Genomic DNA, 72,089 nt, shown 5'->3' on the forward strand with positions numbered 1-72,089 from the left:
TTATGGACAGCGGCCACTCCAAGCTATTGTATCCTAGCTCTTGCCGTCGAGTTGTCAGTACTCATAGTAGCAGGTGCAACGGAGTTTCCCCCGTCTAGGTTGGTGACTGTGAAGAAGGTTCCGTTCTTGTCATTTGTACTGCTCAGTACAGTGTTTGTGAACCTTGGAATGAAGTTTACCACTACCTTTATTATGGTCCACTGGTCAAAGTATGTGACAAAGTCAGGTAAGTCTTTAATTGACCATTTTAATTGAGTTCTTGTTATTGTAGATTGCCATGTTATATGATCTACTTTAATACGTTTGAAATGTATGGGACGGAACCCGCCGAATCTCCTCCTTCGGATTGGCCGTCTTTTGAATCCACGTCTACGCCTGTAATTGGTCCGCTTTCGGCGGTAGTTCCTCCTTTTGTACACTGTAAACAGATGGCGTAGTTAGTCACATGATACTTACAGCCTATTGCAGCTAAGTCCCTCCCAGTGCCAGTATAGTATTACCTGGCACTGGTGGCCACTTGTGGCCACTCCAAAATGCAGTCTCTCGACGACATGTCTGACTTTAAAATCCACGCAACCCACCGAATGGGAATAGAAAAGTGTGCCGAGCGAAGCGGTAGCGGAGCGAGGCACCGAGCCCGCCGCCCAGCGAGCGCAGCGAGCGGGCAAGGGTCTGCGCCCGGCGCCCAGCGAGCGAAGCGAGCTGGCCCCGAGAACAAGAACAGGGGTAAGCGGAGCAAGGACCAGCCGGGCGGGCTGAGGGCTCAGAAATGGTGCCTGACTTTGAATAACTATACCGAGGAAGAAGTTAGAACTCTAACTGAGTTATGGACAGCGGCCACTCCAAGTTATTGTATCCTAGCTCTTGCCGTCGAGTTGTCAGTACTCATAGTAGCAGGTGCAACGGAGTTTCCCCCGTCTAGGTTGATGACTGTGAAGAAGGTTCCGTTCTTGTCATTTGTACTGCTCAGTACAGTGTTTGTGAACCTTGGAATGAAGTTTACCACTACCTTTATTATGGTCCACTGGTCAAAGTATGTGACAAAGTCAGGTAAGTCTTTAATTGACCATTTTAATTGAGTTCTTGTTATTGTAGATTGCCATGTTATATGATCTACTTTAATACGTTTGAAATGTATGGGACGGAACCCGCCGAATCTCCTCCTTCGGATTGGCCGTCTTTTGAATCCACGTCTACGCCTGTAATTGGTCCGCTTTCGGCGGTAGTTCCTCCTTTTGTACACTGTAAACAGATGGCGTAGTTAGTCACATGATACTTACAGCCTATTGCAGCTAAGTCCCTCCCAGTGCCAGTATAGTATTACCTGGCACTGGTGGCCACTTGTGGCCACTCCAAAATGCAGTCTCTCGACGACATGTCTGACTTTAAAATCCCCGCCACCCACCGAATGGGAATAGAAAAGTGTGCCGAGTGAAGCGGTAGCGGAGCGAGGCACGAGCCCGGCGCCCAGCGAGCGCAGCGAGCGGGCAAGGGTCTGCGCCCGGCGCCCAGCGAGCGAAGCGAGCTGGCCCCGAGAACAAGAACAGGGGTAAGCGGAGCAAGGACCAGCCGGGCGGGCTGAGGGCTCAGAAATGGTGCCTGACTTTGAATAACTATACCGAGGAAGAAGTTAGAACTCTAACTGAGTTATGGACAGCGGCCACTCCAAGCTATTGTATCCTAGCTCTTGCCGTCGAGTTGTCAGTACTCATAGTAGCAGGTGCAACGGAGTTTCCCCCGTCTAGGTTGATGACTGTGAAGAAGGTTCCGTTCTTGTCATTTGTACTGCTCAGTACAGTGTTTGTGAACCTTGGAATGAAGTTTTCCACTACCTTTATTATGGTCCACTGGTCAAAGTATGTGACAAAGTCAGGTAAGTCTTTAATTGACCATTTTAATTGAGTTCTTGTTATTGTAGATTGCCATGTTATATGATCTACTTTAATACGTTTGAAATGTATGGGACGGAACCCGCCGAATCTCCTCCTTCGGATTGGCCGTCTTTTGAATCCACGTCTACGCCTGTAATTGGTCCGCTTTCGGCGGTAGTTCCTCCTTTTGTACACTGTAAACAGATGGCGTAGTTAGTCACATGATACTTACAGCCTATTGCAGCTAAGTCCCTCCCAGTGCCAGTATAGTATTACCTGGCACTGGTGGCCACTTGTGGCCACTCCAAAATGCAGTCTCTCGACGACATGTCTGACTTTAAAATCCACGCCACCCACCGAATGGGAATAGAAAAGTGTGCCGAGCGAAGCGGTAGCGGAGCGAGGCACCGAGCCCGCCGCCCAGCGAGCGTAGCGAGCGGGCAAGGGTCTGCGCCCGGCGCCCAGCGAGCGAAGCGAGCTGCCCCGAGAACAAGAACAGGGGTAAGCGGAGCAAGGACCAGCCGGGCGGGCTGAGGGTTCAGAAATGGTGCCTGACTTTGAATAACTATACCGAGGAAGAAGTTAGAACTCTAACTGAGTTATGGACAGCGGCCACTCCAAGCTATTGTATCCTAGCTCTTGCCGTCGAGTTGTCAGTACTCATAGTAGCAGGTGCAACGGAGTTTCCCCCGTCTAGGTTGATGACTGTGAAGAAGGTTCCGTTCTAGTCATTTGTACTGCTCAGTACAGTGTTTGTGAACCTTGGAATGAAGTTTACCACTACCTTTATTATGGTCCACTGGTCAAAGTATGTGACAAAGTCAGGTAAGTCTTTAATTGACCATTTTAATTGAGTTCTTGTTATTGCAGATTGCCATGTTATATGATCTACTTTAATACGTTTGAAATGTATGGGACGGAACCCGCCGAATCTCCTCCTTCGGATTGGCCGTCTTTTGAATCCACGTCTACGCCTGTAATTGGTCCGCTTTCGGCGGTAGTTCCTCCTTTTGTACACTGTAAACAGATGGCGTAGTTAGTCACATGATACTTACAGCCTATTGCAGCTAAGTCCCTCCCAGTGCCAGTATAGTATTACCTGGCACTGGTGGCCACTTGTGGCCACTCCAAAATGCAGTCTCTCGACGACATGTCTGACTTTAAAATCCCCGCCACCCACCGAATGGGAATAGAAAAGTGTGCCGAGCGAAGCGGTAGCGGAGCGAGGCACCGAGCCCGGCGCCCAGCGAGCGTAGCGAGCGGGCAAGGGTCTGCGCCCGGCGCCCAGCGAGCGAAGCGAGCTGGCCCCGAGAACAAGAACAGGGGTAAGCGGAGCAAGAACCAGCCGGGCGGGCTGAGGGCGGTAGTTCCTCCTTTTGTACACTGTAAACAGATGGCGTAGTTAGTCACATGATACTTACAGCCTATTGCAGCTAAGTCCCTCCCAGTGCCAGTATAGTATACAAAAGTACAAAAGTACAAAAGGAGGAACTACCGCCGAAAGCGGACCAATTACAGGCGTAGACGTGGATTCAAAAGACGGCCAATCCGAAGGAGGAGATTCGGCGGGTTCCGAGGAAGAAGTATACCGAGGAAGAAGTTAGAACTCTAACTGAGTTATGGATAGCGGCCACTCCAAGCTATTGTATCCTAGCTCTTGCCGTCGAGTTGTCAGTACTCATAGTAGCAGGTGCAACGGAGTTTCCCCCGTCTAGGTTGATGACTGTGAAGAAGGTTCCGTTCTTGTCATTTGTACTGCTCAGAACAGTGTTTGTGAACCTTGGAATGAAGTTTACCACTACCTTTATTATGGTCCACTGGTCAAAGTATGTGACAAAGTCAGGTAAGTCTTTAATTGACCATTTTAATTGAGTTCTTGTTATTGTAGATTGCCATGTTATATGATCTACTTTAATACGTTTGAAATGTATGGGACGGAACCCGCCGAATCTCCTCCTTCGGATTGGCCGTCTTTTGAATCCACTTCTACGCCTGTAATTGGTCCGCTTTCGGCGGTAGTTCCTCCTTTTGTACACTGTAAACAGATGGCGTAGTTAGTCACATGATACTTACAGCCTATTGCAGCTAAGTCCCTCCCAGTGCCAGTATAGTATTACCTGGCACTGGTGGCCACTTGTGGCCACTCCAAAATGCAGTCTCTCGACGACATGTCTGACTTTAAAATCCCCGCCACCCACCGAATGGGAATAGAAAAGTGTGCCGAGCGAAGCGGTAGCGGAGCGAGGCACCGAGCCTGCCGCCCAGCGAGCGTAGCGAGCGGGCAAGGGTCTGCGCCCGGCGCCCAGCGAGCGAAGCGAGCTGGCCCCGAGAACAAGAACAGGGGTAAGCGGAGCAAGGACCAGCCGGGCGGGCTGAGGGCTCAGAAATGGTGCCTGACTTTGAATAACTATACCGAGGAAGAAGTTAGAACTCTAACTGAGTTATGGATAGCGGCCACTCCAAGCTATTGTATCCTAGCTCTTGCCGTCGAGTTGTCAGTACTCATAGTAGCAGGTGCAACGGAGTTTCCCCCGTCTAGGTTGATGACTGTGAAGAAGGTTCCGTTCTAGTCATTTGTACTGCTCAGTACAGTGTTTGTGAACCTTGGAATGAAGTTTACCACTACCTTTATTATGGTCCACTGGTCAAAGTATGTGACAAAGTCAGGTAAGTCTTTAATTGACCATTTTAATTGAGTTCTTGTTATTGCAGATTGCCATGTTATATGATCTACTTTAATACGTTTGAAATGTATGGGACGGAACCCGCCGAATCTCCTCCTTCGGATTGGCCGTCTTTTGAATCCACGTCTACGCCTGTAATTGGTCCGCTTTCGGCGGTAGTTCCTCCTTTTGTACACTGTAAACAGATGGCGTAGTTAGTCACATGATACTTACAGCCTATTGCAGCTAAGTCCCTCCCAGTGCCAGTATAGTATTACCTGGCACTGGTGGCCACTTGTGGCCACTCCAAAATGCAGTCTCTCGACGACATGTCTGACTTTAAAATCCCCGCCACCCACCGAATGGGAATAGAAAAGTGTGCCGAGCGAAGCGGTAGCGGAGCGAGGCACCGAGCCCGCCGCCCAGCGAGCGCAGCGAGCGGGCAAGGGTCTGCGCCCGGCGCCCAGCGAGCGAAGCGAGCTGGCCCCGAGAACAAGAACAGGGGTAAGCGGAGCAAGGACCAGCCGGGCGGGCTGAGGGCTCAGAAATGGTGCCTGACTTTGAATAACTATACCGAGGAAGAAGTTAGAACTCTAACTGAGTTATGGACAGCGGCCACTCCAAGTTATTGTATCCTAGCTCTTGCCGTCGAGTTGTCAGTACTCATAGTAGCAGGTGCAACGGAGTTTCCCCCGTCTAGGTTGATGACTGTGAAGAAGGTTCCGTTCTTGTCATTTGTACTGCTCAGTACAGTGTTTGTGAACCTTGGAATGAAGTTTACCACTACCTTTATTATGGTCCACTGGTCAAAGTATGTGACAAAGTCAGGTAAGTCTTTAATTGACCATTTTAATTGAGTTCTTGTTATTGTAGATTGCCATGTTATATGATCTACTTTAATACGTTTGAAATGTATGGGACGGAACCCGCCGAATCTCCTCCTTCGGATTGGCCGTCTTTTGAATCCACGTCTACGCCTGTAATTGGTCCGCTTTCGGCGGTAGTTCCTCCTTTTGTACACTGTAAACAGATGGCGTAGTTAGTCACATGATACTTACAGCCTATTGCAGCTAAGTCCCTCCCAGTGCCAGTATAGTATTACCTGGCACTGGTGGCCACTTGTGGCCACTCCAAAATGCAGTCTCTCGACGACATGTCTGACTTTAAAATCCCCGCCACCCACCGAATGGGAATAGAAAAGTGTGCCGAGTGAAGCGGTAGCGGAGCGAGGCACGAGCCCGGCGCCCAGCGAGCGCAGCGAGCGGGCAAGGGTCTGCGCCCGGCGCCCAGCGAGCGAAGCGAGCTGGCCCCGAGAACAAGAACAGGGGTAAGCGGAGCAAGGACCAGCCGGGCGGGCTGAGGGCTCAGAAATGGTGCCTGACTTTGAATAACTATACCGAGGAAGAAGTTAGAACTCTAACTGAGTTATGGACAGCGGCCACTCCAAGCTATTGTATCCTAGCTCTTGCCGTCGAGTTGTCAGTACTCATAGTAGCAGGTGCAACGGAGTTTCCCCCGTCTAGGTTGATGACTGTGAAGAAGGTTCCGTTCTTGTCATTTGTACTGCTCAGTACAGTGTTTGTGAACCTTGGAATGAAGTTTTCCACTACCTTTATTATGGTCCACTGGTCAAAGTATGTGACAAAGTCAGGTAAGTCTTTAATTGACCATTTTAATTGAGTTCTTGTTATTGTAGATTGCCATGTTATATGATCTACTTTAATACGTTTGAAATGTATGGGACGGAACCCGCCGAATCTCCTCCTTCGGATTGGCCGTCTTTTGAATCCACGTCTACGCCTGTAATTGGTCCGCTTTCGGCGGTAGTTCCTCCTTTTGTACACTGTAAACAGATGGCGTAGTTAGTCACATGATACTTACAGCCTATTGCAGCTAAGTCCCTCCCAGTGCCAGTATAGTATTACCTGGCACTGGTGGCCACTTGTGGCCACTCCAAAATGCAGTCTCTCGACGACATGTCTGACTTTAAAATCCACGCCACCCACCGAATGGGAATAGAAAAGTGTGCCGAGCGAAGCGGTAGCGGAGCGAGGCACCGAGCCCGCCGCCCAGCGAGCGTAGCGAGCGGGCAAGGGTCTGCGCCCGGCGCCCAGCGAGCGAAGCGAGCTGCCCCGAGAACAAGAACAGGGGTAAGCGGAGCAAGGACCAGCCGGGCGGGCTGAGGGTTCAGAAATGGTGCCTGACTTTGAATAACTATACCGAGGAAGAAGTTAGAACTCTAACTGAGTTATGGACAGCGGCCACTCCAAGCTATTGTATCCTAGCTCTTGCCGTCGAGTTGTCAGTACTCATAGTAGCAGGTGCAACGGAGTTTCCCCCGTCTAGGTTGATGACTGTGAAGAAGGTTCCGTTCTAGTCATTTGTACTGCTCAGTACAGTGTTTGTGAACCTTGGAATGAAGTTTACCACTACCTTTATTATGGTCCACTGGTCAAAGTATGTGACAAAGTCAGGTAAGTCTTTAATTGACCATTTTAATTGAGTTCTTGTTATTGCAGATTGCCATGTTATATGATCTACTTTAATACGTTTGAAATGTATGGGACGGAACCCGCCGAATCTCCTCCTTCGGATTGGCCGTCTTTTGAATCCACGTCTACGCCTGTAATTGGTCCGCTTTCGGCGGTAGTTCCTCCTTTTGTACACTGTAAACAGATGGCGTAGTTAGTCACATGATACTTACAGCCTATTGCAGCTAAGTCCCTCCCAGTGCCAGTATAGTATTACCTGGCACTGGTGGCCACTTGTGGCCACTCCAAAATGCAGTCTCTCGACGACATGTCTGACTTTAAAATCCCCGCCACCCACCGAATGGGAATAGAAAAGTGTGCCGAGCGAAGCGGTAGCGGAGCGAGGCACCGAGCCCGGCGCCCAGCGAGCGTAGCGAGCGGGCAAGGGTCTGCGCCCGGCGCCCAGCGAGCGAAGCGAGCTGGCCCCGAGAACAAGAACAGGGGTAAGCGGAGCAAGGACCAGCCGGGCGGGCTGAGGGCGGTAGTTCCTCCTTTTGTACACTGTAAACAGATGGCGTAGTTAGTCACATGATACTTACAGCCTATTGCAGCTAAGTCCCTCCCAGTGCCAGTATAGTATACAAAAGTACAAAAGTACAAAAGGAGGAACTACCGCCGAAAGCGGACCAATTACAGGCGTAGACGTGGATTCAAAAGACGGCCAATCCGAAGGAGGAGATTCGGCGGGTTCCGAGGAAGAAGTATACCGAGGAAGAAGTTAGAACTCTAACTGAGTTATGGATAGCGGCCACTCCAAGCTATTGTATCCTAGCTCTTGCCGTCGAGTTGTCAGTACTCATAGTAGCAGGTGCAACGGAGTTTCCCCCGTCTAGGTTGATGACTGTGAAGAAGGTTCCGTTCTTGTCATTTGTACTGCTCAGAACAGTGTTTGTGAACCTTGGAATGAAGTTTACCACTACCTTTATTATGGTCCACTGGTCAAAGTATGTGACAAAGTCAGGTAAGTCTTTAATTGACCATTTTAATTGAGTTCTTGTTATTGTAGATTGCCATGTTATATGATCTACTTTAATACGTTTGAAATGTATGGGACGGAACCCGCCGAATCTCCTCCTTCGGATTGGCCGTCTTTTGAATCCACTTCTACGCCTGTAATTGGTCCGCTTTCGGCGGTAGTTCCTCCTTTTGTACACTGTAAACAGATGGCGTAGTTAGTCACATGATACTTACAGCCTATTGCAGCTAAGTCCCTCCCAGTGCCAGTATAGTATTACCTGGCACTGGTGGCCACTTGTGGCCACTCCAAAATGCAGTCTCTCGACGACATGTCTGACTTTAAAATCCCCGCCACCCACCGAATGGGAATAGAAAAGTGTGCCGAGCGAAGCGGTAGCGGAGCGAGGCACCGAGCCTGCCGCCCAGCGAGCGTAGCGAGCGGGCAAGGGTCTGCGCCCGGCGCCCAGCGAGCGAAGCGAGCTGGCCCCGAGAACAAGAACAGGGGTAAGCGGAGCAAGGACCAGCCGGGCGGGCTGAGGGCTCAGAAATGGTGCCTGACTTTGAATAACTATACCGAGGAAGAAGTTAGAACTCTAACTGAGTTATGGATAGCGGCCACTCCAAGCTATTGTATCCTAGCTCTTGCCGTCGAGTTGTCAGTACTCATAGTAGCAGGTGCAACGGAGTTTCCCCCGTCTAGGTTGATGACTGTGAAGAAGGTTCCGTTCTAGTCATTTGTACTGCTCAGTACAGTGTTTGTGAACCTTGGAATGAAGTTTACCACTACCTTTATTATGGTCCACTGGTCAAAGTATGTGACAAAGTCAGGTAAGTCTTTAATTGACCATTTTAATTGAGTTCTTGTTATTGCAGATTGCCATGTTATATGATCTACTTTAATACGTTTGAAATGTATGGGACGGAACCCGCCGAATCTCCTCCTTCGGATTGGCCGTCTTTTGAATCCACGTCTACGCCTGTAATTGGTCCGCTTTCGGCGGTAGTTCCTCCTTTTGTACACTGTAAACAGATGGCGTAGTTAGTCACATGATACTTACAGCCTATTGCAGCTAAGTCCCTCCCAGTGCCAGTATAGTATTACCTGGCACTGGTGGCCACTTGTGGCCACTCCAAAATGCAGTCTCTCGACGACATGTCTGACTTTAAAATCCCCGCCACCCACCGAATGGGAATAGAAAAGTGTGCCGAGCGAAGCGGTAGCGGAGCGAGGCACCGAGCCCGCCGCCCAGCGAGCGCAGCGAGCGGGCAAGGGTCTGCGCCCGGCGCCCAGCGAGCGAAGCGAGCTGGCCCCGAGAACAAGAACAGGGGTAAGCGGAGCAAGGACCAGCCGGGCGGGCTGAGGGCTCAGAAATGGTGCCTGACTTTGAATAACTATACCGAGGAAGAAGTTAGAACTCTAACTGAGTTATGGACAGCGGCCACTCCAAGTTATTGTATCCTAGCTCTTGCCGTCGAGTTGTCAGTACTCATAGTAGCAGGTGCAACGGAGTTTCCCCCGTCTAGGTTGATGACTGTGAAGAAGGTTCCGTTCTTGTCATTTGTACTGCTCAGTACAGTGTTTGTGAACCTTGGAATGAAGTTTACCACTACCTTTATTATGGTCCACTGGTCAAAGTATGTGACAAAGTCAGGTAAGTCTTTAATTGACCATTTTAATTGAGTTCTTGTTATTGTAGATTGCCATGTTATATGATCTACTTTAATACGTTTGAAATGTATGGGACGGAACCCGCCGAATCTCCTCCTTCGGATTGGCCGTCTTTTGAATCCACGTCTACGCCTGTAATTGGTCCGCTTTCGGCGGTAGTTCCTCCTTTTGTACACTGTAAACAGATGGCGTAGTTAGTCACATGATACTTACAGCCTATTGCAGCTAAGTCCCTCCCAGTGCCAGTATAGTATTACCTGGCACTGGTGGCCACTTGTGGCCACTCCAAAATGCAGTCTCTCGACGACATGTCTGACTTTAAAATCCCCGCCACCCACCGAATGGGAATAGAAAAGTGTGCCGAGTGAAGCGGTAGCGGAGCGAGGCACGAGCCCGGCGCCCAGCGAGCGCAGCGAGCGGGCAAGGGTCTGCGCCCGGCGCCCAGCGAGCGAAGCGAGCTGGCCCCGAGAACAAGAACAGGGGTAAGCGGAGCAAGGACCAGCCGGGCGGGCTGATGGCTCAGAAATGGTGCCTGACTTTGAATAACTATACCGAGGAAGAAGTTAGAACTCTAACTGAGTTATGGACAGCGGCCACTCCAAGCTATTGTATCCTAGCTCTTGCCGTCGAGTTGTCAGTACTCATAGTAGCAGGTGCAACGGAGTTTCCCCCGTCTAGGTTGATGACTGTGAAGAAGGTTCCGTTCTTGTCATTTGTACTGCTCAGTACAGTGTTTGTGAACCTTGGAATGAAGTTTACCACTACCTTTATTATGGTCCACTGGTCAAAGTATGTGACAAAGTCAGGTAAGTCTTTAATTGACCATTTTAATTGAGTTCTTGTTATTGTAGATTGCCATGTTATATGATCTACTTTAATACGTTTGAAATGTATGGGACGGAACCCGCCGAATCTCCTCCTTCGGATTGGCCGTCTTTTGAATCCACGTCTACGCCTGTAATTGGTCCGCTTTCGGCGGTAGTTCCTCCTTTTGTACACTGTAAACAGATGGCGTAGTTAGTCACATGATACTTACAGCCTATTGCAGCTAAGTCCCTCCCAGTGCCAGTATAGTATTACCTGGCACTGGTGGCCACTTGTGGCCACTCCAAAATGCAGTCTCTCGACGACATGTCTGACTTTAAAATCCACGCCACCCACCGAATGGGAATAGAAAAGTGTGCCGAGCGAAGCGGTAGCGGAGCGAGGCACCGAGCCCGCCGCCCAGCGAGCGTAGCGAGCGGGCAAGGGTCTGCGCCCGGCGCCCAGCGAGCGAAGCGAGCTGCCCCGAGAACAAGAACAGGGGTAAGCGGAGCAAGGACCAGCCGGGCGGGCTGAGGGTTCAGAAATGGTGCCTGACTTTGAATAACTATACCGAGGAAGAAGTTAGAACTCTAACTGAGTTATGGACAGCGGCCACTCCAAGCTATTGTATCCTAGCTCTTGCCGTCGAGTTGTCAGTACTCATAGTAGCAGGTGCAACGGAGTTTCCCCCGTCTAGGTTGATGACTGTGAAGAAGGTTCCGTTCTAGTCATTTGTACTGCTCAGTACAGTGTTTGTGAACCTTGGAATGAAGTTTACCACTACCTTTATTATGGTCCACTGGTCAAAGTATGTGACAAAGTCAGGTAAGTCTTTAATTGACCATTTTAATTGAGTTCTTGTTATTGCAGATTGCCATGTTATATGATCTACTTTAATACGTTTGAAATGTATGGGACGGAACCCGCCGAATCTCCTCCTTCGGATTGGCCGTCTTTTGAATCCACGTCTACGCCTGTAATTGGTCCGCTTTCGGCGGTAGTTCCTCCTTTTGTACACTGTAAACAGATGGCGTAGTTAGTCACATGATACTTACAGCCTATTGCAGCTAAGTCCCTCCCAGTGCCAGTATAGTATTACCTGGCACTGGTGGCCACTTGTGGCCACTCCAAAATGCAGTCTCTCGACGACATGTCTGACTTTAAAATCCCCGCCACCCACCGAATGGGAATAGAAAAGTGTGCCGAGCGAAGCGGTAGCGGAGCGAGGCACCGAGCCCGGCGCCCAGCGAGCGTAGCGAGCGGGCAAGGGTCTGCGCCCGGCGCCCAGCGAGCGAAGCGAGCTGGCCCCGAGAACAAGAACAGGGGTAAGCGGAGCAAGGACCAGCCGGGCGGGCTGAGGGCGGTAGTTCCTCCTTTTGTACACTGTAAACAGATGGCGTAGTTAGTCACATGATACTTACAGCCTATTGCAGCTAAGTCCCTCCCAGTGCCAGTATAGTATACAAAAGTACAAAAGTACAAAAGGAGGAACTACCGCCGAAAGCGGACCAATTACAGGCGTAGACGTGGATTCAAAAGACGGCCAATCCGAAGGAGGAGATTCGGCGGGTTCCGAGGAAGAAGTATACCGAGGAAGAAGTTAGAACTCTAACTGAGTTATGGATAGCGGCCACTCCAAGCTATTGTATCCTAGCTCTTGCCGTCGAGTTGTCAGTACTCATAGTAGCAGGTGCAACGGAGTTTCCCCCGTCTAGGTTGATGACTGTGAAGAAGGTTCCGTTCTTGTCATTTGTACTGCTCAGAACAGTGTTTGTGAACCTTGGAATGAAGTTTACCACTACCTTTATTATGGTCCACTGGTCAAAGTATGTGACAAAGTCAGGTAAGTCTTTAATTGACCATTTTAATTGAGTTCTTGTTATTGTAGATTGCCATGTTATATGATCTACTTTAATACGTTTGAAATGTATGGGACGGAACCCGCCGAATCTCCTCCTTCGGATTGGCCGTCTTTTGAATCCACTTCTACGCCTGTAATTGGTCCGCTTTCGGCGGTAGTTCCTCCTTTTGTACACTGTAAACAGATGGCGTAGTTAGTCACATGATACTTACAGCCTATTGCAGCTAAGTACCTCCCAGTGCCAGTATAGTATTACCTGGCACTGGTGGCCACTTGTGGCCACTCCAAAATGCAGTCTCTCGACGACATGTCTGACTTTAAAATCCCCGCCACCCACCGAATGGGAATAGAAAAGTGTGCCGAGCGAAGCGGTAGCGGAGCGAGGCACCGAGCCTGCCGCCCAGCGAGCGTAGCGAGCGGGCAAGGGTCTGCGCCCGGCGCCCAGCGAGCGAAGCGAGCTGGCCCCGAGAACAAGAACAGGGGTAAGCGGAGCAAGGACCAGCCGGGCGGGCTGAGGGCTCAGAAATGGTGCCTGACTTTGAATAACTATACCGAGGAAGAAGTTAGAACTCTAACTGAGTTATGGATAGCGGCCACTCCAAGCTATTGTATCCTAGCTCTTGCCGTCGAGTTGTCAGTACTCATAGTAGCAGGTGCAACGGAGTTTCCCCCGTCTAGGTTGATGACTGTGAAGAAGGTTCCGTTCTAGTCATTTGTACTGCTCAGTACAGTGTTTGTGAACCTTGGAATGAAGTTTACCACTACCTTTATTATGGTCCACTGGTCAAAGTATGTGACAAAGTCAGGTAAGTCTTTAATTGACCATTTTAATTGAGTTCTTGTTATTGCAGATTGCCATGTTATATGATCTACTTTAATACGTTTGAAATGTATGGGACGGAACCCGCCGAATCTCCTCCTTCGGATTGGCCGTCTTTTGAATCCACGTCTACGCCTGTAATTGGTCCGCTTTCGGCGGTAGTTCCTCCTTTTGTACACTGTAAACAGATGGCGTAGTTAGTCACATGATACTTACAGCCTATTGCAGCTAAGTCCCTCCCAGTGCCAGTATAGTATTACCTGGCACTGGTGGCCACTTGTGGCCACTCCAAAATGCAGTCTCTCGACGACATGTCTGACTTTAAAATCCCCGCCACCCACCGAATGGGAATAGAAAAGTGTGCCGAGTGAAGCGGTAGCGGAGCGAGGCACGAGCCCGGCGCCCAGCGAGCGCAGCGAGCGGGCAAGGGTCTGCGCCCGGCGCCCAGCGAGCGAAGCGAGCTGGCCCCGAGAACAAGAACAGGGGTAAGCGGAGCAAGGACCAGCCGGGCGGGCTGAGGGCTCAGAAATGGTGCCTGACTTTGAATAACTATACAGAGGAAGAAGTTAGAACTCTAACTGAGTTATGGACAGCGGCCACTCCAAGCTATTGTATCCTAGCTCTTGCCGTCGAGTTGTCAGTACTCATAGTAGCAGGTGCAACGGAGTTTCCCCCGTCTAGGTTGATGACTGTGAAGAAGGTTCCGTTCTTGTCATTTGTACTGCTCAGTACAGTGTTTGTGAACCTTGGAATGAAGTTTACCACTACCTTTATTATGGTCCACTGGTCAAAGTATGTGACAAAGTCAGGTAAGTCTTTAATTGACCATTTTAATTGAGTTCTTGTTATTGTAGATTGCCATGTTATATGATCTACTTTAATACGTTTGAAATGTATGGGACGGAACCCGCCGAATCTCCTCCTTCGGATTGGCCGTCTTTTGAATCCACGTCTACGCCTGTAATTGGTCCGCTTTCGGCGGTAGTTCCTCCTTTTGTACACTGTAAACAGATGGCGTAGTTAGTCACATGATACTTACAGCCTATTGCAGCTAAGTCCCTCCCAGTGCCAGTATAGTATTACCTGGCACTGGTGGCCACTTGTGGCCACTCCAAAATGCAGTCTCTCGACGACATGTCTGACTTTAAAATCCACGCCACCCACCGAATGGGAATAGAAAAGTGTGCCGAGCGAAGCGGTAGCGGAGCGAGGCACCGAGCCCGCCGCCCAGCGAGCGTAGCGAGCGGGCAAGGGTCTGCGCCCGGCGCCCAGCGAGCGAAGCGAGCTGCCCCGAGAACAAGAACAGGGGTAAGCGGAGCAAGGACCAGCCGGGCGGGCTGAGGGTTCAGAAATGGTGCCTGACTTTGAACAACTATACCGAGGAAGAAGTTAGAACTCTAACTGAGTTATGGACAGCGGCCACTCCAAGCTATTGTATCCTAGCTCTTGCCGTCGAGTTGTCAGTACTCATAGTAGCAGGTGCAACGGAGTTTCCCCCGTCTAGGTTGATGACTGTGAAGAAGGTTCCGTTCTAGTCATTTGTACTGCTAAGTACAATGTTTGTGAACCTTGGAATGAAGTTTACCACTACCTTTATTATGGTCCACTGGTCAAAGTATGTGACAAAGTCAGGTAAGTCTTTAATTGACCATTTTAATTGAGTTCTTGTTATTGCAGATTGCCATGTTATATGATCTACTTTAATACGTTTGAAATGTATGGGACGGAACCCGCCGAATCTCCTCCTTCGGATTGGCCGTCTTTTGAATCCACGTCTACGCCTGTAATTGGTCCGCTTTCGGCGGTAGTTCCTCCTTTTGTACACTGTAAACAGATGGCGTAGTTAGTCACATGATACTTACAGCCTATTGCAGCTAAGTCCCTCCCAGTGCCAGTATAGTATTACCTGGCACTGGTGGCCACTTGTGGCCACTCCAAAATGCAGTCTCTCGACGACATGTCTGACTTTAAAATCCCCGCCACCCACCGAATGGGAATAGAAAAGTGTGCCGAGCGAAGCGGTAGCGGAGCGAGGCACCGAGCCCGCCGCCCAGCGAGCGTAGCGAGCGGTCAAGGGTCTGCGCCCGGCGCCCAGCGAGCGAAGCGAGCTGGCCCCGAGAACAAGAACAGGGGTAAGCGGAGCAAGGACCAGCCGGGCGGGCTGAGGGCTCAGAAATGGTGCCTGACTTTGAATAACTATACCGAGGAAGAAGTTAGAACTCTAACTGAGTTATGGACAGCGGCCACTCCAAGCTATTGTATCCTAGCTCTTGCCGTCGAGTTGTCAGTACTCATAGTAGCAGGTGCAACGGAGTTTCCCCCGTCTAGGTTGATGACTGTGAAGAAGGTTCCGTTCTTGTCATTTGTACTGCTCAGTACAGTGTTTGTGAACCTTGGAATGAAGTTTACCACTACCTTTATTATGGTCCACTGGTCAAAGTATGTGACAAAGTCAGGTAAGTCTTTAATTGACCATTTTAATTGAGTTCTTGTTATTGTAGATTGCCATGTTATATGATCTACTTTAATACGTTTGAAATGTATGGGACGGAACCCGCCGAATCTCCTCCTTCAGATTGGCCGTCTTTTGAATCCACGTCTACGCCTGTAATTGGTCCGCTTTCGGCGGTAGTTCCTCCTTTTGTACACTGTAAACAGATGGCGTAGTTAGTCACATGATACTTACAGCCTATTGCAGCTAAGTCCCTCCCAGTGCCAGTATAGTATTACCTGGCACTGGTGGCCACTTGTGGCCACTCCAAAATGCAGTCTCTCGATGACATGTCTGACTTTAAAATCCCCGCCACCCACCGAATGGGAATAGAAAAGTGTGCCGAGCGAAGCGGTAGCGGAGCGAGGCACCGAGCCTGCCGCCCAGCGAGCGTAGCTAGCGGGCAAGGGTCTGCGCCCGGCGCCCAGTGAGTGAAGCGAGCTGGCCCCGAGAACAAGAACAGGGGTAAGCGGAGCAAGGACCAGCCGGGCGGGCTGAGGGCGGTAGTTCCTCCTTTTGTACACTGTAAACAGATGGCGTAGTTAGTCACATGATACTTACAGCCTATTGCAGCTAAGTCCCTCCCAGTGCCAGTATAGTATTACCTGGCTAGAAAAGTGTGCCGAGCGAAGCGGTAGCGGAGCGAGGCACCGAGCCCGCCGCCCAGCGAGCGCAGCGAGCGGGCAAGGGTCTGCGCCCGGCGCCCAGCGAGCGAAGCGAGCTGGCCCCGAGAACAAGAACAGGGGTAAGCGGAGCAAGGACCAGCCGGGCGGGCTGAGGGCTCAGAAATGGTGCCTGACTTTGAATAACTATACCGAGGAAGAAGTTAGAACTCTAACTGAGTTATGGACAGCGGCCACTCCAAGCTATTGTATCCTAGCTCTTGCCGTCGAGTTGTCAGTACTCATAGTAGCAGGTGCAACGGAGTTTCCCCCGTCTAGGTTGATGACTGTGAAGAAGGTTCCGTTCTTGTCATTTGTACTGCTCAGTACAGTGTTTGTGAACCTTGGAATGAAGTTTACCACTACCTTTATTATGGTCCACTGGTCAAAGTATGTGACAAAGTCAGGTAAGTCTTTAATTGACCATTTTAATTGAGTTCTTGTTATTGTAGATTGCCATGTTATATGATCTACTTTAATACGTTTGAAATGTATGGGACGGAACCCGCCGAATCTCCTCCTTCGGATTGGCCGTCTTTTGAATCCACGTCTACGCCTGTAATTGGTCCGCTTTCGGCGGTAGTTCCTCCTTTTGTACACTGTAAACAGATGGCGTAGTTAGTCACATGATACTTACAGCCTATTGCAGCTAAGTCCCTCCCAGTGCCAGTATAGTATTACCTGGCACTGGTGGCCACTTGTGGCCACTCCAAAATGCAGTCTCTCGACGACATGTCTGACTTTAAAATCCCCGCCACCCACCGAATGGGAATAGAAAAGTGTGCCGAGCGAAGCGATAGCGGAGAGAGGCACCGAGCCCGCCGCCCAGCGAGCGTAGCGAGCAGGCAAGGGTCTGCGCCCGGCGCCCAGCGAGCGAAGCGAGCTGGCCCCGAGAACAAGAACAGGGGTAAGCGGAGCAAGGACCAGCCGGGCGGGCTGAGGGCTCAGAAATGGTGCCTGACTTTGAATAACTATACGGAGGAAGAAGTTAGAACTCTAACTGAGTTATGGACAGCGGCCACTCCAAGCTATTGTATCCTAGCTCTTGCCGTCGAGTTGTCAGTACTCATAGTAGCAGGTGCAACGGAGTTTCCCCCGTCTAGGTTGATGACTGTGAAGAAGGTTCCGTTCTTGTCATTTGTACTGCTCAGTACAGTGTTTGTGAACCTTGGAATGAAGTTTACCACTACCTTTATTATGGTCCACTGGTCAAAGTATGTGACAAAGTCAGGTAAGTCTTTAATTGACCATTTTAATTGAGTTCTTGTTATTGCAGATTGCCATGTTATATGATCTACTTTAATACGTTTGAAATGTATGGGACGGAACCCGCCGAATCTCCTCCTTCGGATTGGCCGTCTTTTGAATCCACGTCTACGCCTGTAATTGGTCCGCTTTCGGCGGTAGTTCCTCCTTTTGTACACTGTAAACAGATGGCGTAGTTAGTCACATGATACTTACAGCCTATTGCAGCTAAGTCCCTCCCAGTGCCAGTATAGTATTACCTGGCACTGGTGGCCACTTGTGGCCACTCCAAAATGCAGTCTCTCGACGACATGTCTGACTTTAAAATCCCCGCCACCCACCGAATGGGAATAGAAAAGTGTGCCGAGCGAAGCGGTAGCGGAGCGAGGCACCGAGCCCGCCGCCCAGCGAGCGTAGCGAGCGGGCAAGGGTCTGCGCCCGGCTCCCAGCGAGCGAAGCGAGCTGGCCCCGAGAACAAGAACAGGGGTAAGCGGAGCAAGGACCAGCCGGGCGGGCTGAGGGCTCAGAAATGGTGCCTGACTTTGAATAACTATACCGAGGAAGAAGTTAGAACTCTAACTGAGTTATGGACAGCGGCCACTCCAAGCTATTGTATCCTAGCTCTTGCCGTTGAGTTGTCAGTACTCATAGTAGCAGGTGCAACGGAGTTTCCCCCGTCTAGGTTGATGACTGTGAAGAAGGTTCCGTTCTTGTCATTTGTACTGCTCAGTACAGTGTTTGTGAACCTTGGAATGAAGTTTACCACTACCTTTATTATGGTCCACTGGTCAAAGTATGTGACAAAGTCAGGTAAGTCTTTAATTGACCATTTTAATTGAGTTCTTGTTATTGTAGATTGCCATGTTATATGATCTACTTTAATACGTTTGAAATGTATGGGACGGAACCCGCCGAATCTCCTCCTTCAGATTGTCCGTCTTTTGAATCCACGTCTACGCATGTAATTGGTCCGCTTTCGGCGGTAGTTCCTCCTTTTGTACACTGTAAACAGATGGCGTAGTTAGTCACATGATACTTACAGCCTATTGCAGCTAAGTCCCTCCCAGTGCCAGTATAGTATTACCTGGCACTGGTGGCCACTTGTGGCCACTCCAAAATGCAGTCTCTCGATGACATGTCTGACTTTAAAATCCCCGCCACCCACCGAATGGGAATAGAAAAGTGTGCCGAGCGAAGCGGTAGCGGAGCGAGGCACCGAGCCTGCCGCCCAGCGAGCGTAGCTAGCGGGCAAGGGTCTGCGCCCGGCGCCCAGCGAGTGAAGCGAGCTGGCCCCGAGAACAAGAACAGGGGTAAGCGGAGCAAGGACCAGCCGGGCGGGCTGAGGGCGGTAGTTCCTCCTTTTGTACACTGTAAACAGATGGCGTAGTTAGTCACATGATACTTACAGCCTATTGCAGCTAAGTCCCTCCCAGTGCCAGTATAGTATTACCTGGCTAGAAAAGTGTGCCGAGCGAAGCGGTAGCGGAGCGAGGCACCGAGCCCGCCGCCCAGCGAGCGCAGCGAGCGGGCAAGGGTCTGCGCCCGGCGCCCAGCGAGCGAAGCGAGCTGGCCCCGAGAACAAGAACAGGGGTAAGCGGAGCAAGGACCAGCCGGGCGGGCTGAGGGCTCAGAAATGGTGCCTGACTTTGAATAACTATACCGAGGAAGAAGTTAGAACTCTAACTGAGTTATGGACAGCGGCCACTCCAAGCTATTGTATCCTAGCTCTTGCCGTCGAGTTGTCAGTACTCATAGTAGCAGGTGCAACGGAGTTTCCCCCGTCTAGGTTGATGACTGTGAAGAAGGTTCCGTTCTTGTCATTTGTACTGCTCAGTACAGTGTTTGTGAACCTTGGAATGAAGTTTACCACTACCTTTATTATGGTCCACTGGTCAAAGTATGTGACAAAGTCAGGTAAGTCTTTAATTGACCATTTTAATTGAGTTCTTGTTATTGTAGATTGCCATGTTATATGATCTACTTTAATACGTTTGAAATGTATGGGACGGAACCCGCCGAATCTCCTCCTTCGGATTGGCCGTCTTTTGAATCCACGTCTACGCCTGTAATTGGTCCGCTTTCGGCGGTAGTTCCTCCTTTTGTACACTGTAAACAGATGGCGTAGTTAGTCACATGATACTTACAGCCTATTGCAGCTAAGTCCCTCCCAGTGCCAGTATAGTATTACCTGGCACTGGTGGCCACTTGTGGCCACTCCAAAATGCAGTCTCTCGACGACATGTCTGACTTTAAAATCCCCGCCACCCACCGAATGGGAATAGAAAAGTGTGCCGAGCGAAGCGATAGCGGAGCGAGGCACCGAGCCCGCCGCCCAGCGAGCGTAGCGAGCAGGCAATGGTCTGCGCCCGGCGCCCAGCGAGCGAAGCGAGCTGGCCCCGAGAACAAGAACAGGGGTAAGCGGAGCAAGGACCAGCCGGGCGGGCTGAGGGCTCAGAAATGGTGCCTGACTTTGAATAACTATACGGAGGAAGAAGTTAGAACTCTAACTGAGTTATGGACAGCGGCCACTCCAAGCTATTGTATCCTAGCTCTTGCCGTCGAGTTGTCAGTACTCATAGTAGCAGGTGCAACGGAGTTTCCCCCGTCTAGGTTGATGACTGTGAAGAAGGTTCCGTTCTTGTCATTTGTACTGCTCAGTACAGTGTTTGTGAACCTTGGAATGAAGTTTACCACTACCTTTATTATGGTCCACTGGTCAAAGTATGTGACAAAGTCAGGTAAGTCTTTAATTGACCATTTTAATTGAGTTCTTGTTATTGTAGATTGCTATGTTATATGATCTACTTTAATACGTTTGAAATGTATGGGACGGAACCCGCCGAATCTCCTCCTTCAGATTGGCCGTCTTTTGAATCCACGTCTACGCCTGTAATTGGTCCGCTTTCGGCGGTAGTTCCTCCTTTTGTACACTGTAAACAGATGGCGTAGTTAGTCACATGATACTTACAGCCTATTGCAGCTAAGTCCCTCCCAGTGCCAGTATAGTATTACCTGGCACTGGTGGCCACTTGTGGCCACTCCAAAATGCAGTCTCTCGACGACATGTCTGACTTTAAAATCCCCGCCACCCACCGAATGGGAATAGAAAAGTGTGCTGAGCGAAGCGGTAGCGGAGCGAGGCACCGAGCCCGCCGCCCAGCGAGCGGGCAAGGGTCTGCGCCCGGCGCCCAGCGAGCGAAGCGAGCTGGCCCCGAGAACAAGAACAGGGGTAAGCGGAGCAAGGACCAGCCGGGCGGGCTGAGGGCTCAGAAATGGTGCCTGACTTTGAATAACTATACCGAGGAAGAAGTTAGAACTCTAACTGAGTTATGGACAGCGGCCACTCCAAGCTATTGTATCCTAGCTCTTGCCGTCGAGTTGTCAGTACTCATAGTAGCAGGTGCAACGGAGTTTCCCCCGTCTAGGTTGATGACTGTGAAGAAGGTTCCGTTCTTGTCATTTGTACTGCTCAGTACAGTGTTTGTGAACCTTGGAATGAAGTTTACCACTACCTTTATTATGGTCCACTGGTCAAAGTATGTGACAAAGTCAGGTAAGTCTTTAATTGACCATTTTAATTGAGTTCTTGTTATTGTAGATTGCCATGTTATATGATCTACTTTAATACGTTTGAAATGTATGGGACGGAACCCGCCGAATCTCCTCCTTCGGATTGGCCGTCTTTTGAATCCACGTCTACGCCTGTAATTGGTCCGCTTTCGGCGGTAGTTCCTCCTTTTGTACACTGTAAACAGATGGCGTAGTTAGTCACATGATACTTACAGCCTATTGCAGCTAAGTCCCTCCCAGTGCCAGTATAGTATTACCTGGCACTGGTGGCCACTTGTGGCCACTCCAAAATGCAGTCTCTCGACGACATGTCTGACTTTAAAATCCCCGCCACCCACCGAATGGGAATAGAAAAGTGTGCCGAGCGAAGCGATAGCGTAGCGAGGGACCGAGCCCGCCGCCCAGCGAGCGTAGCGAGCGGGCAAGGGTCTGCGCCCGGCGCCCAGCGAGCGAAGCGAGCTGGCCCCGAGAACAAGAACAGGGGTAAGCGGAGCAAGGACCAGCCGGGCGGGCTGAGGGCTCAGAAATGGTGCCTGACTTTGAATAACTATACCGAGGAAGAAGTTAGAACTCTAACTGAGTTATGGACAGCGGCCACTCCAAGCTATTGTATCCTAGCAAAGGAACGTGGTGAGAGCGGTACTCCTTGGCCGTCTTTTGAATCCACGTCTACGCCTGTAATTGGTCCGCTTTCGGCGGTAGTTCCTCCTTTTGTACACTGTAAACAGATGGCGTAGTTAGTCACATGATACTTACAGCCTATTGCAGCTAAGTCCCTCCCAGTGCCAGTATAGTATTACCTGGCACTGGTGGCCACTTGTGGCCACTCCAAAATGCAGTCTCTCGACGACATGTCTGACAGTGGGGGGGAACAAGGTGGAACTGAGTTCCACTACCTGTAATGGTAGGGGGAACTAGTTCCACCTCCTCCATTGCCCTGCACAGTAATTCCAACAGAAAAGCCCACCCCATCATCTGCGTCAATCAATGCTACAGGCGGCACTAGTGTTGCTGATGAGCTGCAGCCACCTACTCCTTCTTCAGGTCCTGGTGCCTCCATGGTCCTCCTCCATGAGTTCCACCACCTCACCAGGACCACTTTAAGCCCTGCCCGCCACCCACCGAATGGGAATAGAAAAGTGTGCCGAGCAAAGCGGTAGCGGAGCGAGGCACCGAGCCAGCCGCCCAGCGAGCGCAGCGAGCGGGCAAGGGTCTGCGCCCGGCGCCCAGCGAGCGAAGCGAGCTGGCCCCGAGAACAAAAACAGGGGTAAGCGGAGCAAGGACCAGCCGGGCGGGCTGAGGGCTCAGAAATGGTGCCTGACTTTGAATAACTATACCGAGGAAGAAGTTAGAACTCTAACTGAGTTATGGACAGCGGCCACTCCAAGCTATTGTATCCTAGCAAAGGAACGTGGTGAGAGCGGTACTCCTCACCTCCAGGGGTATATCAACTTTGGAAGAAGTGGCCGCCGCCGCTTCGAGAGTATGAATTATTATTCTTGTGTGTTTTCTTGTACTTGTTCCAAATCTTGCCGTCGAGTTGTCAGTACTCATAGTAGCAGGTGCAACGGAGTTTCCCCCGTCTAGGTTGATGACTGTGAAGAAGGTTCCGTTCTTGTCATTTGTACTGCTCAGTACAGTGTTTGTGAACCTTGGAATGAAGTTTACCACTACCTTTATTATGGTCCACTGGTCAAAGTATGTGACAAAGTCAGGTAAGTCTTTAATTGACCATTTTAATTGAGTTCTTGTTATTGTAGATTGCCATGTTATATGATCTACTTTAATACGTTTGAAATGTATTGGACGTAACCCGCCGAATCTCCTCCTTCGGATTGGCCGTCTTTTGAATCCACGTCTACGCCTGTAATTGGTCCGCTTTCGGCGGTAGTTCCTCCTTTTGTACACTGTAAACAGATGGCGTAGTTAGTCACATGATACTTACAGCCTATTGCAGCTAAGTCCCTCCCAGTGCCAGTATAGTATTACCTGGCACTGGTGGCCACTTGTGGCCACTCCAAAATGCAGTCTCTCGACGACATGTCTGACTTTAAAATCCCCGCCACCCACCGAATGGGAATAGAAAAGTGTGCCGAGCGAAGCGGTAGCGGAGCGAGGCACCGAGCCCGCCGCCCAGCGAGCGTAGCGAGCGGGCAAGGGTCTGCGCCCGGCGCCCAGCGAGCGCAGCGAGCTGGCCCCGAGAACAAGAACAGGGGTAAGCGGAGCAAGGACCAGCCGGGCGGGCTGAGGGCTCAGAAATGGTGCCTGACTTTGAATAACTATACCGAGGAAGAAGTTAGAACTCTAACTGAGTTATGGACAGCGGCCACTCCAAGCTATTGTATCCTAGCAAAGGAACGTGGTGAGAGCGGTACTCCTCACCTCCAGGGGTATATCAACTTTGGAAGAAGTGGCCGCCGCCGCTTCGAGAGTATGAATTATTATTCTTGTGTGTTTTCTTGTACTTGTTCCAAATCTTGCCGTCGAGTTGTCAGTACTCATAGTAGCAGGTGCAACGGAGTTTCCCCCGTCTAGGTTGATGACTGTGAAGAAGGTTCCGTTCTTGTCATTTGTACTGCTCAGTACAGTGTTTGTGAACCTTGGAATGAAGTTTACCACTACCTTTATTATGGTCCACTGGTCAAAGTATGTGACAAAGTCAGGTAAGTCTTTAATTGACCATTTTAATTGAGTTCTTGTTATTGTAGATTGCCATGTTATATGATCTACTTTAATACGTTTGAAATGTATGGGACGGAACCCGCCGAATCTCCTCCTTCGGATTGGCCGTCTTTTGAATCCACGTCTACGCCTGTAATTGGTCCGCTTTCGGCGGTAGTTCCTCCTTTTGTACACTGTAAACAGATGGCGTAGTTAGTCACATGATACTTACAGCCTATTGCAGCTAAGTCCCTCCCAGTGCCAGTATAGTATTACCTGGCACTGGTGGCCACTTGTGGCCACTCCAAAACAGTCTCTTGACGACATGTCTGACTTTAAAATCCCCGCCACCCACCGAATGGGAATAGAAAAGTGTGCCGAGCGAAGCGAGGCACCGAGCCCGCCGCCCAGCGAGCGTAGCGAGCGGGCAAGGGTCTGCGCCCGGCGCCCAGCGAGCGAAGCGAGCTGGCCCCGAGAACAAGAACAGGGGTAAGCGGAGCAAGGACCAGCCGGGCGGGCTGAGGGCTCAGAAATGGTGCCTGACTTTGAATAACTATACAGAGGAAGAAGTTAGAACTCTAACTGAGTTATGGACAGCGGCCACTCCAAGCTATTGTATCCTAGCAAAGGAACGTGGTGAGAGCGGTACTCCTCACCTCCAGGGGTATATCAACTTTGGAAGAAGTGGCCGCCGCCGCTTCGAGAGTATGAATTATTATTCTTGTGTGTTTTCTTGTACTTGTTCCAAATCTTGCCGTCGAGTTGTCAGTACTCATAGTAGCAGGTGCAACGGAGTTTCCCCCGTCTAGGTTGATGACTGTGAAGAAGGTTCCGTTCTTGTCATTTGTACTGCTAAGTACACTGTTTGTGAACCTTGGAATGAAGTTTACCACTACCTTTATTATGGTCCACTGGTCAAAGTATGTGACAAAGTCAGGTAAGTCTTTAATTGACCATTTTAATTGAGTTCTTGTTATTGTAGATTGCCATGTTATATGATCTACTTTAATACGTTTGAAATGTATGGGACGGAACCCGGCGAATCTCCTCCTTTGGATTGGCCGTCTTTTGAATCCACGTCTACGCCTGTAATTGGTCCGCTTTCGGCGGTAGTTCCTCCTTTTGTACACTGTAAACAGATGGCGTAGTTAGTCACATGATACTTACAGCCTATTGCAGCTAAGTCCCTCCCAGTGCCAGTATAGTATTACCTGGCACTGGTGGCCACTTGTGGCCACTCCAAAATGCAGTCTCTCGACGACATGTCTGACTTTAAAATCCCCGCCACCCACCGAATGGGAATAGAAAAGTGTGCCGAGCGAAGCGGTAGCGGAGCGAGGCACCGAGCCCGCCGCCCAGCGAGCGCAGCGAGCGGGCAAGGGTCTGCGCCCGGCGCCCAGCAAGCGAAGCGAGCTGGCCCCGAGAAGAAGAACAGGGGTAAGCGGAGCAAGGACCAGCCGGGCGGGCTGAGGGCTCAGAAATGGTGCCTGACTTTGAATAACTATACCGAGGAAGAAGTTAGAACTCTAACTGAGTTATGGACAGCGGCCACTCCAAGCTATTGTATCCTAGCAAAGGAACGTGGTGAGAGCGGTACTCCTTGGCCGTCTTTTGAATCCACGTCTACGCCTGTAATTGGTCCGCTTTCGGCGGTAGTTCCTCCTTTTTTACACTGTAAACAGATGGCGTAGTTAGTCACATGATACTTACAGCCTATTGCAGCTAAGTCCCTCCCAGTGCCAGTATAGTATTACCTGGCACTGGTGGCCACTTGTGGCCACTCCAAAATGCAGTCTCTCGACGACATGTCTGACATTAAAATCCCCGCCACCCACCGAATGGGAATAGAAAAGTGTGCCGAGCGAAGCGAGGCACTGAGCCCGCCGCCCAGCGAGCGCAGCGAGCGGGCAAGGGTCTGCGCCCGGCGCCCAGCGAGCGAAGCGAGCTCGCCCCGAGAACAAGAACAGGGGTAAGCGGAGCAAGGACCAGCCGGGCGGGCTGCGGGCTCAGAAATGGTGCCTGACTTTAAATAACTATACCGAGGAAGAAGTTAGAACTCTAACTGAGTTATGGACAGCGGCCACTCCAAGCTATTGTTTCCTAGCAAAGGAACGTGGTGAGAGCGGTACTCCTTGGCCGTCTTTTGAATCCACGTCTACGCCTGTAATTGGTCCGCTTTCTGCGGTAGTTCCTCCTTTTGTACACTGTAAACAGATGGCGTAGTTAGTCACATGATACTTACAGCCTATTGCAGCTAAGTCCCTCCCAGTGCCAGTATAGTATTACCTGGCACTGGTGGCCACTTGTGGCCACTCCAAAATGCAGTCTCTCGACGACATGTCTGACTTTAAAATCCCCGCCACCCACCGAATGGGAATAGAAAAGTGTGCTGAGCGAAGCGGTAGCGGAGCGAGGCACCGAGCCCGCCGCCCAGCGAGCGGGCAAGGGTCTGCGCCCGGCGCCCAGCGAGCGAAGCGAGCTGGCCCCGAGAACAAGAACAGGGGTAAGCGGAGCAAGGACCAGCCGGGCGGGCTGAGGGCTCAGAAATGGTGCCTGACTTTGAATAACTATACCGAGGAAGAAGTTAGAACTCTAACTAAGTTATGGACAGCGGCCACTCCAAGCTATTGTATCCTAGCAAAGGAACGTGGTGAGAGCGGTACTCCTTGGCCGTCTTTTGAATCCACGTCTACGCCTGTAATTGGTCCGCTTTCGGCGGTAGTTCCTCCTTTTGTACACTGTAAACAGATGGCGTAGTTAGTCACATGATACTTACAGCCTATTGCAGCTAAGTCCCTCCCAGTGCCAGTATAGTATTACCTGGCACTGGTGGCCACTTGTGGCCACTCCAAAATGCAGTCTCTCGACGACATGTCTGACTTTAAAATCCCCGCCACCCACCGAATGGGAATAGAAAAGTGTGCCGAGCGAAGCGAGGCACCGAGCCCGCCGCCCAGCGAGCGTAGCGAGCGGGCAAGGGTCTGCGCCCGGCGCCCAGCGAGCGAAGCGAGCTGGCCCCGAGAACAAGAACAGGGGTAAGCGGAGCAAGGACCAGCCGGGCGGGATAAGGGCTCAGAAATGGTGCCTGACTTTGAATAACTATACCGAGGAAGAAGTTAGAACTCTAACTAAGTTATGGACAGCGGCCACTCCAAGCTATTGTATCCTAGCAAAGGAACGTGGTGAGAGCGGTACTCCTTGGCCGTCTTTTGAATCCACGTCTACGCCTGTAATTGGTCCGCATTCTGCGGTAGTTCCTCCTTTTGTACACTGTAAACAGATGGCGTAGTTAGTCACATGATACTTACAGCCTATTGCAGCTAAGTCCCTCCCAGTGCCAGTATAGTATTACCTGGCACTGGTGGCCACTTGTGGCCACTCCAAAATGCAGTCTCTCGACGACATGTCTGACTTTAAAATCCCCGCCACCCACCGAATGGGAATAGAAAAGTGTGCCGAGCGAAGCGGTAGCGGAGCGAGGCACCGAGCCCGCCGCCCAGCGAGCGCAGCGAGCGGGCAAGGGTCTGCGCCCGGCGCCCAGCGAGCGAAGCGAGCTGGCCCCGAGAACAAGAACAGGGGTAAGCGGAGCAAGGACCAGCCGGGCGGGCTGAGGGCTCAGAAATGGTGCCTGACTTTGAATAACTATACCGAGGAAGAAGTTAGAACTCTAACTGAGTTATGGACAGCGGCCACTCCAAGCTATTGTATCCTAGCAAAGGAACGTGGTGAGAGCGGTACTCCTTGGCCGTCTTTTGAATCCACGTCTACGCCTGTAATTGGTACGCTTTCGGCGGTAGTTCCTCCTTTTGTACACTGTAAACAGATGGCGTAGTTAGTCACATGATACTTACAGCCTATTGCAGCTAAGTCCCTCCCAGTGCCAGTATAGTATTACCTGGCACTGGTGGCCACTTGTGGCCACTCCAAAATGCAGTCTCTCGACGACATGTCTGACTTTAAAATCCCCGCCACCCACCGAATGGGAATAGAAAAGTGTGCTGAGCGAAGCGGTAGCGGAGCGAGGCACCGAGCCCGCCGCCTAGCGAGCGGGCAAGGGTCTGCGCCCGGCGCCCAGCGAGCGAAGCGAGCTGGCCCCGAGAACAAGAACAGGGGTAAGCGGAGCAAGGACCAGCCGGGCGGGCTGAGGGCTCAGAAATGGTGCCTGACTTTGAATAACTATACCGAGGAAGAAGTTAGAACTCTAACTAAGTTATGGACAGCGGCCACTCCAAGCTATTGTATCCTAGCAAAGGAACGTGGTGAGAGCGGTACTCCTTGGCCGTCTTTTGAATCCACGTCTACGCCTGTAATTGGTCCGCTTTCGGCGGTAGTTCCTCCTTTTGTACACTGTAAACAGATGGCGTAGTTAGTCACATGATACTTACAGCCTATTGCAGCTAAGTCCCTCCCAGTGCCAGTATAGTATTACCTGGCACTGGTGGCCACTTGTGGCCACTCCAAAATGCAGTCTCTCGACGACATGTCTGACTTTAAAATCCCCGCCACCCACCGAATGGGAATAGAAAAGTGTGCCGAGCGAAGCGAGGCACCGAGCCCGCCGCCCAGCGAGCGTAGCGAGCGGGCAAGGGTCTGCGCCCGGCGCCCAGCGAGCGAAGCGAGCTGGCCCCGAGAACAAGAACAGGGGTAAGCGGAGCAAGGACCAGCCGGGCGGGCTGAGGGCTCAGAAATGGTGCCTGACTTTGAATAACTATACCGAGGAAGAAGTTAGAACTCTAACTGAGTTATGGACAGCGGCCACTCCAAGCTATTGTATCCTAGCAAAGGAACGTGGTGAGAGCGGTACTCCTTGGCCGTCTTTTGAATCCACGTCTACGCCTGTAATTGGTCCGCTTTCGGCGGTAGTTCCTCCTTTTGTACACTGTAAACAGATGGCGTAGTTAGTCACATGATACTTACAGCCTATTGCAGCTAAGTCCCTCCCAGTGCCAGTATAGTATTACCTGGCACTGGTGGCCACTTGTGGCCACTCCAAAATGCAGTCTCTCGACGACATGTCTGACTTTAAAATCCCCGCCACCCACCGAATGGGAATAGAAAAGTGTGCTGAGCGAAGCGGTAGCGGAGCGAGGCACCGAGCCCGCCGCCTAGCGAGCGGGCAAGGGTCTGCGCCCGGCGCCCAGCGAGCGAAGCGAGCTGGCCCCGAGAACAAGAACAGGGGTAAGCGGAGCAAGGACCAGCCGGGCGGGCTGAGGGCTCAGAAATGGTGCCTGACTTTGAATAACTATACCGAGGAAGAAGTTAGAACTCTAACTGAGTTATGGACAGCGGCCACTCCAAGCTATTGTATCCTAGCAAAGGAACGTGGTGAGAGCGGTACTCCTTGGCCGTCTTTTGAATCCACGTCTACGCCTGTAATTGGTCCGCTTTCGGCGGTAGTTCCTCCTTTTGTACACTGTAAACAGATGGCGTAGTTAGTCACATGATACTTACAGCCTATTGCAGCTAAGTCCCTCCCAGTGCCAGTATAGTATTACCTGGCACTGGTGGCCACTTGTGGCCACTCCAAAATGCAGTCTCTCGACGACATGTCTGACTTTAAAATCCCCGCCACCCACCGAATGGGAATAGAAAAGTGTGCTGAGCGAAGCGGTAGCGGAGCGAGGTACCGAGCCCGCCGCCCAGCGAGCGGGCAAGGGTCTGCGCCCGGCGCCCAGCGAGCGAAGCGAGCTGGCCCCGAGAACAAGAACAGGGGTAAGCGGAGCAAGGACCAGCCGGGCGGGCTGCGGGCTCAGAAATGGTGCCTGACTTTGAATAACTATACCGAGGAAGAAGTTAGAACTCTAACTGAGTTATGGACAGCGGCCACTCCAAGCTATTGTTTCCTAGCAAAGGAACGTGGTGAGAGCGGTACTCCTTGTCCGTCTTTTGAATCCACGTCTACGCCTGTAATTGGTCCGCTTTCTGCGGTAGTTCCTCCTTTTGTACACTGTAAACAGATGGCGTAGTTAGTCACATGATACTTACAGCCTATTGCAGCTAAGTCCCTCCCAGTGCCAGTATAGTATTACCTGGCACTGGTGGCCACTTGTGGCCACTCCAAAATGCAGTCTCTCGACGACATGTCTGACTTTAAAATCCCCGCCACCCACCGAATGGGAATAGAAAAGTGTGCTGAGCGAAGCGGTAGCGGAGCGAGGCACCGAGCCCGCCGCCCAGCGAGCGGGCAAGGGTCTGCGCCCGGCACCCAGCGAGCGAAGCGAGCTGGCCCCGAGAACAAGAACAGGGGTAAGCGGAGCAAGGACCAGCCGGGCGGGCTGAGGGCTCAGAAATGGTGCCTGACTTTGAATAACTATACCGAGGAAGAAGTTAGAACTCTAACTGAGTTATGGACAGCGGCCACTCCAAGCTATTGTATCCTAGCAAAGGAACGTGGTGAGAGCGGTACTCCTTGGCCGTCTTTTGAATCCACGTCTACGCCTGTAATTGGTCCGCTTTCGGCGGTAGTTCCTCCTTTTGTACACTGTAAACAGATGGCGTAGTTAGTCACATGATACTTACAGCCTATTGCAGCTAAGTCCCTCCCAGTGCCAGTATAGTATTACCTGGCACTGGTGGCCACTTGTGGCCACTCCAAAATGCAGTCTCTCAACGACATGTCTGACTTTAAAATCCCCGCCACCCACCGAATGGGAATAGAAAAGTGTGCCGAGCGAAGCGAGGCACCGAGCCCGCCGCCCAGCGAGCGTAGCGAGCGGGCAAGGGTCTGCGCCCGGCGCCCAGCGAGCGAAGCGAGCTGGCCCCGAGAACAAGAACAGGGGTAAGCGGAGCAAGGACCAGCCGGGCGGGCTGAGGGCTCAGAAATGGTGCCTGACTTTGAATAACTATACCGAGGAAGAAGTTAGAACTCTAACTGAGTTATGGACAGCGGCCACTCCAAGCTATTGTATCCTAGCAAAGGAACGTGGTGAGAGCGGTACTCCTTGGCCGTCTTTTGAATCCACGTCTACGCCTGTAATTGGTCCGCTTTCTGCGGTAGTTCCTCCTTTTGTACACTGTAAACAGATGGCGTAGTTAGTCACATGATACTTACAGCCTATTGCAGCTAAGTCCCTCCCAGTGCCAGTATAGTATTACCTGGCACTGGTGGCCACTTGTGGCCACTCCAAAATGCAGTCTCTCGACGACATGTCTGACTTTAAAATCCCCGCCACCCACCGAATGGGAATAGAAAAGTGTGCCGAGCGAAGCGAGGCACCGAGCCCGCCGCCCAGCGAGCGTAGCGAGCGGGCAAGGGTCTGCGCCCGGCGCCCAGCGAGCGAAGCGAGCTGGCCCCGAGAACAAGAACAGGGGTAAGCGGAGCAAGGACCAGCCGGGCGGGCTGAGGGCTCAGAAATGGTGCCTGACTTTGAATAACTATACAGAGGAAGAAGTTAGAACTCTAACTGAGTTATGGACAGCGGCCACTCCAAGCTATTGTATCCTAGCAAAGGAACGTGGTGAGAGCGGTACTCCTTGGCCGTCTTTTGAATCCACGTCTACGCCTGTAATTGGTCCGCATTCTGCGGCAGTTCCTCCTTTTGTACACTGTAAACAGATGGCGTAGTTAGTCACATGATACTTACAGCCTATTGCAGCTAAGTCCCTCCCAGTGCCAGTATAGTATTACCTGGCACTGGTGGCCACTTGTGGCCACTCCAAAATGCAGTCTCTTGACGACATGTCTGACTTTAAAATCCCCGCCACCCACCGAATGGGAATAGAAAAGTGTGCTGAGCGAAGCGGTAGCGGAGCGAGGCACCGAGCCCGCCGCCCAGCGAGCGTAGCGAGCGTAGTGAGCGGGCAAGGGTCTGCGCCCGGCGCCCAGCGAGTGAAGCGAGCTGGCCCCGAGAACAAGAACAGGGGTAAGCGGAGCAAGGACCAGCCGGGCGGGCTGAGGGCTCAGAAATGGTGCCTGACTTTGAATAACTATACCGAGGAAGAAGTTAGAACTCTAACTGAGTTATGGACAGCGGCCACTCCAAGCTATTGTATCCTAGCAAAGGAACGTGGTGAGAGCGGTACTCCTCACCTCCAGGGGTATATCAACTTTGGAAGAAGTGGCCGCCGCCGCTTCGAGAGTATGAATTATTATTCTTGTGTGTTTTCTTGTACTTGTTCCAAATCTTGCCGTCGAGTTGTCAGTACTCATAGTAGCAGGTGCAACGGAGTTTCCCCCGTCTAGGTTGATGACTGTGAAGAAGGTTCCGTTCTTGTCATTTGTACTGCTCAGTACAGTGTTTGTGAACCTTGGAATGAAGTTTACCACTACCTTTATTATGGTCCACTGGTCAAAGTATGTGACAAAGTCAGGTAAGTCTTTAATTGACCATTTTAATTGAGTTCTTGTTATTGTAGATTGCCATGTTATATGATCTACTTTAATACGTTTGAAATGTATGGGACGGAACCCGCCGAATCTCCTCCTTCGGATTGGCCGTCTTTTGAATCCACGTCTACGCCTGTAATTGGTCCGCTTTCGGCGGTAGTTCCTCCTTTTGTACACTGTAAACAGATGGCGTAGTTAGTCACATGATACTTACAGCCTATTGCAGCTAAGTCCCTCCCAGTGCCAGTATAGTATTACCTGGCACTGGTGGCCACTTGTGGCCACTCCAAAATGCAGTCTCTCGACGACATGTCTGACTTTAAAATCCCCGCCACCCACCGAATGGGAATAGAAAAGTGTGCCGAGCGAAGCGGTAGCGGAGCGAGGCACCGAGCCCGCCGCCCAGCGAGCGCAGCGAGCGGGCAAGGGTCTGCGCCCGGCGCCCAGCGAGCGAAGCGAGCTGGCCCCGAGAAGAAGAACAGGGGTAAGCGGAGCAAAGACCAGCCGGGCGGGCTGAGGGCTCAGAAATGGTGCCTGACTTTGAATAACTATACCGAGGAAGAAGTTAGAACTCTAACTGAGTTATGGACAGCGGCCACTCCAAGCTATTGAATCCTAGCAAAGGAACGTGGTGAGAGCGGTACTCCTTGGCCGTCTTTTGAATCCACGTCTACGCCTGTAATTGGTCCGCTTTCTGCGGTAGTTCCTCCTTTTGTACACTGTAAACAGATGGCGTAGTTAGTCACATGATACTTACAGCCTATTGCAGCTAAGTCCCTCCCAGTGCCAGTATAGTATTACCTGGCACTGGTGGCCACTTGTGGCCACTCCAAAATGCAGTCTCTCGACGACATGTCTGACTTTAAAATCCCCGCCACCCACCGAATGGGAATAGAAAAGTGTGCTGAGCGAAGCGGTAGCGGAGCGAGGTACCGAGCCCGCCGCCCAGCGAGCGGGCAAGGGTCTGCGCCCGCCGCCCAGCGAGCGAAGCGAGCTGGCCCCGAGAACAAGAACAGGGGTAAGCGGAGCAAGGACCAGCCGGGCGGGCTGCGGGCTCAGAAATGGTGCCTGACTTTGAATAACTATACCGAGGAAGAAGTTAGAACTCTAACTGAGTTATGGACAGCGGCCACTCCAAGCTATTGTTTCCTAGCAAAGGAACGTGGTGAGAGCGGTACTCCTTGTCCGTCTTTTGAATCCACGTCTACGCCTGTAATTGGTCCGCTTTCTGCGGTAGTTCCTCCTTTTGTACACTGTAAACAGATGGCGTAGTTAGTCACATGATACTTACAGCCTATTGCAGCTAAGTCCCTCCCAGTGCCAGTATAGTATTACCTGGCACTGGTGGCCACTTGTGGCCACTCCAAAATGCAGTCTCTCGACGACATGTCTGACTTTAAAATCCCCGCCACCCACCGAATGGGAATAGAAAAGTGTGCTGAGCGAAGCGGTAGCGGAGCGAGGCACCGAGCCCGCCGCCCAGCGAGCGGGCAAGGGTCTGCGCCCGGCGCCCAGCGAGCGAAGCGAGCTGGCCCCGAGAACAAGAACAGGGGTAAGCGGAGCAAGGACCAGCCGGGCGGGCTGAGGGCTCAGAAATGGTGCCTGACTTTGAATAACTATACCGAGGAAGAAGTTAGAACTCTAACTGAGTTATGGACAGCGGCCACTCCAAGCTATTGTATCCTAGCAAAGGAACGTGGTGAGAGCGGTACTCCTTGGCCGTCTTTTGAATCCACGTCTACGCCTGTAATTGGTCCGCTTTCGGCGGTAGTTCCTCCTTTTGTACACTGTAAACAGATGGCGTAGTTAGTCACATGATACTTACAGCCTATTGCAGCTAAGTCCCTCCCAGTGCCAGTATAGTATTACCTGGCACTGGTGGCCACTTGTGGCCACTCCAAAATGCAGTCTCTCAACGACATGTCTGACTTTAAAATCCCCGCCACCCACCGAATGGGAATAGAAAAGTGTGACGAGCGAAGCGAGGCACCGAGCCCGCCGCCCAGCGAGCGTAGCGAGCGGGCAAGGGTCTGCGCCCGGCGCCCAGCGAGCGAAGCGAGCTGGCCCCGAGAACAAGAACAGGGGTAAGCGGAGCAAGGACCAGCCGGGCGGGCTGAGGGCTCAGAAATGGTGCCTGACTTTGAATAACTATACCGAGGAAGAAGTTAGAACTCTAACTGAGTTATGGACAGCGGCCACTCCAAGCTATTGTATCCTAGCAAAGGAACGTGGTGAGAGCGGTACTCCTTGGCCGTCTTTTGAATCCACGTCTACGCCTGTAATTGGTCCGCTTTCTGCGGTAGTTCCTCCTTTTGTACACTGTAAACAGATGGCGTAGTTAGTCACATGATACTTACAGCCTATTGCAGCTAAGTCCCTCCCAGTGCCAGTATAGTATTACCTGGCACTGGTGGCCACTTGTGGCCACTCCAAAATGCAGTCTCTCGACGACATGTCTGACTTTAAAATCCCCGCCACCCACCGAATGGGAATAGAAAAGTGTGCCGAGCGAAGCGAGGCACCGAGCCCGCCGCCCAGCGAGCGTAGCGAGCGGGCAAGGGTCTGCGCCCGGCGCCCAGCGAGCGAAGCGAGCTGGCCCCGAGAACAAGAACAGGGGTAAGCGGAGCAAGGACCAGCCGGGCGGGCTGAGGGCTCAGAAATGGTGCCTGACTTTGAATAACTATACAGAGGAAGAAGTTAGAACTCTAACTGAGTTATGGACAGCGGCCACTCCAAGCTATTGTATCCTAGCAAAGGAACGTGGTGAGAGCGGTACTCCTTGGCCGTCTTTTGAATCCACGTCTACGCCTGTAATTGGTCCGCATTCTGCGGCAGTTCCTCCTTTTGTACACTGTAAACAGATGGCGTAGTTAGTCACATGATACTTACAGCCTATTGCAGCTAAGTCCCTCCCAGTGCCAGTATAGTATTACCTGGCACTGGTGGCCACTTGTGGCCACTCCAAAATGCAGTCTCTTGACGACATGTCTGACTTTAAAATCCCCGCCACCCACCGAATGGGAATAGAAAAGTGTGCTGAGCGAAGCGGTAGCGGAGCGAGGCACCGAGCCCGCCGCCCAGCGAGCGTAGCGAGCGTAGTGAGCGGGCAAGGGTCTGCGCCCGGCGCCCAGCGAGCGAAGCGAGCTGGCCCCGAGAACAAGAACAGGGGTAAGCGGAGCAAGGACCAGCCGGGCGGGCTGAGGGCTCAGAAATGGTGCCTGACTTTGAATAACTATACCGAGGAAGAAGTTAGAACTCTAACTGAGTTATGGACAGCGGCCACTCCAAGCTATTGTATCCTAGCAAAGGAACGTGGTGAGAGCGGTACTCCTCACCTCCAGGGGTATATCAACTTTGGAAGAAGTGGCCGCCGCCGCTTCGAGAGTATGAATTATTATTCTTGTGTGTTTTCTTGTACTTGTTCCAAATCTTGCCGTCGAGTTGTCAGTACTCATAGTAGCAGGTGCAACGGAGTTTCCCCCGTCTAGGTTGATGACTGTGAAGAAGGTTCCGTTCTTGTCATTTGTACTGCTCAGTACAGTGTTTGTGAACCTTGGAATGAAGTTTACCACTACCTTTATTATGGTCCACTGGTCAAAGTATGTGACAAAGTCAGGTAAGTCTTTAATTGACCATTTTAATTGAGTTCTTGTTATTGTAGATTGCCATGTTATATGATCTACTTTAATACGTTTGAAATGTATGGGACGGAACCCGCCGAATCTCCTCCTTCGGATTGGCCGTCTTTTGAATCCACGTCTACGCCTGTAATTGGTCCGCTTTCGGCGGTAGTTCCTCCTTTTGTACACTGTAAACAGATGGCGTAGTTAGTCACATGATACTTACAGCCTATTGCAGCTAAGTCCCTCCCAGTGCCAGTATAGTATTACCTGGCACTGGTGGCCACTTGTGGCCACTCCAAAATGCAGTCTCTCGACGACATGTCTGACTTTAAAATCCCCGCCACCCACCGAATGGGAATAGAAAAGTGTGCCGAGCGAAGCGGTAGCGGAGCGAGGCACCGAGCCCGCCGCCCAGCGAGCGCAGCGAGCGGGCAAGGGTCTGCGCCCGGCGCCCAGCGAGCGAAGCGAGCTGGCCCCGAGAAGAAGAACAGGGGTAAGCGGAGCAAAGACCAGCCGGGCGGGCTGAGGGCTCAGAAATGGTGCCTGACTTTGAATAACTATACCGAGGAAGAAGTTAGAACTCTAACTGAGTTATGGACAGCGGCCACTCCAAGCTATTGAATCCTAGCAAAGGAACGTGGTGAGAGCGGTACTCCTTGGCCGTCTTTTGAATCCACGTCTACGCCTGTAATTGGTCCGCTTTCTGCGGTAGTTCCTCCTTTTGTACACTGTAAACAGATGGCGTAGTTAGTCACATGATACTTACAGCCTATTGCAGCTAAGTCCCTCCCAGTGCCAGTATAGTATTACCTGGCACTGGTGGCCACTTGTGGCCACTCCAAAATGCAGTCTCTCGACGACATGTCTGACTTTAAAATCCCCGCCACCCACCGAATGGGAATAGAAAAGTGTGCTGAGCGAAGCGGTAGCGGAGCGAGGTACCGAGCCCGCCACCCAGCGAGCGGGCAAGGGTCTGCGCCCGCCGCCCAGCGAGCGAAGCGAGCTGGCCCCGAGAACAAGAACAGGGGTAAGCGGAGCAAGGACCAGCCGGGCGGGCTGCGGGCTCAGAAATGGTGCCTGACTTTGAATAACTATACCGAGGAAGAAGTTAGAACTCTAACTGAGTTATGGACAGCGGCCACTCCAAGCTATTGTTTCCTAGCAAAGGAACGTGGTGAGAGCGGTACTCCTTGTCCGTCTTTTGAATCCACGTCTACGCCTGTAATTGGTCCGCTTTCGGCGGTAGTTCCTCCTTTTGTACACTGTAAACAGATGGCGTAGTTAGTCACATGATACTTACAGCCTATTGCAGCTAAGTCCCTCCCAGTGCCAGTATAGTATTACCTGGCACTGGTGGCCACTTGTGGCCACTCCAAAATGCAGTCTCTCGACGACATGTCTGACTTTAAAATCCCCGCCACCCACCGAATGGGAATAGAAAAGTGTGCTGAGCGAAGCGGTAGCGGAGCGAGGCACCGAGCCCGCCGCCCAGCGAGCGGGCAAGGGTCTGCGCCCGGCGCCCAGCGAGCGAAGCGAGCTGGCCCCGAGAACAAGAACAGGGGTAAGCGGAGCAAGGACCAGCCGGGCGGGCTGAGGGCTCAGAAATGGTGCCTGACTTTGAATAACTATACCGAGGAAGAAGTTAGAACTCTAACTGAGTTATGGACAGCGGCCACTCCAAGCTATTGTATCCTAGCAAAGGAACGTGGTGAGAGCGGTACTCCTTGGCCGTCTTTTGAATCCACGTCTACGCCTGTAATTGGTCCGCTTTCGGCGGTAGTTCCTCCTTTTGTACACTGTAAACAGATGGCGTAGTTAGTCACATGATACTTACAGCCTATTGCAGCTAAGTCCCTCCCAGTGCCAGTATAGTATTACCTGGCACTGGTGGCCACTTGTGGCCACTCCAAAATGCAGTCTCTCAACGACATGTCTGACTTTAAAATCCCCGCCACCCACCGAATGGGAATAGAAAAGTGTGCCGAGCGAAGCGAGGCACCGAGCCCGCCGCCCAGCGAGCGTAGCGAGCGGGCAAGGGTCTGCGCCCGGCGCCCAGCGAGCGAAGCGAGCTGGCCCCGAGAACAAGAACAGGGGTAAGCGGAGCAAGGACCAGCCGGGCGGGCTGAGGGCTCAGAAATGGTGCCTGACTTTGAATAACTATACCGAGGAAGAAGTTAGAACTCTAACTGAGTTATGGACAGCGGCCACTCCAAGCTATTGTATCCTAGCAAAGGAACGTGGTGAGAGCGGTACTCCTTGGCCGTCTTTTGAATCCACGTCTACGCCTGTAATTGGTCCGCTTTCTGCGGTAGTTCCTCCTTTTGTACACTGTAAACAGATGGCGTAGTTAGTCACATGATACTTACAGCCTATTGCAGCTAAGTCCCTCCCAGTGCCAGTATAGTATTACCTGGCACTGGTGGCCACTTGTGGCCACTCCAAAATGCAGTCTCTCGACGACATGTCTGACTTTAAAATCCCCGCCACCCACCGAATGGGAATAGAAAAGTGTGCCGAGCGAAGCGAGGCACCGAGCCCGCCGCCCAGCGAGCGTAGCGAGCGGGCAAGGGTCTGCGCCCGGCGCCCAGCGAGCGAAGCGAGCTGGCCCCGAGAACAAGAACAGGGGTAAGCGGAGCAAGGACCAGCCGGGCGGGCTGAGGGCTCAGAAATGGTGCCTGACTTTGAATAACTATACAGAGGAAGAAGTTAGAACTCTAACTGAGTTATGGACAGCGGCCACTCCAAGCTATTGTATCCTAGCAAAGGAACGTGGTGAGAGCGGTACTCCTTGGCCGTCTTTTGAATCCACGTCTACGCCTGTAATTGGTCCGCATTCTGCGGCAGTTCCTCCTTTTGTACACTGTAAACAGATGGCGTAGTTAGTCACATGATACTTACAGCCTATTGCAGCTAAGTCCCTCCCAGTGCCAGTATAGTATTACCTGGCACTGGTGGCCACTTGTGGCCACTCCAAAATGCAGTCTCTTGACGACATGTCTGACTTTAAAATCCCCGCCACCCACCGAATGGGAATAGAAAAGTGTGCTGAGCGAAGCGGTAGCGGAGCGAGGCACCGAGCCCGCCGCCCAGCGAGCGTAGCGAGCGTAGTGAGCGGGCAAGGGTCTGCGCCCGGCGCCCAGCGAGCGAAGCGAGCTGGCCCCGAGAACAAGAACAGGGGTAAGCGGAGCAAGGACCAGCCGGGCGGGCTGAGGGCTCAGAAATGGTGCCTGACTTTGAATAACTATACCGAGGAAGAAGTTAGAACTCTAACTGAGTTATGGACAGCGGCCACTCCAAGCTATTGTATCCTAGCAAAGGAACGTGGTGAGAGCGGTACTCCTCACCTCCAGGGGTATATCAACTTTGGAAGAAGTGGCCGCCGCCGCTTCGAGAGTATGAATTATTATTCTTGTGTGTTTTCTTGTACTTGTTCCAAATCTTGCCGTCGAGTTGTCAGTACTCATAGTAGCAGGTGCAACGGAGTTTCCCCCGTCTAGGTTGATGACTGTGAAGAAGGTTCCGTTCTTGTCATTTGTACTGCTCAGTACAGTGTTTGTGAACCTTGGAATGAAGTTTACCACTACCTTTATTATGGTCCACTGGTCAAAGTATGTGACAAAGTCAGGTAAGTCTTTAATTGACCATTTTAATTGAGTTCTTGTTATTGTAGATTGCCATGTTATATGATCTACTTTAATACGTTTGAAATGTATGGGACGGAACCCGCCGAATCTCCTCCTTCGGATTGGCCGTCTTTTGAATCCACGTCTACGCCTGTAATTGGTCCGCTTTCGGCGGTAGTTCCTCCTTTTGTACACTGTTGTCATAGTCAGAAAAATGTCTCAATGCACGTTGCCATATTTGCACCGCACACTGGTCCGCGCTGCGCGTGCGTGCGCTCTCCCGTGGATGCGCATACCCGCAATAACGTGCACTCGCAGGCGCGGTATGCGTATTTACGGTAGAGTTTATGTAGTCGTAGCGTGCGACTCATTCGTTACAAATGTTCACAATTAATGTAGTTTATAGATCATGGTCCCTTTGATAGATTCTGAAAGTTTGGTTAAAATACAATGTCCCAGAGCTGAGGAATCCCTCTTTATATCGTACGAAGGGTCTAACAGGAATCATACAGCAGTGTTTGGTACCCATCGGAAGAGTATTTAATTAGCAATATTCCGGTGTTGGTTTGGAGCGTATTAATCGCTCGTGCGAATAGTTATGGATATAAGAAGTTTATGTCCATTTCTATTAATTACACATACTCAGGTATGCGGCGGGAAACCCAGTTTCCCACCCACCTGAGCTGTTGGAAATCGTCACAGCCCACCTGTATGAATCACCCTATGACCTTTTGTTATGATACAGGGCCGAATTCCTTCGGCCAATGGACAATGGGATTGTAGGACCAGGAGATTGCATTGTGTGTGGGGCATAAATAGGCAGGCCGACCACATCCAGCTCTCACTCTCTCATCAACGGTTATCTGCTGATAGCCGGGAGCTGGATATCGAGGCGCAGGCGATCATACCCTTTGTGCGTAAGTTTCTCTCCGTAATCATTGTCTTTCTGTGAGCCAATTTCTCTCATCTCTCTCTCTCTCTCTCTCTCTCTCTCTGTTCTGTTCTCTCATATCTCCCCTAGACTAGGCTAGTATTGTATTGTATTAGATAGTATTGTATTGTATTGCATTTAGGTCAGTGTAGTATTGTCTTTTTGTATTTATTGTTTAGTTCTGTGGTTAGGAAGTCTCTGTTATATTGTAGTGTATCATATGTACTGTTATCCCCTTTTACAAGTATATTAGACATAATACAGATAATAGGCCTTGGAACCTAAACCAGTATCTGTGTATTTTCTATAGTGATAAGTGTTCACTTGAGCGTCGGTGACGCTCAAGCAGCTTTGTAGATAGTCAGGTTACACAAGGTTGCACTTACACCCTGTACTCACATTAAGGTATTCAGTGTATTTCATTGGTATAAGGTTTTATCATAAAGGTATAGTGTTGTGAGCGTCTGCATCGCTGGTGACCTCCTCGTGGTCTCGAGCGTAAGCTACGCCATAGCGAATCATTACCCTAGACATAACCAATAACGTGTCCTGTGATCCCTGGGCCGTGAGCGAACGTGACGCTTGAGCGTCTCGCCTACGGCTGAGCGATCGTTACGCAACTAGCGTACCATTACGGTACTTCTTAAGTAAACAGCGTACAGTGTTCTTAGCTTCATAAAGGGTTGTTTATACGACAAAGGAATTTAGCATTGTCAATTGCGGGCTCGTCCTATACTTCTCACATCTGCACTAGGTAGATCAGCAGACATTATCCCTCCAGCAAAGGGTGGGAGGTTGTCTCACAGTGCTGACGGGATAAGCGTCTGCTTCGCTTAGATAAAGAGTGCTGAAGGAACCCGGTAACCGGAAGTAAGAACAAAACGCTTGTGTCTTTTAAAACTTTTATTTCTCTTCTGTCTTGCGTATACACGCACGCATACATATATCTGCATTTCTGTTTCATTTTTCGTATATCACTATTCCTGTTTGCCAATTTTATAGTTGATAGAAAGTGCTAAAAAGAGATTTGCTGTTATTTAATAGTAGAGGTAATAGTTAAAGTATAGAACAAACACACGGTTTGTCTGAGATACAAGGCAGTCAGTGTGGATTGCGGTAGATGATCAGGGATCATTTACATTGATAAAAATATATTGTGTTACGGTGGATCCTTTGCATTGCGTACACGTGTCGCTAACAAAGACTAGCGTACGCAATCCAAAAGGCAGACGCACGCAGCGTACATTACGCAACGTAGCGTCCGGTTACGCTCACGTAGCTCAAGTCACGAAAAAGTTGAATTAGCGCAAAGCGATAATTAGCGCAAGGCGATAAGTAACGCACAGCGGTAGATAACGCGAAGCGGTAAATAACGCAAATCTATTTTTAGAAAATCTGAAATTTAGTTTAATAGATCCTGCTCCTAATTGGTAACACTTTTGGCCTAAAGACAATTTCTGCGCAGAAATAGATATAGAAACAAAAGTGTACATGTGTTGAGTGAGTGTGTTTTGTATACAAAAGTTTATATAACTTTAAGGTGGAACCAAAAGGAAAGCCGGGTACTCGTCAAGGGACATACGTGTAAGTGACATATACGGTGGCTAGGGAGGCATCCCTGGTTAAATAATATTTGAGCATTAGAGTATAGCGGACCATAAGGTAACAAGACCAGGAGGTCATAAGGTAACAAGACCAGGAGGTCATAAGGTAACAAGACCAGGAGGTCATAAGGTAACAGACCAGGAGGTCATAAGGTAACAAAGAGGTCCGCTATAAAAGTCCAGTGGCACAACGCCAGGGGTGTTGGTGCAGAACCCATATAGGCCATACAAGCTCTGGCTGAAGGAATCACAGCCGGAAACATAGATTCCATTGATCTTTCAGTACATGACAAGTAGTGCTCGTATACTGAACGATTGGACCGCACGTTATTGTGTGCAGTAGTTAGTAATCTGACCTAATACCATTAGAGTAAAGTGGTCACAAACGCTATCTGTACATTCTGACGTGATTTGTGTAATTTTTTATTTTTGGAAGGGAAGTTCGCTGGTCACTCAGGAACTATCTAACAACCCCAACTTTACTGGAAAGAGTAAGTGTCCTGCGGGTAACCCTCATATGTTCCAGTAAACTAAAGGTTCACAGGGGCCCTAGGTTGGGTCCAGCAGCTCTGGCTACAGTGATTGCAGCACAGGCCAACGTGGGCGAGAAGTAAGTGGGGTACTTGATAAACCACCACCGCCGGCCTGCCCAAGGACATCTTGGTTTGTTTGTAAGGGTTCGCTGAAAGCCTTGATATTCAAGGAGGAATAAGCAACGCCTGCAGATTATGGGGGCCATTTGTTCAGGTAGGGGGCGATCAACCCTGGTTCAGGTTGATTCTGTGAACCGACCAGTTGGGTCGGCACGATATGTAATGTGTGAAAAATATGGAATTCACACCGAATCTTTATGTGATGAATGGGAGAGAATGACTGTACAAGACAGGGACAAGTTCCCAAGAATAGGTAGCTTTAGTCCAGAAGTGTTACAAAATTTAAGGAGGAGGATATGTCTCGTAAAATCAACAAAGAGACGAATTCAACATCATGATTGTTTACAGTTATGGCACCAGGAAGGTGAGATACAGAGAGGTTTGGCTCTGGCGGCAGGATCTGGGGCAGTCAGGAAGTTGATTGCCACAGCTCCTCCTCCACCATACATTGCAGGAGAGAAGTTGATTGCGGAGAGAAACGCACTGGGTTGTAAAACACAAACTCTTAGTAACACTGTAAATGTTAATGATGTTAACCAAATAACTCATGCAAGTATTAACCCGTGCAAGATGTACCCTGTTTTGAACCTTCCTCAGGAGTGTGATCAAGAAGACGATTCAGCAACAATTTCAGCTCTCTCTCTTGCAGCCACCATAGCAGAGACCACAGTAGGCACAGCGACACCCACGAGATTAGTGAAAGCCCCTAGCGGAGGGATAGGTGAGGTCGTGTCAACGGGTAAGTACGGCACCATGCACTACACTGAAACAATTGTACCACAACAAGCTGTAGAATCTACACAGGAAGAGGCTGTTAGAATTGCTCCTGTAAGGGTAATAGCAGTTCCCAATGGAAAAACAGATGTGTCTGGAGCCACTCCCATAAGGAACATTGCCATGTACACTCCATTTTCCAGAATGGAATTAAGAACAATAGTGTCCGAATTTCCTGACCCCAGGAAGGATTTAGTTGCTAGCCAAAAATACATCAGGGATCTAGGTAACACTGTAGAACCCAACAACAAGGATTGGCAGATACTGCTAAGAGCTTGTTTACCTTCCAATGTTGATGCAACTCAGTTTTTAGCTGATTGTGCATTGGATAAAGATGTACCGCTTACAGACGTGTACAACAAGGATAATGTAAAGAGGATAAATTTACAGCTAAAAGAGTATTTCCCAGCCGTTGTTAAATGGAATAAAATATTTTCCATTAAGCAAAAGGAGTCCGAAACGGCAACAGAATATTTTCACCGGGCACTATTAGAAATGGCAAAGTACACTGGTATAGAAGACATTAAGACCAACCCAAACCATCGGGAAGTAGCAGTATCTGTACTGATGGATGGTTTAAAGGAAACATTAAAGACTAGGGTTCAGACCACGCAACCGTGCTGGCGAGGTCTGTCAGTGTCCGGCTTGAGAGAGGCTGCTATTGATCACGACAGAAACATCACTAGGCACAGGGAATCGCAAAGTGATAAGTTGATGTCCGTAAGTATACAGGCGCTGACCACAAGGCAGCCTGCGTATGTACCACCGAATCCTGTGGGTAAGGCAAGTGTAATAACATGTTTTTCTTGTAACAGACCGGGACACTTTGCACGAGAATGTAGAACAAAGAATGTACAAAGATCTTTTCAACCCCCTAGACAACAACACAACACACGACATTGGGAGCAGGGTCCACAGAGGCGGAGTTTTGAGCCACATACAGGGGAAACAAAAAGATATCCCCCAAACAGAGACTGGCATGCCTCTGGTAGTTCCCAGCTAACTCCCTCACAAGTAGTTGCTGCCAGCGGGATTCAGGGAGGTCAGCATACCCAATAGGGGTGTGGCCATACCTGTAATCTGCAGCCAGTTAAGTTGATTGCTAGTCTTGGAAACGAACCAGAAATTGCAATCAATGTAGCTGGTAAAACTTTAAACTTTCTTGTAGACACAGGGGCGGCCAAGTCAGTGATAAATTCGACAGTGGGCATGAGAACCACTGGTAGGACAATTCCAGCCATGGGAGTAACAGGAGTAGTCCAGCACTACCCTGTTAGCAAACCAGCCGAGATTACAATAGGGCCTTTGCATACCAAGCATTCCTTTTTGCTGGCTGCATCGGCACCAACCAATCTCCTGGGAAGAGACTTACTATGTAAAATGGGTTGCGTCATTTATTGTACTCCTGAAGGTGTATTCTTGGACATTCCTGAGAATCACGCTCAGGAAGTACGAGACATGCTAGACTCCCCATCAAAATTAATGTCACATTCCATTATGACAAATAGGAATCCATCCCAAGTAAAAGAGATGATATCTCAGATACCAGAGTCACTTTGGACAAAAGATGGACAGGACACTGGATTAATGGCAAACGTAGCTCCAGTAGTTGTGCAAGTAAAAGATGGTAGGATAGCTCCAAAAATCCCACAGTATCCTCTGAAGCCAGAGGTGGAGCTAGGAGTTTTTCCCGTAATAGAGCGCTTGCTACAACAGGGCATTCTAGTAAGAACGTCCAGCACCGCAAATAGTCCCATCTTCCCTGTTAAAAAGAGTGGGGGGAGGGGTTACAGGCTAGTGCAGGATCTAAGGGGGATTAACAAAATAGTTGAGAGTCAGTTCCCCGTAGTGCCTAATCCAGCTGTCATCCTAATGCAAATTCCTCCCACTGCCAAATTTTTCACTGTTATTGACCTCTGCTCCGCTTTCTTTTCGGTACCTCTGCACCCTGACAGCCAATATTTGTTTGCATTCACATACAGAGGAGTCCAATACACGTGGACTCGGTTACCCCAAGGTTTCATAGATAGTCCAAGTATATTTTCTCAGGCTTTGCATGATTGTTTACAGTCTTTCCAACCAGACAGTGGATCAGTATTGATACAGTATGTGGACGATTTATTACTGTGTTCAGATTCACTGGAAGCATCTCTGAAGGATACGAAACAGCTCCTGTTTCATCTTTCAGACACAGGTCACAAGGTTTCCAAAGACAAGTTACAATTATGCCAAGCTAAGGTAAAATATTTGGGACACTGTCTAACACAAGGACTGAGACACCTGACCACTGATAGAATCCAAGCCATTAGAGACATGACACTGCCACAAACCCAGCAACAGATCAGGACGTTTTTAGGAATGTGTGGGTATTGCCGTAATTGGATCCCAGGGTTTTCCATATTGGCGCTACCTTTGCAGGAAATGGTCTCTTCAAACAAACCTGATCGGATTTCGCATACAGACGAATCTGAAACAGCATTTGAGAGACTCAAACAGTGCCTAACGCAGGCACCAGCACTAGGTATGCCAGACTATGGGAAACCCTTTGAACTATACGGAACAGAAAGTGCTGGGTGCGCAGCAGGTGTACTAACACAAAAACACGGTGACGCCAGCAGGCCAATTGCATACTACAGCGCCCAGCTAGACACGGTAGCGCGATCCCTCCCCACATGCTTGCGTAGCGTTGCGGCGATAGCATTGCTAGTGACGAAAAGCGAAGATGTTGTGCTAGGCCACAACCTCACAATCCATACACCGCATGCGGTATCTGCCTTATTGAATTCTGCCCAAACCAGACACGTCTCATCAGCAAGGTTTACAAGATGGGAATTGGCATTAATGGCCCCCGTAAACATCACCATAAGGAGATGCAGCGCATTAAATCCTGCAACATTTCTCCCAGGTGTGCCTGGTCAGACACAAAGGGTGGAAGGTGAGAGTGATGGGGAAGGAGGATTTAATGCAAAGGAAGATACACATGATTGTATGGAATATTTGACCCAAAATTTTACCGCAAGGCCTGACATCAGTGACAATCCACTGAAAGATGCAGAACTCACGTTCTACACGGACGGTAGTTGTCACAGACAGTCAGACTCGGGAGACTTGTGTACTGGATACGCAGTCGTAGATGACCAAGACACCATAGAAGCGGAACCGCTAGGCCCACCTCACTCAGCCCAGGTTGCTGAACTGGTCGCCCTAACCAGAGCATGTGAATTGGCTAAGGGTAAGTCAGCCAATATCTACACCGATTCCAGATACGCGTTCGGGGTAGTCCATGATTTCGGAGCCCTATGGCGGCTCAGAAATTTCATGACGGCAGCTGGTACACCGATAGCGCATGCAGCTCACATAAAAAGGCTTCTAACAGCGATACAGGAACCCGACAGAGTGGCTGTTATCAAATGTAAAGCACATACATATAGCCAAGACCCAGTATCCCTTGGTAACAGCCGAGCAGACGAAGCCGCAAAGCTTGCAGCTGCTACCCCCACACGGACAGACACCACACAGTTGATGGTATTTAATACCATCAACACACAGAAGTTGTGTGAGATGCAGAATTTGTGTTCCACACAGGAAAGAGCAGTCTGGAAGGCAAAGGGATATGGCCAGGAGTCCTCAGGGCTCTGGACGGATGGACATGGTAAACCAGTGGCCCCCAGGACATACCTTCCATGTCTGGCTGAAGCAGCTCACGGGCTGACTCATCTAGGCAAGGAGGGGATGTGCAAATTGGTAAGAGCATACTGGTGCGCCCCAGGATTCTCCTCTCATGCGAGTAAAAGAGCAATGTCATGCCTTACCTGTCTGAGAAAGAATATTGGAAAAGCAATACCTACAGAACCATCCCATATCCCACCTGCCGGCGGCCCTTTCCAGGTAATACAAATTGACTTCATTCAATTACCCCCATGTCGAAATTTGAAATATGTACTTGTCTGTATAGATGTTTTCTCGAATTGGGTCGAGGCTTTTCCAGCAGCTACAAATACCGCTATGTTTACAGCTAAGAAAATTGTGCAGGAATTTGTATGTAGATATGGTATCCCTAGAATCATTGAAAGTGATAGGGGTACCCATTTTACAGGTGATGTCTTTCAAGGAATGTGTAAATTGATGGGTATTGATAGCAAGCTGCACACTCCGTACCGTCCACAGGCGAGTGCGAAGGTCGAAAGAGTGAACAGCACTATTAAAAATAAATTGAGTAAAGTAATGGCAGAGACAGGATTGACGTGGCCAGAAGCTTTACCCATTGTTTTGTATAGCATCAGAACCACTCCCAGGTCCCCTCTTAATCTGTCTCCTTTTGAAATCTTGTTTGGTCGACAACCGCATGTCATGATTAACCCTCAGGATGATTTGAAATGTAACAATGAAGTAACTGTAAAGTACTTGATTAACATGAGTAAACAGTTGAGGAATCAAAATGATAATCTGAAGTTGGTGATTCCTGATTTACCAGATAGTAATTGTCATGACATTGAACCTGGGGATTATGTAATGATACGAAATTTTCTACGCTCAGGTTGTCTTATTGATAGATGGGAAGGACCATACCAGGTCTTATTGACTAGCACCACAGCATTGAAGGTTGCTGAGAGAGAGACTTGGGTCCATTCATCCCACTGCAAAAAGGTTGCTGATCCAGAGAAGTCCCGCGATAAGGAACAGACGGTAGAGGTTGTATCACTGGAGTGTCTGTTCCAGGAGGATTGAGGCGGCACCTGAGCCTTGAAGACCGAAAGCAGTTGTCGACTCCCTTCTCCCTTTTATTGTTTTTCTCCACTTCCCAGCCCCTCTCCCTTAAAATTTCTTTTTCCCCCTCCTCATTCTTCTCTATTTTCTCCTCAAAGATGGACTTGCCCCAAGAGACTGTGATCCGGATTTTGATGTTAACCATGATGTTGACCAGAGCAGTCTGTTCCGGCGAGAGTACCATAGAGGTCGAGAGAGGTTCTGGAATGGGTTCCGATTATGATGATGGAGGCGTAGTTTTCCAAGATCAACCAAACCAACAAGCAAAGGCGAGTATCAGAAAACGATCCGATAGAAGAAATTGTGATGGATTGTTAGCTGAAGAAAATTGTATCTGTAGGCTCTGTGATAATCTGGTTGAAGATGGATGCATAAAGAAATGCCAATCTAGTTTTAATATCCATATAGACCGGCATCCATTGAGTGACTATCACTCCTTAGTGGGTAACGTGTTAAACCAAACAGATTGTTGGGTATGCTCTCAAGTACCTCAGGGTCACAGCAAATCAGGGCTAGTACCATTTCCTTTAACGTTAGGGGAGGTACTTGAGCTAAGTGGTGGGAGACCGGTGGACCGGAGGTTTAACATCTCCAGCCCTCCTAGTTTGAAGCTCCACCAATACCATGTGGATAGGTCCCTCTTATGTTTTAACATCTCCAATCCCAGAAAACCGGGAAATTGGGAAGTGTCATGGAGCAACCTTACCATGACCTTTTCACACAGAGCAGATAGAATGCCTACAGATACAGAGCTCGTACGCCACATAGCCAGTAGAGGAAAATCTTTCCGGTATCGATATACCTTAGGAAATAGGATTACTAGAGTTGGAGAGGTATCACCAGGATACTGTGCACATGTCATACAAACTGATACGTGCATTAAGCAGTTGGAAGAATTAGGGTCAGGAGATTTCACCTGGAAGGTTTGTAACATGGTCATGTCCTTCTCCGTCCCTTATGTTCTCCCCGATGATGCATATTTCATATGCGGGAGAAAGGCGTACAAGTGGCTTGCCCCAAACTCTGAAGGATTGTGTTACATTGGAAAAGTATTGCCTGAAGTGATGACTGTTACACATGACAAAATGAAGGACATACACCGTGGTGCCCAAGCTCCTTATACTCACACTCACTACGAGCACCGGGTTAAAAGACAACTGTCAGAAAGGTTAGAGCATCCGGCCTCTGATCTTATCCATGAATCCACCGGGATTCAGGTTCTGGTAGCGTTAGATTTCACTCGTACCGCTCGGGGAGTGATGAATTATAAATACATTTCCGCACTCGCCAATTTGTTAGATAATATCACTGAAATGTATGATGACACGTTTAGATACACTGGAAGAGAACTTCAAGCTTACAAAACAGAACTAGTTCAGCATAGGATGGTTCTTAATTATCTTACAGCAGTAACAGGCGGATATTGTGTTACATTGGCAACACAGTACGGCATAAAGTGTTGCACGTATATCACAAATAGCACCGAGGATCCGGTAGAGGTCATAGACCAAAAGATGGATGATATTCTCCAATTGAAGTGGGAATTTCGTCGAAAACACAATCTCACCCTTGCTGCTGTAGGTAATGAGCTGACTGGTTGGGTGTCATGGTTGAACCCGCGAAATTGGTTCTCCGGTTTGGGAGACTGGGCTCAAGGAGTCATAATGGATGTTGGAAAGTTTCTACTATGTATCTTAGGTGTCGTTATATCGATTGGATTGATATTTAGATGCGGGCAGGCTTTAATGAGGTGCAAACAAAGTACAAAAGTGATGAGCTTGAGGAGTGAGGAAACTGTAATTAACCTGGATTTGATTTATGACCCAATGATAGAAACCAGAATGTGATGAAAATGCGATTATGCGGTCCGTTTCTTTCACCTGTTTTTCTGCTTTTCTCCCAGATACAAAGACCCCCTTGGACGAGGAAGCTGACGAGACGAGATGTATACAGACAACGGATTGACCAAAGAAGAAGATTTGACAACTTTAAATATGGACACTTGATGAACTTTGCCATAGATCCCCAGTTTCCCTAGTATCTTTAAACTCACGCTAGCCCAACATTTTTGTAAATCTGATGGCTCAGACAAAGCTATTTGCTCATGCCTAAGGAGCAATACAGCGCAAAGAAGACGACTCTCAACAGATACCGAAAACAACTTCGACGACAGATGTACATTTCCCTGACATAGAATATCATTGCATTTTTCGTAAGTGTTCTTTATCTTCATCTCTACAACCCTCAGGTAACGACACACATAGACGATAGGGAATACAGGCACAGATATCAGCAACCACATACCTCCCCCATTCATGTATCATCAACTAAAATGTGCTCCCCATTTTGTTCAAAATCCGAAATGAGCTCGGTAAAGTTTGACAGCCCATCCACAGACCTGTGCCACAGGATAAGAAGGAATTCAAATGTATACTTCGCAATACCTCGAAGCTTGATTTACAACACGTACGGCACGATGATACATGACCCCCCAAACATGGATTCATACACACATGCTTCTGCTATCTCACTAGGTCATACCCTCTTCACACCTTCTCCTCTCTCCTCCCCTACCCAACCATGGAAATCAATTAACCCCTGACTTACATTTTTCTCCTTAAATGTTTTATGGCAGTTATTATTGACTGCCAAAGGGTGGACTGTCAAAGTCAGAAAAATGTCTCAATGCACGTTGCCATATTTGCACCGCACACTGGTCCGCGCTGCGCGTGCGTGCGCTCTCCCGTGGATGCGCATACCCGCAATAACGTGCACTCGCAGGCGCGGTATGCGTATTTACGGTAGAGTTTATGTAGTCGTAGCGTGCGACTCATTCGTTACAAATGTTCACAATTAATGTAGTTTATAGATCATGGTCCCTTTGATAGATTCTGAAAGTTTGGTTAAAATACAATGTCCCAGAGCTGAGGAATCCCTCTTTATATCGTACGAAGGGTCTAACAGGAATCATACAGCAGTGTTTGGTACCCATCGGAAGAGTATTTAATTAGCAATATTCCGGTGTTGGTTTGGAGCGTATTAATCGCTCGTGCGAATAGTTATGGATATAAGAAGTTTATGTCCATTTCTATTAATTACACATACTCAGGTATGCGGCGGGAAACCCAGTTTCCCACCCACCTGAGCTGTTGGAAATCGTCACAGCCCACCTGTATGAATCACCCTATGACCTTTTGTTATGATACAGGGCCGAATTCCTTCGGCCAATGGACAATGGGATTGTAGGACCAGGAGATTGCATTGTGTGTGGGGCATAAATAGGCAGGCCGACCACATCCAGCTCTCACTCTCTCATCAACGGTTATCTGCTGATAGCCGGGAGCTGGATATCGAGGCGCAGGCGATCATACCCTTTGTGCGTAAGTTTCTCTCCGTAATCATTGTCTTTCTGTGAGCCAATTTCTCTCATCTCTCTCTCTCTCTCTCTCTCTCTCTCTCTGTTCTGTTCTCTCATATCTCCCCTAGACTAGGCTAGTATTGTATTGTATTAGATAGTATTGTATTGTATTGCATTTAGGTCAGTGTAGTATTGTCTTTTTGTATTTATTGTTTAGTTCTGTGGTTAGGAAGTCTCTGTTATATTGTAGTGTATCATATGTACTGTTATCCCCTTTTACAAGTATATTAGACATAATACAGATAATAGGCCTTGGAACCTAAACCAGTATCTGTGTATTTTCTATAGTGATAAGTGTTCACTTGAGCGTCGGTGACGCTCAAGCAGCTTTGTAGATAGTCAGGTTACACAAGGTTGCACTTACACCCTGTACTCACATTAAGGTATTCAGTGTATTTCATTGGTATAAGGTTTTATCATAAAGGTATAGTGTTGTGAGCGTCTGCATCGCTGGTGACCTCCTCGTGGTCTCGAGCGTAAGCTACGCCATAGCGAATCATTACCCTAGACATAACCAATAACGTGTCCTGTGATCCCTGGGCCGTGAGCGAACGTGACGCTTGAGCGTCTCGCCTACGGCTGAGCGATCGTTACGCAACTAGCGTACCATTACGGTACTTCTTAAGTAAACAGCGTACAGTGTTCTTAGCTTCATAAAGGGTTGTTTATACGACAAAGGAATTTAGCATTGTCACTGTAAACAGATGGCGTAGTTAGTCACATGATACTTACAGCCTATTGCAGCTAAGTCCCTCCCAGTGCCAGTATAGTATTACCTGGCACTGGTGGCCACTTGTGGCCACTCCAAAATGCAGTCTCTCGACGACATGTCTGACTTTAAAATCCCCGCCACCCACCGAATGGGAATAGAAAAGTGTGCCGAGCGAAGCGGTAGCGGAGCGAGGCACCGAGCCCGCCGCCCAGCGAGCGCAGCGAGCGGGCAAGGGTCTGCGCCCGGCGCCCAGCGAGCGAAGCGAGCTGGCCCCGAGAAGAAGAACAGGGGTAAGCGGAGCAAAGACCAGCCGGGCGGGCTGAGGGCTCAGAAATGGTGCCTGACTTTGAATAACTATACCGAGGAAGAAGTTAGAACTCTAACTGAGTTATGGACAGCGGCCACTCCAAGCTATTGAATCCTAGCAAAGGAACGTGGTGAGAGCGGTACTCCTTGGCCGTCTTTTGAATCCACGTCTACGCCTGTAATTGGTCCGCTTTCTGCTGTAGTTCCTCCTTTTGTACACTGTAAACAGATGGCGTAGTTAGTCACATGATACTTACAGCCTATTGCAGCTAAGTCCCTCCCAGTGCCAGTATAGTATTACCTGGCACTGGTGGCCACTTGTGGCCACTCCAAAATGCAGTCTCTCGACGACATGTCTGACTTTAAAATCCCCGCCACCCACCGAATGGGAATAGAAAAGTGTGCCGAGCGAAGCGGTAGCGGAGCGAGGCACCGAGCCCGCCGCCCAGCGAGTGTAGCGAGCGGGCAAGGGTCTGCGCCCGGCGCCCAGCGAGCGAAGCGAGCTGGCCCCGAGAACAAGAACAGGGGTAAGCGGAGCAAGGACCAGCCGGGTGGGCTGAGGGCGGTAGTTCCTCCTTTTGTACACTGTAAACAGATGGCGTAGTTAGTCACATGATACTTACAGCCTATTGCAGCTAAGTCCCTCCCAGTGCCAGTATAGTATTACCTGGCACTGGTGGCCACTTGTGGCCACTCCAAAATGCAGTCTCTCGACGACATGTCTGACTTTAAAATCCCCGCCACCCACCGAATGGGAATAGAAAAGTGTGCCGAGCGAAGCGAGGCACCGAGCCCGCCGCCCAGCGAGCGTAGCGAGCGGGCAAGGGTCTGCGCCCGGCGCCCAGCGAGCGAAGCGAGCTGGCCCCGAGAACAAGAACAGGGGTAAGCGGAGCAAGGACCAGCCGGGCGGGCTGAGGGCTCAGAAATGGTGCCTGACTTTGAATAACTATACCGAGGAAGAAGTTAGAACTCTAACTGAGTTATGGACAGCGGCCACTCCAAGCTATTGTATCCTAGCAAAGGAACGTGGTGAGAGCGGTACTCCTCACCTCCAGGGGTATATCAGCTTTGGAAGAAGTGGCCGCCGCCGCTTCGAGAGTATGAATTATTATTCTTGTGTGTTTTCTTGTACTTGTTCCAAATCTTGCCGTCGAGTTGTCAGTACTCATAGTAGCAGGTGCAACGGAGTTTCCCCCGTCTAGGTTGATGACTGTGAAGAAGGTTCCGTTCTTGTCATTTGTACTGCTCAGTACAGTGTTTGTGAACCTTGGAATGAAGTTTACCACTACCTTTATTATGGTCCACTGGTCAAAGTATGTGACAAAGTCAGGTAAGTCTTTAATTGACCATTTTAATTGAGTTCTTGTTATTGTAGATTGCCATGTTATATGATCTACTCTAATACGTTTGAAATGTATGGGACGGAACCCGCCGAATCTCCTCCTTCGGATTGGCCGTCTTTTGAATCCACGTCTACGCCTGTAATTGGTCCGCTTTCGGCGGTAGTTCCTCCTTTGGTACACTGTAAACAGATGGCGTAGTTAGTCACATGATACTTACAGCCTATTGCAGCTAAGTCCCTCCCAGTGCCAGTATAGTATTACCTGGCACTGGTGGCCACTTGTGGCCACTCCAAAATGCAGCCTCTCGACGACATGTCTGACTTTAAAATCCCCGCCACCCACCGAATGGGAATAGAAAAGTGTGCTGAGCGAAGCGGTAGCGGAGCGAGGCAACGAGCCCGCCGCCCAGCGAGCGCAGCGAGCGGGCAAGGGTCTGCGCCCGGCGCCCAGCGAGCGAAGCGAGCTGGCCCGGAGAACAAGAACAGGGGTAAGCGGAGCAAGGACCAGCCGGGCGGGCTGAGGGCTCAGAAATGGTGCCTGACTTTGAATAACTATACCGAGGAAGAAGTTAGAACTCTAACTGAGTTATGGACAGCGGCCACTCCAAGCTATTGTATCCTAGCAAAGGAACGTGGTGAGAGCGGTACTCCTCACCTCCAGGGGTATATCAGCTTTGGAAGAAGTGGCCGCCGCCGCTTCGAGAGTATGAATTATTATTCTTGTGTGTTTTCTTGTACTTGTTCCAAATCTTGCCGTCGAGTTGTCAGTACTCATAGTAGCAGGTGCAACGGAGTTTCCCCCGTCTAGGTTGATGACTGTGAAGAAGGTTCCGTTCTTGTCATTTGTACTGCTCAGTACAGTGTTTGTGAACCTTGGAATGAAGTTTACCACTACCTTTATTATGGTCCACTGGTCAAAGTATGTGACAAAGTCAGGTAAGTCTTTAATTGACCATTTTAATTGAGTTCTTGTTATTGTAGATTGCCATGTTATATGATCTACTCTAATACGTTTGAAATGTATGGGACGGAACCCGCCGAATCTCCTCCTTCGGATTGGCCGTCTTTTGAATCCACGTCTACGCCTGTAATTGGTCCGCTTTCGGCGGTAGTTCCTCCTTTGGTACACTGTAAACAGATGGCGTAGTTAGTCACATGATACTTACAGCCTATTGCAGCTAAGTCCCTCCCAGTGCCAGTATAGTATTACCTGGCACTGGTGGCCACTTGTGGCCACTCCAAAATGCAGCCTCTCGACGACATGTCTGACTTTAAAATCCCCGCCACCCACCGAATGGGAATAGAAAAGTGTGCTGAGCGAAGCGGTAGCGGAGCGAGGCAACGAGCCCGCCGCCCAGCGAGCGCAGCGAGCGGGCAAGGGTCTGCGCCCGGCGCCCAGCGAGCGAAGCGAGCTGGCCCCGAGAACAAGAACAGGGGTAAGCGGAGCAAGGACCAGCGGGCGGGCTGAGGGCTCAGAAATGGTGCCTGACTTTGAATAACTATACCGAGGAAGAAGTTAGAACTCTAACTGAGTTATGGACAGCGGCCACTCCAAGCTATTGTATCCTAGCAAAGGAACGTGGTGAGAGCGGTACTCCTCACCTCCAGGGGTATATCAGCTTTGGAAGAAGTGGCCGCCGCCGCTTCGAGAGTATGAATTATTATTCTTGTGTGTTTTCTTGTACTTGTTCCAAATCTTGCCGTCGAGTTGTCAGTACTCATAGTAGCAGGTGCAACGGAGTTTCCCCCGTCTAGGTTGATGACTGTGAAGAAGGTTCCGTTCTTGTCATTTGTACTGCTCAGTACAGTGTTTGTGAACCTTGGAATGAAGTTTACCACTACCTTTATTATGGTCCACTGGTCAAAGTATGTGACAAAGTCAGGTAAGTCTTTAATTGACCATTTTAATTGAGTTCTTGTTATTGTAGATTGCCATGTTATATGATCTACTTTAATACGTTTGAAATGTATGGGACGGAACCCGCCGAATCTCCTCCTTCGGATTGGCCGTCTTTTGAATCCACGTCTACGCCTGTAATTGGTCCGCTTTCGGCGGTAGTTCCTCCTTTTGTACACTGTAAACAGATGGCGTAGTTAGTCACATGATACTTACAGCCTATTGCAGCTAAGTCCCTCCCAGTGCCAGTATAGTATTACCTGGCACTGGTGGCCACTTGTGGCCACTCCAAAATGCAGTCTCTTGACGACATGTCTGACTTTAAAATCCCCGCCACCCACCGAATGGGAATAGAAAAGTGTGCCGAGCGAAGCGGTAGCGGAGCGAGACACCGAGCCCGCCGCCCAGCAAGCGTAGCGAGCGGGCAAGGGTCTGCGCCCGGCGCTCAGCGAGCGAAGCGAGCTGGCCCAGAGAACAAGAACAGGGGTAAGCGGAGCAAGGACCAGCCGGGCGGGCTGAGGGCGGTAGTTCCTCCTTTTGTACACTGTAAACAGATGGCGTAGTTAGTCACATGATACTTACAGCCTATTGCAGCTAAGTCCCTCCCAGTGCCAGTATAGTATTACCTGGCACTGGTGGTCACTTGTGGCCACTCCAAAATGCAGTCTCTCGACGACATGTCTGACTTTAAAATCCCCGCCACCCACCGAATGGGAATAGAAAAATGTGCCGAGCGAAGCGGTAGCGGAGCGAGGCACCGAGCCCGCCGCCCAGCGAGCGTAGCGAGCGGGCAAGGGTCTGCGCCCGGCGCCCAGCGAGCGAAGTGAGCTGGCCCCGAGAACAAGAACAGGGGTAAGCGGAGCAAGGACCAGCCGGGCGGGCTGAGGGCTCAGAAATGGTGCCTGACTTTGAATAACTATACCGAGGAAGAAGTTAGAACTCTAACTGAGTTATGGACAGCGGCCACTCCAAGCTATTGTATCCTAGCAAAGGAACGTGGTGAGAGCGGTACTCCACACCTCCAGGGGTATATCAACTTTGGAAGAAGTGGCCGCCGCCGCTTCGAGAGTATGGATTATTATTCTTGTGTGTTTTCTTGTACTTGTTCCAAATCTTGCCGTCGAGTTGTCAGTACTCATAGTAGCAGGTGCAACGGAGTTTCCCCCGTCTAGGTTGATGACTGTGAAGAAGGTTCCGTTCTTGTCATTTGTACTGCTCAGTACAGTGTTTGTGAACCTTGGAATGAAGTTTACCACTACCTTTATTATGGTCCACTGGTCAAAGTATGTGACAAAGTCAGGTAAGTCTTTAATTGACCATTTTAATTGAGTTCTTGTTATTGTAGATTGCCATGTTATATGATCTACTTTTTTTTTTCAAACTATTTTATTGGTTTTAAATTGGCAATAACATGGGCCCTCATTCCGAGTTGATCGGTCGCAAGGCGAATTTAGCAGAGTTACACACGCTAAGCCGCCGCCTACTGGGAGTGAATCTTAGCTTCTTAAAATTGCGACCGATGTATTCGCAATATTGCGATTACTAACTACTTAGCAGTTTCAGAGTAGCTCCAGACTTACTCTGCCTGTGCGATCAGTTCAGTGCTTGTCGTTCCTGGTTGACGTCACAAACACACCCAGCGTTCGCCCAGGCACTCCCACCGTTTCCCCGGCCACTCCTGCGTTTTTTCCGGAAACGGTAGCGTTTTCAGCCACACGCCCCTGAAACGCCGTGTTTCCGCCCAGTAACACCCATTTCCTGTCAATCACATTACGATCGCCGGAGCGATGAAAAAGCCGCGAGTAAAATTACTTTCTACATAGTAAAGTTACTTGGCGCAGTCGCAGTGCGAACATTGCGCATGCGTACTAAGCGGATTTTCACTGCGATGCGATGAAAAATACCGAGCGAACAACTCGGAATGAGGGCCCTAGTACGGTGTAACAAAGCCACAAGTACACATTTGTAATGCAATGATGCTGTATAGCATAGTAATGTCGAGGAAGATATATCGAAATAAGTCTGAAATAAACAAAGGTAACAGAGCAACTGCAACCAGGAAAATAACGGAGAAGTCAAAGTGGAATGTACAGTATATCCATAATATAGGTCGCATTAGTTGGTAAAGAGGGAAAGAAACAACAACCTTGTGTAGAAAATATTATGTTGTAAACACCATACTTAAGGTATATAGAAAAAGAAAGGCTAATGGTAAATTGCCATATTAAAAAAAACAGAATAGTACAAGGTAGATAGTAGGAAAAGGGAAGTGGGGTGAGAAAGAAAGAAGCCCATCTGGCTAGTATACATCTAGCCATAAGCGGAAAATAAAGGGAAAGGAATAGACCAAAGAAAGGAAGAATAAAGGGTGACACCAGAGAAGAGCAGGAAGGGATTGATTTTCTAACCCCCCAAAAAAAAAGGATAAATATATATATAAGACATTTGCGTGTAGAAGAGATACATAAAATGCGATCCCCCCCCAAAAAAGTATATACGTTATTGTTCTACTCGAACTAGGCCTTGAACGTGAGAGGAAGAGTAATACAGTTTCAAAGGTGATGTAGTACTATAAGACTATAATCAGAAATAGTATACAATAGGTGTTTAGGTAGCAGCATTACGCAGGAACCATTCAGTGCCTTCGAAAATATTCATAACCGCTTCTTTATCTATAGGCGATAATGAATTAATATATGGATTCCATTTAGTAAAGAATTTAGAAAAGCCCAATTCAGTGTGAGGTAATAAAGATTTCCTATCAAAATAAAGCAATTGAAGTAATTTCTGAAGAACTTCAGAGAGAGCCGGACTTGATTTAGAAATCCAATGTAACAGAATCACCTTCCGTGCAACTGTAACTATTACGGTGAGGAGTGGGTGACATTCTGATCTATGAGGGCTGAGATCCCAGTTGGAGAAATTAGCAAACAGGCAAGCTAGGACATCAGGGATTACATGTATTTGAAAAATTTTGTTAATGAATCCAATAACTTTATGCCAGAATTTCTTAATTTTACCACAGGACCAAAAACAGTGTATAAATTTAGCTGGCTGGAGAGTGCATTTCGGACAAGCTCCTGTTTCATCAGGAACCATATGGCTTCTCTGAGCAGGAGAAATATATGCCCTATGGATGGTTCTATAGTGGACTTCCTGTAAGTATGCAGATTGGAGATAGTTAATAGCCCGGGTAAAATTACTAAAAATATCAGTGGGAGAGGTCAACGAAGGAATATCTTGATGCCAGGAGTTATAAACCATGAGTTGAGATGTAGTGCCAGGGTCAGGAAGGAGTTTAGAATATAAGTGAGAGGTTTTGAAAGGTGTACGGGTCTGTAAGTGAAGCAAAGATACCAGAAAATCCGGAGCTCTAGATACAAGAGCAGTAGGTTTTATAGAAAGTGCAAAATGACGAGTCTGTAAGTACATAAAGAATTGGTTACTGGGTATGTCATAAATAGTCTGAAGTATAGAAAATGGAAGCACAGCACCACCTGGATCAAAGACTTTGGATATGAGAGATAGTCCTTTATCCTTCCAGCAAACAAAGAGGGGATTTGACAAAGATGGTGGGAAGTTCGGATTTCCCCATATGGTTATATATGGGGAGGCACGAAAATCCCTGTTTAATTTTCTGTTGATGGAGAGCCACGCCTTGTAAGTATCTTTAAAAATAACATGATTAAGTATATTAGGGGGGATATCTGATCGTTGTGAGTGTAGAAGAGCACTTGGAGAGTATGGGTGAAAGAGAGCACTATCCAACTGTAAGTCAGTGTATGAGGAGGTGTGCAACAGCCAATCACTAATATAACGGTATAAAATAGATAAGGAGTATAAACGTAAATTCGGAAGTTTTAAACCTCCATTTTGCCTTAAAGCTTGAAGTTTTGAGAGTGATATTCTAGCTCGTTTTTGTTTCCAAATAAATTTGGCGATCAATCGATCAAAAGAAACGAAGTCAGAGGGAGTCAAAGAAAGAGGTAACATTTGGATAAGGTAAAATATTTTGGGGAAGATTATACTTTTAATGATTGCTATTCTGCCTAGCATAGAAAGAGGGAGGTCTTGCCAAATTGTAAGAAGAGTAGATATTTTAGTTAGAGCCGATGTATAGTTGACTTTGTAGGTAAGAGAGTCAGAAAGGGAGATATGTATACCTAGATATTTAAGGCTATCACCTGCATTTTGAAACCTAGACAGAGAAGGGATAGAATGAATCAGTTCCCGGGAACCAGAAATAGGGAGAACCTCAGATTTGGATATATTTATCTTGAGACCTGCAACCTTACCGAAGGCAGAAATGAGATTTAAAACATTGGGGACAGAAGTTGTTGGATGTGAAAGAAATAAAAGCATATCATCTGCAAACATTGATATTTTTAATTCTAACGGGCCTATCTGCACACCAGAGATATCCGGGGAGGCACGAATGGCAACTGCGAGAGGTTCGATCGCTAAAGCAAACAAAAGGGGGGAGAGGGGACAACCTTGTCTCGTACCTCTAGCAATACCAAAGGGTGATGAAAGGAGACCGTTACAAGAAATTTGGGAGGTGGAACCTGTATATAGTGAATCGATTATAGATATAAAGGAAGAGGGAAATCCGAATTTCAATAATGTGTCATATAAGTGTGGCCAGAGAACCATGTCGAAGGCCTTCTCAGCATCCAAGGCCAGGATAATGTTAGCATCACAAGATTTGGTATTTGCAAGGTGTTGGATAGCTGAGAAGACCCTACGAACATTAACCGCCGAATGACGACCTGTGATAAACCCGGTTTGATCTGGGTGTATTATTAGGGGGAGTATATGCTTGAGTCTATCAGCAATAATTTTTGTAAGGATTTTGTAATCTAGATTTAAAAGGGAGATGGGTCGATAGGAACCTGGGTTAGAGAGATCTCTATCTGGTTTAGGGAGAAGTTTAATGAGAGCAGAATTAAAATATAATGGGACAGACTTAACAGAGAGAATGTGGTTATAGAATGAAACTAAAGTATTCGCTATCTCAGGAGCAAGCAATTTGTAGAATTCCCCAGAGTATCCATCTGGGCCGGGAGCTTTGGCCGGTTTTAAATGTTGAATAGTGTTTGTGACTTCGGTAAGAGTAATAGGAGTGGTCAGGGAGAGTAAGGCCGAATGCGGGACTTGAGGGAGGGATGGGTATATCCAAGAAGGGATCGGTGTAGCAAAGTTATCAGTGGCAGAGTCCGAAAGTGGTATTTTAGAAGGGAATGAATATAGGGAGCTGTAAAAGGAATGCATAACTTCTGCAATTTGTTGATTATTGCTGGTAGTGAGACCTTCCTCAATGGTCAAGGGGTGAATCAACATAGGAGCCCTAGTTCCATTGAGCAAATTAGTCAACAGTCTGCCAGTTTTATTACCATATTTGTGATATCTGAAGTTGACATGGAATAAGTGGCGGTTACCTAAATTATTAAGGTGTTCATCAAAGTGTGTCCTGGCTTGCTGATATAAAATCTTATTACCTGGGGAGGGGTTCTTTTTAAAGTCCTGGAAGGCAGACGTTAATGCAGTTTGGAGGGATAAATATGTAGAGGCTAAAGACTTTTTGTTAATTGAGTAATATGAAATAATCATTCCTCGTAAAACCGCCTTGGCCGTTTGCCAAAAGAGGGGGGGATCTGAGGTTGCGTGGGAAACATTGGTCTCAGAGTAATCCCTCCATGCCTCCTTAAGTTTATCACAAAATTTTTGGGAGCGGGTGAGATGGGAAGGAAACTTCCAATATCTGGGATATGTAGTATCTTTAGATAGGTTAAGATCAAACCAGAGAAGAGCGTGGTCTGAAATTATGATAGTTTCAATAGATGTGTCTAAAACATCAGGGAAAAGTGAATGTGAAAGGAAAAAATAATCAATTCTCGATAAAGTATTGTGGGCTGCCGAAAGACAAGTGTATTCCTTTTCTGTTGGGTTAAATGCTCTCCAAACATCTGAAGTTTGCAGACTAGCTGCAAAATGAGGAACTCCAAATTTGGGAAGAGGGGAAGATTTGCTGGAAGGATTGGACCGGTCCAGAAATAGTGAGGAGACTAGGTTGAAATCACCCCCAATAATCAAGCCTTCATGCATGGAAGAGCTAAGTTTTGCTATTAAAGTACTGAAAAAAGATTTCTGGTAACCATTTGGTGCATAAACATTACATAAACAAAATTGTAGGGAACCTAAAACAATATGTACAATGAGAAATCGGCCATTAGGATCAGGAATGAGTGTGATACACGTAGAGCAATGGATTTCCTGGCTAAAATCGCCACACCTCTCTTCTTGGAAGTGAACGGTGCTGCCGCTACCAACGACCAACCCATCATAGACAATTTTTTAGATTCTACATCAGTAAGATGGGTCTCTTGTAAGTAGGCCACGTCTAATTTTTGTTTAGTCAAGTACAGAAGGATTTTACGTCTTTTAGCAGGTGAATTAATTCCCCCCACGTTCAATGAGCCAATTCTAAGGCGGGAAACAGACATAGTCAATATTTTGAGAGAAAAGCGTCGCTAGAAAATCATGCATCCATGTATAGAAAAAGAAAGAAAAAATGGTGTCAGAAGGTGTCAGTAAAGAAAGTAGAAGAAAATGACAGACAACAAATAACAATAGAACAACAAAGAGAAACGGTCCAACAAGGGACCCAAAGTAATCCATGTATGCATTGCATAGAGACTTCAGGTCATCGAACATGATCAGACAGTCAGATGTAAATAAAAAAATAAAAGATGGGTTTCCCAGGGATTGCCCGGTACTGACAGGGAGGAAACGGGTTATCCACCGATATGCGCATAGTATAAGAAATAGAAGTCATAGACGGGAGCCTGTGAGAGAAATAACACGCAATCTAGATATATAAGTCAAGTGTAGCGTAAGTAGATGAAGACATACAAAAAAGTAGTTAGAGATGAAAACACCAGCTAGTGTCCCATGAGAGTGAGGTGGGAATAAATTTAAAAAAAAATAAATAAATAAAAAAAAATAATAATAAAAAAAAAAAAAAAAAATAAGAAATTAATCCTACGAAGCCTAAATCATAACAGTATTCATTACTGCTACACAAGGAAACAGCAGATGGGAATATATGTTACTATGCGAGCATAGAGGGATAACAATAGAGTACAGGATAACAATGCAAAACATTATGAGAATGCAAAATATATAACTGGACTGGAACAGGGTGGTGAACACTCAGGAAGGCTCAGTGAGATTTATGGAGGGGTATTCATGCCGTCTATCAAATCTGAGAGGAGACAGGGTCAGAAATGTCAGCATGTGAGGCCATATCCATATCGCGGAGAAATGCATCTGCATCAGAGGGGTTCTGGAAGTCATAAAACTTGTCATCCACATAAATACGAAGCCTAGCCGGATAGAGTAATGCAAATTTTTTCTTTTCTCGGGCCAGGCGAGCACAAACAGGAGTAAAAGCTTTTCTAGCACGGGTTAATTCTGCTGAGAAATCTTGAAACAACAAAAGCTTCATTTTGTTCCACATAAGAGGGCGTTGGCTCCGAGAGGCATTCCAAATAGCCAGCTTGTGAAGGTAGTTGAGACATCTAAAGATGACAACCCTAGGGCGAGCATCATCAGAGCGGGGAGTCGGGCCAATCCTGTGCACTCTTTCAATAACCATGTCTTTGCATTCCTCTGTAATATGTAGAAGAGACGGCAAAGTGGATCGTACAAATGATTCCAGGTCAGGACCCTTGACAGATTCGGGGAGACCTACAATTCTTACATTATTTCTCCTGGACCTGTTTTCTATATTGTCCAACTTATTCCAAAATTGATAATTTTCTTTTTGCAGTCTAACCACATCGTGCTGTACATCAGACACATCATGGGCCAGCTTACCCACGTGAGATTCAGTGGTAGTGACCCTATGAGATAATTGCTGTAGCTGTGCAGAAATATCAGACACTGCTTGTGTTAATAAAGGGCCCATAGTGTGTTTTATTGCATCTACCATGTCTAAGTAAGTGATGGGAGAGTCTGGGGGACGACACACCTGAGGATTATTGGAGCGATCTGGGTCGCAGGCAGTCTTCTTAGGAGCAGGAGAAGCAGGCGGAGTGGTTGTGCCTGGGGCCATATTAGAATCAGCCCAGCGTTTCTCTTGCCGGGTAGACTGTGATTTATTAGAAGTGGACGGCGCCAGGAATTTCTCCATGCGCTGGGGAATACAGCAGTGGTTACCCTTAGCAACAGTAGAGGCAGCAGGATATGTGCCAGGAGAGTTGCAAGCACTATTATAGTTCACCAGCAGGCTGAAGAGGGAAGCACTGTCAAGGAGTGTGATACTGGAGAGTAGAGCTGGAAGAAACAAAACAAAACAAAAAAATATATATATAATAACAAAAAAAAAAAAAAAACGCTCACAGGCAGAGGGGAGCTCCGAGATGTAGCGTGGCAGCTGTGGGGAGTGGAGTCAGAGAGTGCTGTTTAGAGGTAGATGAGAGCTCTGGGAGGCAGCGCGGTAGCTGTGTAGGTAGGCGCCAGTAGACAGATCTCACTAGCATAAATCTGGTCTGCAGCGCGTCAGCCGCTGAGAACGGAGCCGGAGGGCGCTCCGAGTGTAGGAGGAGAGAGGCGCCGGGGGACACAGCTTATCAGCAGAGGTGAGGTCCGGAGCACGTCGGCCGCTGAGAACGGAGCCAGAGGGCGCTCCGAGTGCAGGAGGAGAGAAGCGCCGGGGGACACAGCTTATCAGCAGAGGTGAGGTCCGGAGCGCGTCAGCCGCTGAGAACGGAGCCAGAGGGCGCTCCGAGTGCAGGAGGAGAGAAGCGCCGGCGGACACAGATCGTCAGCAGAGGTGAGGTCCGGAGCGCGTCAGCCACTGAGAACGGGGCCGGAGAACGCTCTGAGTGCTGGAGGAGGGGAACGTTGGTGGCCCGAGTCCAAAGAGGCTGCAGAGAGCCTTGTAATGATATAAATTGTCGGGCAGGTCCCGGGAGCTCAGCAACTACGCTGTTTGCAGCATGAGGCCGGAACCGGAAGTCTATATGATCTACTTTAATACGTTTGAAATGTATGGTACGGAACCCGCCGAATCTCCTCCTTCGGATTGGCCGTCTTTTGCATCCACATCTACGCCTGTAATTGGTCCGCTTTCGGCGGTAGTTCCTCCTTTTGTACACTGTAAACAGATGGCGTAGTTAGTCACATGATACTTACAGCCTATTGCAGCTAAGTCCCTCCCAGTGCCAGTATAGTATTACCTGGCACTGGTGGCCACTTGTGGCCACTCCAAAATGCAGTCTCTCGACGACATGTCTGACTTTAAAATCCCCGCCACCCACCGAATGGGAATAGAAAAGTGTGCCGAGCGAAGCGGTAGCGGAGCGAGGCACCGAGCCCGCCGCCCAGCGAGCGGGCAAGGGTCTGCGCCCGGCGCCCAGCGAGCGAAGCGAGCTGGCCCGAGAACAAGAACAGGGGTAAGCGGAGCAAGGACCAGCCGGGCGGGCTGAGGGCGGTAGTTCCTCCTTTTGTACACTGTAAACAGATGGCGTAGTTAGTCACATGATACTTACAGCCTATTGCAGCTAAGTTCCTCCCAGTGCCAGTATAGTATTACCTGGCACTGGTGGCCACTTGTGTCCACTCCAAAATGCAGTCTCTCGACGACATGTCTGACTTTAAAATCCCCGCCACCCACCGAATGGGAATAGAAAAGTGTGGCGAGCGAAGCGGTAGCGGAGTGAGGCACCGAGCCCGCCGCCCAGCGAGCGTAGCGAGCGAGCAAGGGTCTGTGCCCGGCGCCCAGCGAGCGAAGCGAGCTGGCCCCGAGAACAAGAACAGGGGTAAGCGGAGCAAGGACCAGCCGGGCGGGCTGAGGGCGGTAGTTCCTCCTTTTGTACACTGTAAACAGATGGCGTAGTTATTCACATGATACTTACAGCCTATTGCAGCTAAGTCCCTCCCAGTGCCAGTATAGTATACAAAAGTACAAAAGTACAAAAGGAGGAACTACCGCCGAAAGCGGACCAATTACAGGCGTAGACGTGGATTCAAAAGACGGCCAATCCGAAGGAGGAGATTCGGCGGGTTCCGAGGAAGAAGTATATCGAGGAAGAAGTTAGAACTCTAACTGAGTTATGGATAGCGGCCACTCCAAGCTATTGTATCCTAGCTCTTGCCATCGAGAATTGTCAGTACTCATAGTAGCAGGTGCAACGGAGTTTCCCCCGTCTAGGTTGATGACCGGTCTGCGCCCGGTGCCCAGCGAGCGAAGCGAGCTGGCCCCGAGAACTAGAACAGGGGTAAGCGGAGCAAGGACCAGCCGGGCGGGCTGAGGGCTCAGAAATGGTGCCTGACTTTGAATAACTATACCGAGGAAGAAGTTAGAACTCTAACTGAGTTATGGACAGCGGCCACTCCAAGCTATTGTATCCTAGCAAAGGAACGTGGTGAGATCGGTACTCCTCACCTCCAGGGGTATATCAACTTTGGAAGAAGTGGCCGCCGCCGCTTCGAGAGTATGAATTATTATTCTTGTGTGTTTTCTTGTACTTGTTCCAAATCTTGCCGTCGAGTGGCCGCTGTCCATAACTCAGTTAGAGTTCTAACTTCTTCCTCGGTATAGTTATTCAAAGTCAGGCACCATTTCTGAGCCCTCAGCCCGCCCGGCTGGTCCTTGCTCCGCTTACCCCTGTTCTTGTTCTCGGGGCCAGCTCGCTTTGCTCGCTGGGCGCCGGGCGCAGACCCTTGCCCGCTCGCTACGCTCGCTGGGCGGCGGGGCTCGGTGCCTCGCTCCGCTACCGCTTCGCTCGGCACACTTTTCTATTCCCATTCGGTGGGTGGCGGGGATTTTAAAGTCAGACATGTCGTCGAGAGACTGCATTTTGGAGTGGCCACAAGTGGCCACCAGCCACACATAGTCGATAGGGAATATAGGCACAGATATCAGCAATCACATATCCCCCCATTCATGTATCATCAACTAAAATGTGCTCCCCCATTTTGTTACAACCAAAAGCCGAAGAGAGCTCGGTAAAGTTTGACAGCCCATCCACAGACCCTTAATACGGGATAAGAAGGAATTCAAATGTATACTTCGCAATACCTCGAAGCTTGATCTAAAACACGTACGGCACGATGATACATGACCCCTCAAACATGGACTCATACATACATACTTCTACTATCTCACTAGGTCATACCCTTTTCCCACCTTCTTCTCTCCTCCCCTACCCAATCATAGATATGTATTTACATATGACATATATTTTTCTCTTTTTGAACTGTTTTAGGAAGTGGCAGTTATTGGTGACTGTCAAAGTCAGAAAAATATCGCGCTGCACGTTGCCATATATTCACCTCAGGCGCGAGCTCGCTGCACATGCACTTTCACTTGCGTGCGTGCACATACTCGCAAATGCGTGACGGCGCTTCTATGAGCGTACGCTCGAGCGCATGGTATGTGCACTTACGGTAGAGTTTGTGCGCGTCTAGCGAGCGACTCAATCGCTCGTAATTAAATTCATATAGCAGGTTTTATAGGATATGTTCCCTTTAGTGATAAATGTAAGTTTGGTTAATGTAACTTGTTCACGGACTTGGGAATCCCTCTTTACGTGGTACAAAGGGTCTGATTAAGGTAGAACAGTTGTGTCTGGTACCTAACCGAAGAGTATTTTAATAGCAATAATCCGGTGTTGGTTAGGTACAGATTAAACGCTCCTGCATATAGTTATGGCCATTAGTAGTTTCTGGACATTTCATATATTTGCAGTTCATTATCCATGCGGCGGGAATCCGGAGATTCCCTCCCACCTGAGCTGATTGTAATAGCCACAGCCCACCTGTTCAAACTAACCTATGACCTTTTGTTATGATGCGAGGAGACATTCCTGTGTCCAATGAACAATGAGATTGTAGGTCCCTTTGTAGTATACTTTAAGCAGTGTATATAAGGACAAGCCGACCTGGGCCAGCTCCATTCTCTACTCTATTCAACGGTTCTCATCACTGATAATCGGGAGCTGGATATCCGGGAAGGCGCATGCGATTGTTCACCTTTGTGCGTAAGTTCTCTGCAACCATTTTACCTCATGTTTACTGTAAGCCACTCTCTCTCTCTCTTTCCTTTCCCTTAAATGTAATTGTACCACTATTGTATATTTCTGTCTAGATAACCTGTTAGAATTATATGTTAGTGTGTAGTGTATGACTTGTTAACTGTTTATCTTTTCAATATAACTTAAGACGCTTGTTAGTAAAGGTGTTGGAACCTTAACACGGTATTGTGTGTTCATTATATTGCAAAGGGTAATAAGAGCGTCTCGATCGCTCAAACAGCTTTAGTATTATTAAGGTTAAGCAGCGTTATATCGCTACAGTGTTTCAGTACAAGGTTTACAGCATAAGAGTGTCCTTTCTGTGTGTTACATTCAAGGTTTACTGATTATCATATTGTGAGCGTCTGCGCCGCTCGTGATCTCCTCGTGGTCTCGAGCGTACGCTACGCTGGTAGCTTATCATTACATTAGTCGGCAGCCTATAGCGTGCTTACGCATTTAGCCGTGAGTGAACGTGTCGCTCGTGCGTCTCGACCTCAGATAAGTGTCCGCTACGCTAAGTGCGTACCCTTACGGTATCTCATACGCCAATTGCGTATTTAGTCTCTTACCCACATAGTGAAAATTATAAGGTAATCAATATCAGCATTATCAAAAGTATACTTATTGTGTGTGACTAATATTACCGTTGTCATGTTATATTATGGATGTTGTCACAAATCAGCATCACTTGTCTTTTATTTCTGAGTAGTGTTTTAATCACCTTTATTGAACAGGTGGGATCATTTTTAAATGACCAGGTTAAACTCACACAGCTCATAGGATACAGTTATAGTGTTGCTAGAATTGTTCTCATAACCAGAGAAACATTACATCATTGTTTCTTAGTGATATGATTAAATAACAAATGTAAATCTAATTTAAAAAAAATAACAGTTACAATCGCTCATCAACAGTGTTTCCTTATTAGGAGACAATAATGCAACGAGGAATACTTTGAAGGAACGTTTGCTTTGTGTTGAGAGACAAACATCTGTCTCGGGGGAATCAGTATACAAGGAAACTATCATTAAATGAATATGTTTATGTAGTGTAATAGGTGCAGGTGCCGGAGAGATTTAATTACAGCCGAGAAACAGCAGCAATTCCTCAGGTGGCGCCTGAAAGGAAAAACACACAGATGGAAACTAGTCAGAATTTTCTGTGTCATTTTCATCAATGCAATTGATATATGTCTTATTTCTTTCACGTTACATATATATTTACCCTTTAAAAAAAATAAGAATCATTTTAGTGTCACAAAATTGTTTCATTAGAAGGATTCATGCTAACTAGAGCATTCCAAATAAAGACATTGATGTGCAATGCTAGGAACACACCATACAATAATTGTACAATATCCCAAAAATCCAGCCATCGGCCTGTTTCTCCTATACAGTAGTGTGTACAAATGATCATTTTCACCATAAATTGGGAATTTACTTTATTGCCCACAAATAAGACCATTCGATAATCTGTTCAGTCAGTCAAGACTAACAATCTCTGCCACAGTCACCCAAGACTGATGAGTGTTTGTGCATTCTCAATAATCTGACCCTATGTCCAGGTGTAAAAGTATGTTAGTGTGAGGGTAAACTAGATTTTTCTCCACACCTAATTTCACAAGAAATCAGGCGATATTTCAGGAAAACAGGTAAAGTGTGTAGCACAGATGTCAGGACCCTCATCTATGCGAAAAATCGGTCCTGTTACAAAAAATTTGACTGTGTGTACTTAGCTTAAGTCACACACGACATTAACAAATACAATTGTCCAAATACAATTTACGTATGCCATGAGTCTAGATGCAATTGCATTCCTGAATGTACGGATTCATTGTGACAACAACATCTCATCAGGAATGTACAGCAAACCTGCAAACAGAAACATAGGGCCTAATTCAGAGTTGATCGCAGCAGCAAATTTGTTAGCAGTTGGGCAAAACCATGGCCCTCATTCCGAGTTGTTCGCTCGTTCTTTTTCATCGCATCGCAGTGAAAATCCGCTTAGTACGCATGCGCAATGTTCGCACTGCGACTGCGCCAAGTATCTTTGCTATGAAGAAAGTAATTTTACTCACGGCTTTTTCATCGCTCCGGCGATCGTAATGTGATTGACAGGAAATGGGTGTTACTGGGCGGAAACACGGCGTTTTAGGGGCGTGTGGTTGAAAACGCTACCGTTTCCGGAAAAAACGCAGGAGTGGCCGGGGAAACGGTGGGAGTGCCTGGCCGAACGCTGGGTGTGTTTGTGACGTCAATCCAGGAACGACAAGCACTGAACTGATCGCACAGGCAGAGTAAGTGTGGAGCTACTCTAAAACTGCTAAGTAGTTTTTGATCGCAATATTGCGAATACATCGGTCGCAATTTTAAGAAGCTAAGATACACTCCCAGTAGGCGTAGGCTTAGCGTGTGTAACTCTGCTAAAATCGCCTTGCGACCGATCAACTCGGAATGAGGGCCCATGTGCACTGCAGGTGGGGCAGATGTAACATGTGCAGAGAGAGTTAGATTTGGGTGGGGTGTGTTCAAACTGAAATCTAAATTGCAGTGTAAAAATAAAGCAGCCAGTATTTATCCTGCACAGAACCAAAATAACCAACCCAAATCTAACTCTCTCTGCACATGTTACATCTGCCCCACCCTGCAGTGCACATGGTTTTGCCCAACTGCTAAAAAATTTACTGCTACGAATTAACCCCATAATCCATCGGATTTAAAGCTGCCATCCCCCAGCTACCAATGACTGAGAAATCTATAGAACGTGGTTATTCAGAAACATCATTACAGTTAGTCAGAAACAAAGTTGATACAATCTTAAGAAGTGATAGATTGCTACAACCTGTGAGAAGTAAAAAACAAAATAAGTTACATTGGGTACAAGACCTTAATACAGCACAATCAGATATTGAGGAAATCATGAAGATAATTCCAAGTTGATCGCAGCAGGAAATTTGGGTGGGGTGAGTTCAATCGGCAATCTAAATTGCAGTGTAAAAATAAAGCAGCCAGTATTCACCCTGCACAGAAACAAAATAACCCACCCAAATCTAACTCTCTCTGCACATGTTATATCTGCCCCCCCCTGCACTGCACATGGTTTTGCCCAACTGTTAAAAAATTTCCTGCTGCGATCAACTTGGAATTACCCCCATAGTAACATCATGGGCTGCTGTAATGCTGGGTACACACTACATGATGTGTCTACCCAGCGACATTGCAGAAGATGGGACCCGCTATGGGGGGAGGGGCATTGGCAAGTGTATACACAATTGCAGGACCAATGGAGGATGCTGATGACAATGCACGGGAGAGCGCATCATCAGCGACATAGCGGGTACACACTAGCAGGTGTGCCCGATGTGTCAGTCCGATCCACCAGATCGGACGACATATAATCTAGTGTGTACCCAACTTTAGAGAGGAAAACATAATTGTGATTAGACTGTACACTGAGATATCACGGACGGAACATATGCATGACAAGATGATGATGATCATAATAATATTACTTATACATACTTTTCTCCCGTAGAACTCAAATTTGCTTTACAGACATCAGACACATGGTACATTGTACAAGGAATTGGTATTACAGAAAATAGAAACTCATGCAGAAATCATTACAAATAACAGAAACCTACAAAGCATAATAAGTATATTGCAACTTTGGTATAGACATTTTGGATAATAACTTCTATAGGTCATATACTATATTACACCCACGACAGGTACTAGGGGGCAGATGTATTAAGCATGGGTAAGTGATAAAGCAGTGATAATTGCAAGGTGATAAAGCACCAGCCAGTCAGCTCCTGTCATTTTTCAAATCTATAATGATTGGCCGGTGTATTATCACCTTGCATTTATCACTGCTTTATCACTTCTCCAGGCTTAATACATCTGCCCCTAGGTGAGGCTATTATTGTGGGTGCACTACATAGAATTACTCCGGGTAGTACAGGTTACTCCTAGAAGAGATGGCACAGAATGGGTGGTTGCAGAATACTAACGCTCGGAGTAGGATTCAACTGTAACCATCAGGTCCATGTATTTTTCATCCCACCCATGAGCGCAACAGGTGAGGCAGCCATGTTGGGCGCACTACAGAGGTTACACTAGATAGGAGAGATAAGCCAGACAAGGACCAAGGTGTTTCTGGGATAACTGACACATGTGTGGTGGTATGATATACCTTATTTGGATAAATCCATGAGAAGAACATC

Source organism: Pseudophryne corroboree, chromosome 4, assembly GCF_028390025.1.
Source record: "Pseudophryne corroboree isolate aPseCor3 chromosome 4, aPseCor3.hap2, whole genome shotgun sequence".
In the NCBI taxonomy this organism is placed as follows: domain Eukaryota; kingdom Metazoa; phylum Chordata; class Amphibia; order Anura; family Myobatrachidae; genus Pseudophryne; species Pseudophryne corroboree.